The 72,089-nt window shown below is 39.8% G+C and overlaps 2 protein-coding genes across 3 annotated transcripts; one reads left to right on the plus strand and one right to left on the minus strand.

Moving 5' to 3' along the window:
* Positions 1-9,182: 9,182 nt before the first annotated feature.
* fam120b (family with sequence similarity 120 member B) lies at positions 9,183-35,164 on the minus strand. 2 transcript variants are annotated; one of them, XM_081351049.1, is made up of 11 exons: positions 35,024-35,164; positions 33,101-34,132; positions 32,681-32,861; positions 26,578-26,679; positions 24,587-24,759; positions 24,196-24,288; positions 16,606-16,812; positions 13,930-14,038; positions 11,887-11,982; positions 11,679-11,733; positions 9,183-11,490 (listed from the first exon to the last, which is right to left on the minus strand). In XM_081351049.1, exons 2-11 carry the CDS (start codon positions 34,091-34,093, stop codon positions 11,463-11,465), a joined length of 2,037 nt encoding a protein of 678 aa, XP_081207175.1. In that variant the 5' UTR covers positions 34,094-34,132; positions 35,024-35,164; the 3' UTR covers positions 9,183-11,462. The 2 variants fall into 2 exon arrangements, with proteins under 2 accessions (XP_081207175.1, XP_081207176.1); XM_081351050.1 differs by lacking the exons at positions 9,183-11,490; positions 11,679-11,733; positions 11,887-11,982 and adding an exon at positions 13,411-13,627.
* Positions 35,165-39,815: 4,651 nt separating this feature from the next.
* On the plus strand, positions 39,816-44,924 carry dldh (dihydrolipoamide dehydrogenase). Its single transcript, XM_081350549.1, has 11 exons — positions 39,816-40,305; positions 40,402-40,698; positions 41,091-41,151; positions 41,238-41,495; positions 42,119-42,179; positions 42,266-42,396; positions 42,512-42,681; positions 42,794-43,010; positions 43,106-43,913; positions 43,997-44,102; positions 44,201-44,924. The coding sequence occupies exons 1-11, from the start codon at positions 40,258-40,260 to the stop codon at positions 44,204-44,206; spliced, it is 2,163 nt and encodes a 720-aa protein (XP_081206675.1). The 5' UTR covers positions 39,816-40,257; the 3' UTR covers positions 44,207-44,924.
* Positions 44,925-72,089: the final 27,165 nt, after the last annotated feature.

Genomic DNA, 72,089 nt, shown 5'->3' on the forward strand with positions numbered 1-72,089 from the left:
TTTATACCGTGTATTCTCTGTGTAAATCCATGCACCGAACGTACGTTCAGTACGAATACGTACCGTTACACCCCTAATGGGTATCGATCATAGGTATCGGATATTTTTTTTTCTCCCCTCCGATATCCGATCTAGCATTTTGGGCCAGTATCGGCACGATACCGATGCCATGGATCGGATCGGGACATCCCTAATATTAATGAACGTAAACAACTTACAGAGCTCTAGTTTTACCACCTGAATGCTGCAGATTAATTTCGATATTGATAGTGTTGACACAGAAACGCATAAATCCGAGTCTGAGGACGTTAACAGCTCTGGGTAGAACGTCACAGGTTGCCGTCTATTGTTTACTGTAATTATGAGATTTGTAATTCAACAAAACAAGTCTGTTCAAACTTTTTTTTTGTCCCGCCATGTTTCCATCCACCTATTTTTATGGGATATTGCACAAAAAAAGACGCTGGATGAAAACGGCAAGATGCGCATAAATTCTAAAAATGCACTCAAAATGTATGCGCTCAATTGAGTCGGATAAAGTTTTTATCCGATAAGAAGACATGCACTTAAACTATTTTGGAAACACATTTACTGAATAAATCCCTCGATGCACAACAAAAACTCACAAGACTTTGCTTCAGTGGTGGATGTGATTGGATAACTGGACTAACCAATGGACCAACCACATCGCACAGCATCTCAAATGTTGATTGGTTGTTCTGAAATGTATGAGTCAAAATCTGTCATCAAAATGATTTGGTTTGATTCCCTCCCAGAAGCGTCTTATTATGTACCCAAACACCAGCATCCGAACGCAAGAGAACATGACAGCGTTCACTGCGTTTCATCTGCCGCTCTGAGACAGAAGTCATTTATGATGCAAGTGGCTTCCCAGATAACAGCAACTTCCATTTTTAATACAGATATTTTGCGGCAACTTCCAAAGAAGTGACAATAATGTTCTCTTGAACACACGGGATGATTACGCGAAAATTTTAAAAAGTAAAAAAAAGTAGCTATGTTTCCATCCAAAATCAAAACATTTGCAAATGAAGCACCGTTTCTATCCCGTCTCTTGAACACATGGGATGGAAACGATACTTTGTTTGCAAATGTTTTGAGTTAAATTCACAGCTTTGGATGGAAACATAGCTACTGACAGCTGCCTTCAGTTAGCATGATCCTTACGACTGGATAAATGACTAATGCTACTGATACAATGACTAATACAACTAGAGAACTTGTTTACAGTCTCAGGTTCCCATTTCAGATGCCCCAGAGAACCATTGCAGTTGAGCCGTTGAGTCCTGATTATACTGATAAACTTTTGAAAACATTTCCCAGTAGGCTCGTACAGCTTTAGTATCGCTATTAATGGTTGAAGTCCGACATATGGCTAACAGGTCCTCCAACAGTCCTGCGTACGTGTGCGCCGCTGCTGTTGGAGTGTCATCAGTTAGATACAGTTGAGTTGTAAAGTCACTGAGGTTCTGTTTCAGAGCTCACTGACTTCTTTCTCTGCTCTTTTGTGTGGGTTTGTGTAGAGCAGCGTCATCAGACACCGTCAGCGTCTGTGCTGTAGACAGTAGCATTACAAAGAGCTCCTCATTGAGGACAGCTTTCTTTACAATGGTAGGCCGTTGGTCCATGCACCTGGGAGTGCAAAGTGAGGTCATAAAATTCAAGCAGTAACACCACAGATGCTGAACGACGCTCTGATGAACGAGAACTTCTTGGAGGACTGTTATGACTGTTGGCAGGATCGTTGCACAGTCCGCCGGTCATTATCCCCAAAATAAAGCCAATGTTATTTAGCAAATAAATGGACACGAAACATTGGTGTAAGCCTGTAAGGTGAAATTATTATGTGGGAAGAAACTGAGCACGGGTTGTTGCGACAAAAGTCACTCAGTTATGTAGGAAATTGGTTGCAGTAGACTGCATGAGAATGTTAAGATTTACAATTTGTAGCAGAAAATTGTCATTATTTGACATCAAAAATCACCCAAAAATGAACATTTTGTCATTTACTCACCCTCAAAGTTGTTCCAACCATGTATGAGTTTCTTTCGGGAACCAAAAAGTTGACAGTAGGAAAAAAAAAAATACTACGGAAGGCAATGGGGTCTATATCAACTGTTTGGTTACAAATATTCTCAGAATAAATAAACTCATTCAGGTGGGCGAGTAAATGATGACACAATTTTCATTTTTGGGTGAACTATCCCTTTAAGAGTTTGATTGATTTTTGTGAATCAGTACGACCATTGCAATTCCCTTTTCATTTATTAAAATGTTTTCTAAATATATATGAAGGTAAATGTTGTTAATTATTATTCATTTTTCAAATTGGATTGTATAATTGAAAATGATTCTTTCTTTTATCAAGTTATATTCTTGAAAAGTATGCCGTAATTAATTGTAAGTATTTTGACAGTATTTTGCATTAAACTGTTTCAATACATGGTTACAAGGTCTATTTTGTTGAAATTATGAATCTTTTGATTGGAAGAAAATCACTTTTTTAAACAATTAATATAAAATAAATATATAAAATAGATTGCAGAGTCAGAGTCAAGTCTTCCAGAGAGCTGTGTGCTAATGGCTTTATTTGTTTGCTTGAATTCCGAATTCACGACTAGTAAGAAAGTGTGCATCAAATTTGTATACAAACATCAAATGTTTTGATTTTGATCCATTTATAATTGTTTTAGTGCTCAACAAGATTATTTACTTAGGAGAAATTACGGGTTTCAACAAGCAAAAAACATTAATGCTTGTTGGACAAACTGAAACTCACAATTTTATTAAAGTTTTTACTTTTCATCATTTGATCGTCAACCAAAATGGCTGCAGCCTCAAGAGTTAAAGGTAGTTAGATACCAACATTCATATAATTATTATATTTACACTAAAATATTTTCACCCATTTTCAACTTAAAAAAATTAGTTGCTGCCAACATTTTATAATTACAATCAAGTTGGCTGCACTTGTAAGTCATTTCAACTTTAATACAAAACTGACTACAAAAAAAAGTTGAATCTAGCATAACTTATTAAAAAAGTTTAAATTGCTTAAATTATTTTACTTCATGCAAAATTTTATGCAAAAACACATGCTGCCATGGCTTTTTGATCAAATCATTTTTTACAGTGTATTGAAAAGAAGTTATTTATACAAAAGAAGTTATTTTGAAAAAAAAAAGTCAAGGGGGTCATTGTTGTGACTTTCTATAGACGAACAAAAACAGTTGAAACATTAGAAGAAAATACGCAACAGAGGGTTGGAATGACATAAATAATGATTTTTAAAGTGTTCCCATAAGTCTTTTACTGTAATAATAATATTAATAAACAAATTTAGTCTGGGTATATAATTTTCCCAGTACATTTCCTACATCACTGCAGCATTACACAAGGAGCAAAATAATTTTAAGCAGTAAAAAATGCAAAATCTAAACACTTGATGAGGATGTTTGTTTGGTTGCCTGAAGTGCTGCTCGCAGTCGTCAGTGACTCAAGAGGGGTCAGTACGATCGGCGCAAAACACACAGGTCAACAACAACAGACCTTTACATGACCTTGTGAGACGCGTTCCTCTGCACACCAACACACACACACATGAAGAGGGGGAAAAGGAAACTCTTTCCAGGGTCCGTTCACTGAATGGCCCGATCGCCGTGGCAACAGGATCACTTCATCAGTCGAGGTGAACAGATGGTGTGTGTGCAACAGGCAACATATGTTCCAATGAGCCGAGGCCATTACTACAGATGGAGGGTGGGAAGGAGGCCGGCTCTGAAACATAACCTGACATTTCCTCCTCATTTGGCACCGCATTGTTACGCATCACAAAGAAAGATTAGCCCGAAGCGGTGAATAGCAGCGCAAAATCTCTTTAAAGGCAAATTACTAAGAGTCCCTCGCATTTCTCCACACACTTTACTTTACCAAGCTAGGCGGAAGGGCCGTATTTCACTTGGGGGTCTGGGACTGTTCTCAATGACTGATATACAGCTCTCTTGTTCTCCCTGAGAGATTTTATGCCACTTCTGAGGAGGTGGGGATGATTCTTCATGTCATGACTTGACAAGCCTCCACAGACAGCAACAGGTCACTGCGCAGAAATGATGAGGGATCCAAACAAACCCCAAAGTTTCAAATCAATGACATCTAAACTGACCCTATACACTTTCTTAAAGGGATAATACACCCAAAAATAGTTGAACACACAAAAAAATATATTTTGAAGGAGGTTGGTTGGTGTTCCATTTTATGGACAAAGAACTAAACAAAACACATACATTTCTCAAAATATCTTCTTGTTTGCTCCACAGGGAACAACATGAAGGTAAGCAAGGACACAAATTTAATTTTTGGGGCGAACTGTCCCGTTCACATGGCTCCAAACTTTTGTGCTGTTATTTTTAAGTTGGAACAGGATCTTTGTGCAGAATCTCTGAAATCTCATTGGAGTTTAGATTCAAAATGTGTCATTAATGTAACAGGAAGCTGTTGATATGCAATATGGAGAATGAGATTTCACATATTAACCTAAATTTCAAATTGTTCCAAAGCTATCAAATCAAACAAATTGTTTCCATGATAACTGTGACTTCTTTGATTGGTGAATCTAGAGTTATAGCTATCTTAGAATTATAGGTAATAATAAGGCCCGTTCACACCATCAACGATATTGTTTCTCTGTGCTGTTATTGTTATAGTTTTGGTGTGAACCCTGCTTTTATGGAAGCTCGTTTCTGCCATAAAAAATAAAAAGGGTAATTGTGACTTTTATCTCACAATTCTGACTTTTTAACTCACAATTCTTTGAAAGTCAAAATTGCAAGATATAAAAGTCGCAATTCTGAGAAAAAAAAATTGCAATTATCTTTTAAAATGTTTTATTCTGTGGCGGAAACAAGATTTCCATAGCTTATTCTTTTATATTTCTTTTATCTTTATCGTTATAATTATCGTCCTTGGGGTGAACGAGTTTTAAGAAGTACTCAATAAATTACATGACAACTATTTCAATAGAAATTTCTAACAATATCTTCAGTCCAAATAGGACAATTTAACAAAATGATGCTCATTACAGTGCAGTCACAGTTAAATTTTGGCAAAATTGTTGTGAAATCTATGTGAGGAAATCTTTCGCCCTCATGTAAAATGTCTGATTCCTATTAAAATGACTGGATTTTGTGAATATGACCGCACTTTTACTGTAGCAACAGTTCGCTGCTTGAGCGGTTACTGCTAGGATCAGTATTAGATGGTATATTGGCAGAAACATAATTATGTTATAAAATTAATTATAATTTTACATTTTAATAAAGATATCTGAAGAAATCACAGTAACTTCTTACTTCCATATTCTCTACACTGGCATGTCTATATCAGATATATATTAGCACAGAAACTAAGTTCTATGAAAGTTTGTAAGCATTAGTCAAGTGAATTGCACATCCCTGGTCCAAAAATCTAAAACAAAAACTAACAAGGCCAAGGCACTGAGTTATTTTTTTTCAGTAGTTGTCTATTTTTCTTTTGTTGGTTTGAATCTTGGTGTGAGTCCACATACAATTACAGCGAGAGTAAATCTGTGGCCGGTTCCTGAGTTTTACAGGTCTCTATTCATAGCTACTGCCGTAAATATCAGTGGCTAAATATGTATTCAGTAGCCTATACTTCAGTATTTTTAGAAGCCATTTTGTGCATTTTAAGCAGTGGTCTCAAAAGAGAGATAAATCTTCAGTTATTCATAACACACTATCTGATGCTACAGTCATATTAGACGGCCGTTTTTATTTCCGTCAGGAAGCAATTACAGGTCTTCCGAGACATTGACAGAGGGTCATTTTTAACTACAGAACGACTTTGTGTTTTGACTCAAAAACCCAAAAGTCAAGTCGCGGGAGGTTGGTTATTACAGAAAACAGATCCAGCAATCTATAATTATCATCATTACCACCACCATTATCAAGTCCGTGTCCGTGTCCTCATGGTGTACGATTACATTATTATCATCAAACACAACAGGTTTGTTTTTGGAGGAGGAGGGGTAGGGGTGTGTGTGTGTGTGTGTGTGTGTGGGGGGGGGGGTGTTCTGGCTCCCCCAATTAAACTTTGAGTGAAAACAAATAATTTAGGGTGTCATAAGACATACACTTGTAATAAACTACCTTTCAAATGTTTATTTATACTTTTTAAAGAAATGAATCCTTTTATTTAGCAAGGGCACATTAAATTGATAAAACGTGACAGAAAAGACTTTTACATTGTTAAAAAAAATTGAATTTCAAATTAAAGGTATAGCGGAGGATTTTCTTTTTCCGGGTGGGTAGTGTAAACTATTGGTCCACCTAAGTGTCAATCATTCTGGTGATATGTAACGTAAGGCCGTCGTACGTGCTCGTCCCTTAGTTTTCGCTTTCTGTGCATGCGCACTTTCAGGTGTTTATGTGTGGTGGTGAGCTAGAGCTACGGTTTAAGCCATTCATTGAAGCTCGCCGTTTCACCGGGTCCTTTGAAAATGTCTGAGGGTCGCAAGAGAAAAAGTTTGTACGAACTGTATGAGAAGAAGAGAAAGGCCTCAGAAGAGAGAAACAAGATCAGAGTGTTTTTGGGAGATTGTTTCACACGATGGCGTGCGCTGAAAACACAGGTTGGGCTTCCCACTGATGCCTCAGTCGCGAAGTTTCTACTCGACAGGTAAAGTTTGGCATGCTATTTGGTGAAAAAGTGCAAATCTTCTTTTGGAAAGTAATCTTGTATGAGTGATGCCGACAGCAACTTGTAAACAGAGCGTGCACGAGGAGAACCTCGCACACGTTTAATAGGCGTTCCCTCTCGGGAGCAGGTAGAGTGTTGCGCATGTGCATTTTTTCAAAAAGTGGAGAGGGCGGTTCTTATCTAAAATTCGGAAAGATCCTCCGCTATACCTTTAATGCGGTTTATTTCAACATTCTATTAATTGAAGAATCCTGATTTTTTTTATCAGTGTCCACAAAAAAATGAAGTGGGAAAGGAGCGAGTCACCTCTGTGCAACACACCGGCCTCGAGTCCCACAGAGGAACTCCGGAAGGATAGAAGGAGGAGTGACGACAGTGAAGGATGGAAGAAGACCAGGCCTGGACTTTTTCGTTGGTTTTGTGTTTTAGGCTACGACGACATTAATCCGGATACATTTGAAAACAGCGTTTTTGTTTAAAAACACTCTCCGTCCACACTAGCGTTTTCACTTTACAGCGCATGCGTACAAAAGCTCACTGAGATGATACAGACATTTCTCGCAATTCTTCTGGCTGGATCATTTTCTTTTTTAACAAAATATCTCACCATTCACTGATGCATCCAGGTCACACTCACTCACCATTATATGTTTGGTCTAAAATGCAACTGCTCTCATGTTTTGCCGCTGGACAGCAAATGCGAGTAAATTATCTGTAATCTTAGCAGGACTGTGATATGAAGGGTGTGCAAAGTAACATTTTAGCAAAGTGAAAGTGTGAAAAGTGAAATAAAAGTGTGTGTGAAAGTGAATAGCACATAACATGCACAATACCGGTATAAACATTAAAGGGGTCATGAACTGGCTTTTTAAAAAAAATTATATTGTTTTCTGAGGTCAACTTATGACGTGCGCTTAGTTTTTACATTTAAAAACATCAAAATGAATAAGTAATAGGCTATTTTCTACCCTGGTTTTGAGCCTAGCTCCTGAAACGCTTCGTTTATTATGGGTGTGCCGCATTGAAGACATGGAAGTAAACGCCCACTGCTATGATTGGATAACAGTTTTGCATATTATGATGAGTTTCATGTAATGCGCGAATCGGTGGGCGGGGCTAAACCGGCAGTGTTGAAGTAGGCGTTGATCTTCTTTTGCGGAGGAGGGGTTTGCTACCCTTTGACGTCATAGATCCCCACTTTAAAAAACCTGTCGTTCGCTGTGCCTGGTGTCAATAAAAGCTTCTATTGGACTAACAAGGACGTTTTCAGTTCTGAAACTTAAACAGGATAAACTTATAGAATGATGACCTCCTATGTCAAAAGCTCAAGGAAAATTTTATTTCTCAGTTAATCACCCCTTTAACATCTAGTGGCACAATATGCGTCACATGACTAAACATGCATTCATGTTCAAATGCCTCCGTTTTCACAGTCCACACTACAAGATGAAACCGACGTTTTCAAATTTATCCACTTTGTAGAGCGTTTCATTAATAAAAACGGCGTCTCAGTGTGGACGGAAGGCCAAAACGGAGAGACCAAGATGCCTTTTCAAACGAAAATGTATTAGTGTGGACAAGGGCTTAGTCTATGCGGCAGCCATCCGTGTGGGGCTGCCGCTTTACTTTCATTAAGTTGTTTATGTTTATTTTATTATTAAAGTTATGTTGAACATTCGCAGTTTCCTCCTTCCCTGAACCTTTAACTTTGTTACACATTCCAATAACATTTCCAAACTTTATTACAGTAGCCAATTAGACAAATAAACTAACATTCTGATCGTCTGAGAGAGTTACAATACAACAGTGCAATGCTCAAGTGGTTTCTGTTATGATAAGTAGTACCAAACGGTATCACCAAAAATACGGTCTCTAGCACTTAAAGTACATAACAAAAAAATCTAGTTTTTAAGATAGCTGACGTTTGGCTAACTGTGCTCAGAATCGACCTTATTGGTTAATATAACTATTATAGGTCACAGGAATGTTGCTGTGGCTGCTGTTTTGGGGACTACATTTTTGTAATGTAATTTTGTAAAATGCACACAATCTCTCTTCTCCGTCATACCCAAGGCATCTTTTCCCAGTAGAGACCCCCGACTCTAAAGAGCAGCCCCTCCTGTCCTCAATTTCACAAGGAGTAAAAGAATATGCGAGCGCCAGATAATTGTTGGCTCCATCATGCCTGCTTTCCCTCCCTCCGTCTCTCTCGTGCTCTGTGAAGGAAACAGTGATGACAGCGTGCCAAAGTCTGGCTTCTTGTGGCAGCGTGTGTCCCCACCTCCACCCTCCAGTGCCTGATGCAGAACAAACGCCGACTGCCGCCCACCCTCACGCTAACTCTGAGCTGTGACCACACTGCCATGAGAACACAGGCTATATTTACCATTAGTGCACACATTCAAACATATGCTATAATTAAACAGATGAAAAGGACAATGTGTTGTAGTGTTGCTAATCTAGTGGCTTTATTTATTTAGTTTAAAAAAGGGCTGGATGCACAATCGGCACCCGGCCCGTGCCAGGACGGGGCAGTCTGAACAAACAGATTTAGAATCAAAGCAAAACGCTGCACAGGAAATTATCCTGTACACTTAAAAATAACTTCATTCAATGCGACATTTGCATAAGAAACATGTCAGCCCTTTCCATTGAAGTGCAACTGTTGGGTTCCGGGTGGGGGAAAAAATAATACTCGTTTTGTCCGTAAAGAAAACCGATGTTTAGCAATAACACATAAACCTATTCAATAGAGCCATGGAAAGGAAATGAATGACAAAAGAACTAAACAACAACCAGCCATCTCTCTTTAGACATGTCAATAGCATAATGGAGTTGGTATACGTGTGTGTGTGTGTATATATAAGTTATATTCAAAATATAAATATATATTCAAAAGTTTGGGGTTGGGGCATTTATTTGATCAAAAATACAGTAAAAACTGTTATATTGTGAAATATTCTTACAATTTAAACTACCTTTGTTGTATATAAGTTTATAATGTTGGTTTGGCTTGTGCTCTGTTGCTAGTGAAAGTCTTAACACTCTTCATATACTCTAAACACTTTATTTTAGGACTGTATAGATAGCTAATTGTGAAATTAATTTATTAATGTCACAATTTTTATTACCAGTTACTGTTCATATTTCATACTTCACCAGAGCACCATTTCAGTTCCATTGTTCTCTTCCTTTCAGACTTCTAATTGATTTCCAAATGGACTGCAATGATAGTTTCATGGTTTTCAATTTCCAATGATCCCCTACTGTCAATTTCAAACACTTGAGTCTTTTCAACTGCCAAAGGTTCGTCAATCTGCTCTTGTTTTTGCATGAATAAATCTGTCGCCTCCATTTCCTGCTGTGCCTATATGCTCTGGCCCTTTCTCGCCAAGTCACGTGTTTGTCTAGTACTGTTTTTCATTCCTGAGGCTTTCATTCTCTGTAGATAAAGGGAAGAGCTGTGCTTTGACCACTTAAGCTATGGAACTTTCTCCATATCCTATTTCCGCTCTGGGGTGTTTAACAACACCTAGCAGAGGGACTGATTCACAGCCTTATGGGCAAAGAGAAAACAGACCAAAAAAAGCTCATTATCATTAAAGTAATAAATAGATTCACTGAATTTTTGTACTGACATGAGTTTCAACCGTTTAAAACTGGGATAATTAAGATGTATTAAGGTTTTTGAAAGAAGTTACCATTACTACAGTCTTCAGTGTCACTTGATCCTTCATTACATTACAATTGAATACATTACATTTTAAAATATATGAACACAGTTATTTTGAATTGTAACATTTCACAGTATTACTGTTTTACTGTATTTTTGATCAAATAAATGTAGCCTTGGTGAGAAGAAGAGGCTTCTTCAAAAACATTAAAAATCGTAATTATTTCAAACTTTTGACCGGTAGTGAATATTTCAGGTTGTTTTTAATGTTTGCATGACGTAAAATAGTGCATGAGCACACAAAAAGTTTGCAATACTAGAACATGCAGACATGATGGTCATGAAACAGAGTATCAACAGAATATGAGGTTGAAGTGGGAGCATTTTGGTCATGATATGCCAAAACCACGATTCTGTCCAAACATCTCTCCATCCGGCTGCTTTGGATCACATTAACCGCGATTTTCAACGCTATGACACACATTATTATTAACAATTTTTTAAAGAATGGCTGCTTGAAAGTCTAGAATCTAAATGTGTTGAGGGAGACAAAAAAAATCGCTTTAACTGCGAACAACTGGAGTCAAAGTCAAACCAGCAGTTGAAAGGTAAGAGATCATCTGAGACTAATTAGCATCTGAGCTGAATGAATGGGTTTGGCACACAGTTTAGGAAGCTTCCATTTTGGTCACTGATTCATATCATCCACATGGAAAAGAAAAAGAAAAAAGACTGTAATCTCACTATAAAATATAATTCTGAGGGCTTTTCAGGATATCACTGAACACAGAATTATCTGTGTTCAGAGATAACACAGGGTTATCCCTCTCTGCCAGTAAAACTGCACATTCAAGTACAATATCATGCTTTTGAGTGATGCACTGATACTGCAAAGACATCTGTCACTGATTATCTGAAGTCAAAACAAAAGGGAAAAATCTAAAAAAAAAGGCGTCCAAAAACATGGACATGAACATTCATATCTGAGAATGCAGTTTATTAGTGCTTTGTTCAGGGGGTGACAATTGTTTCCACAAGAGAAATTTCTTTTTCATCAGTCTGTGTTTTGAGAATTTGGCCATCTATAACAAAATAAAGAAAAAAAAAAGTAATTTCAGTTATAAATGCAGATTAGAGGTAGATTGTTGATTCTACTACCAATGGCATGCTGTAAATGACAAAAGTACAGTTTGTCAGGAGAAACTTTGATGTACATACATCACTAAGATAGATAGATAGATAGATAGACAGACAGACAGACAGATCTCACCTTGGTGCAAGCTGATACCTTCCTCTCTTTGGATGCCTTGGTCTTGGTCTATAACCTATGGAAGACATTACATTTATTATTTATCGTTAATACCAAATTAACTTCTTAATATTAGACTCATTAAATATGACCCGCACAAGCTTTGTTCTTGCAAGCCTTAATTGTGTTTATGCCAGTGAAAGTGTTAGTCTTGTGTACTGTGTTGTACCTTGCTGGTAGTGTGCTGAAGCTGTGGGCTGCTGTGTGGCGTGATGGAGCTGGGGTCGTCTTTCTCCACGCAGATCATCCACCTCCACAGGCCACGCTGAGCCAATAAAACAAGCATTTAAATGCAGATTTAACTGGAGGTTTGACTCTCTCACAATTAGTATTTGCAGTGGAGCATCACTGGAAACATAAAACGTACAATTCTGAAGCTGAACTTCACCACCACGTCCCCAAAAGTCTGAGGCAATGATTACTGCCTCAAACGCACATAAATTAAAAACAGACTTTTTATACGTCTAGCCCGACAGCATCTTGCAATTGACACTTTAGACCATCTGAGATTCAAAACAATCCTCTAAGACAAAAATAATGGGGTGAATTAACATCAGGCAACAGAGAGGCCAAGTTTAGGAAAAGAAATGAGAATAAATGACAAACCGTCAGAATCACCACACTGAAATATAAACTCGTTTTGGTTTTCAGGGCAATTGTGGGATGATAGGATTTTGTTTCTGCTGTGGATTTTTAACTCTGTAGACTTTGATATTCCATTGCTTTTTTTGCTTTTTTAAGCATTAGAAACTCAAATTCCGTTACTTTTTTGTTGTAAGAATGATTAACACACATCACTTATTGTTACTGAATAATTTTACCCATTTACCCAAGTTATTGTAAGAAAAAATCTTTAATTAATATATAAATATATTTATCAGTAACTACAAACATTTGGTCTCAAACTGGCTCCTAATGAGTGACAAACGCTGTTACTTGCAACCCTTTTACCAACTGTGGTATTTATTTTATTTTATTTTTTTTAAAAATTTGTATATAAAAAAAACCTATATTTAATGATCTTTGTTAGAAATTAATTAGGTAACGCTTTATTTTAAGGTGATGGTTACTACATGTACTTCCTATAGTAATAACAGTAAATTAATAATAATTACGAGTAACTGACCCTAAACCAAACCCTAACCGTAACTCTATAGTATGTGCAAGTAATTAATATTACTCAGTACTTATTTGTTTAAGTACAATGTAACTACGATACCTTCAAATTACAAAAAGCAATGCATTTAAACATGGCCCAAACTTTAGTACCTCTTTTCACAGTTTCTGACCAGGTTCTGTACTGGATTCTTGGAAAGTCCAACAAGCATTATTTTTCAGATTGTTATGAAGTTACAAAAAAACATGCTGTGCACAACAGATGCTCTAAGAATGGCATATGACAAAATAAACTAGCTGGAATTGCAGACAACCACGGTATAAACAAAAGAACATCAATCTAACAGGATAAGTCTTGAGATTCGAAACATGGCCGGTCTGCCATAATCTGACTAAAATATCTGATGACAATAAACAGTCTATTTGCCTCTAAGACACAACATGAGCAGTTCATGAGCTGGTCGACATCAAGAGGCAAACCAGATGGAGACAATTTCACCATAAGGTCTCTTTTAATCTTAGGACAGAACCACAAAACTCTGGATGGTGGTAAAAAGCAAAAGGGGCTCAAGGAGTTTGTAACAGCCACCACGTTATAATTTTGTTGTCTTGTTATGTTACTTAATATAGATCGCCACCTATAAAAAGTAACCCAGAATTATTCTTGTTATGACAAAGCATCCCCTCAATCTAAAATAGTGTTCCAAACAGATTGTTTCCACTGTCACAGACCAGATGGAGGGTTTTATTAAAGACGGCTGGGTATTGTTTATGTGCAAGTAACCTGGACGTTTCTGCATGTATTCCATTTGTTTGGGTCACAACCAGGTCCAAAAAAAAAAAAAAAAAAAAAAAATCATTAGAAGCCCGCAGAAATCAAATATCCATCATTCAAAGCAAATACAAATGCACCGCAATTTGTCTGTTTAATTATTAAAATAATTCTGGCTAATCTGAGTACTCTTAGCTGCATTACAACAATTTACTATATTTAAATCCATTTTGTAGAATTCCATATATTTTCCCAGAAAGTTAGAATGAAAATGAATTTCTATCAAGTAAAGTGATGGATAAGGAAATGTAGAGTGATCCGCACCATCTCTGTACTGTAGTCGCCGTGGTCGGCTCTGGACGGGGGTGCCGCGTCTCCTGCAGGCTCCCAGCACCAGCTCTCTGACGGACAAGAACAAAGATATCCAGGAGGGCTAAAAGACAATAGACAAATTAGATATTTAAAGGTGCGGTAAGCGATTTATAAGAAACACTGTTGATATTTGAAATCGACACCCAAAAAAACACACCCCTCCCTTCATAACGAACATGCTAAGCAACACAGGTAACCATGTATGTATGTTGACAGCATGAGCAAGTATGGATGAATCAGCTGTGATTCAACAACAGCATATCTTCCGTGAAACAGCAAAAAGGCAATGTTATTCACATTTCGAGCAGAAACAAAGCAACCTAGGTGTCTGTTTTCAGGACTTCCTGCGGGTCCTAAAGTTATTGCCTGATCGTAGCCCTCTTTGGTAATATCTGTCATTTCTCTATTTAGTCTTTCTTCTAATCTCCTTCTTGCTCACTAGCTATCCTCCCCCATCATGAGTGGACACGCCCCTTATTGCTGATTGGCTACAAGAGTGTTTTGGTGCTCCGTGGATCAGTCTGATCCACTTTGTTTTTCTTCTCCTATTTAAACAGCCAGGACTATGTACAAACATCATAATTTTTTTCAGCACACACACAAAACAGACATCTAGCAAATATTCACAAATTTGTTTGATTAGGTGCTGATTTTAACTTTCAACAGTGTTTCTCAGAAATCGCTTACTGCACCATGCATACACAATAAACTTAAAAATCTCAATCCAAATGTGTATCTATAATTGATTAAATCCATAGGTATTTGAACACTCATAAAAAAAAAAAAAAGTGTGTCAGACCTAATGGCATTGATTTAAAAAAAGAAAAGTTAGTTCTGAGAAAAGGTCCTGCACTATTTGTTTGCAGATGTCACTTGGTTTGATGTTTGTTACAAGTACGTTTTGGGGCAACTGTCAAAGGGCGTGTCTCAATCAGCACCCTAGTTCAGTAATCAGGGCACTGATCAGGGAGTCGGCCATTTTAAGGGCTGTCTCAATGGCAAAATCTTTCCAATGCACTGAAACTTTCGCTCCCTAAAAAGTCCCAAAATGCACTGTGGAGCATAGATGCTCACTGTGTTTCCTTAACTGAAGTTCTAAAGCACGAAACAAATTGTGCGAGCCAACTCAATACAACACAAAATAAAAGAAACCTAAATATGATTTAATTTAATTACATTTTAGCATAAGGTGTGTTCAGGTGCATTGTTGGCGCGTTGCTATTTTGAGGCAACTGAAATACTGCGCCATTGACCAAGTGAAAACTGGTCTAAAGTCAATGGCGCAGTATTTTTTTAGTTATTTAAAGAGCGCGTTAGTAATGTGCGCCTATAGGCGGGTCCACAACGCGTGTACACTTTGTCCCAAAGTCTGCTAGCGCTTTAACCTCGCGCACGAGCAGATCCGTTTCCTCGCTAGAGAAGCGTTCAGTTTTTCCGCTTGTAAATTCTGTCATGTAAATAGCGAATCTGCCATGGCGCAAGCGCAACTGGCTTTTAAAGGGAATGGAAGATGAGGCTCTGATTGGTTTATTGCACGTTATGCCCAAAACACAGCCATTACTAATTAAAAGAATAGGGACAACCCTTTTAGACCATGCGCCGGACACGCCGACCATTTTTCCCAGTGTTAAACTAGCAAAAGTGGATTCGGACACACCCTAAGTGCCTTAGCACCGTGTGCTTTAGACCATGTGCTTAGATTGTTAAAATAGGGCCCTTAGAATTAAATTACGGCTGAAATGTTGCCGTAAGATCAGTTCTGCTGTTGTTCATAAATATCAGTAGTGACGTTGACAACGAACCTGTTGTCATGTCACCATCAGTGTCCCAATGTTTAGTGAGCCAGGGGTCCTTACTGTCCTTACCAGTGCCCGAATTTGTGTAAATGATATACTGATTCACGACTGATTGAGATGTACTCTGTTTGTACAGAGACCTCCATGAAGACAAGAGGTGACCATGCACAGTCTGAGTTGGTTCCTGACTCCATTTATAATTATAAACCCATGTTTATATGTGTGGGTTAAAAAATTATTTAGACGTTTTTGTCCCTTGGCTCCGGAAAAAAAACATTACAGAAATCAAAAACAAAAGAGATTCTGTATCTGTTTTGCAGTAAACCAAAAACATGTAAACAAAAATTAAACAAAATCCAGTAAACAAAATATGTGTGGGCCATACAATGAACTGATTTTCATTTGTTTCCTTCGCCCTGATTTCCAGCATGTCAGCAGGCCTCGGTAGAGCTGCATATTCTGTCATGACAACATATAAAAAAAATAAAAAGGATCATGCTAGGTTCTGTTTACATCTGATATTAGGTTGCCAGGGCTAAAAACATTTAGTGATTTGATTAATCAAACCACATTTGAAGATGCGACCACACTGTATTTGTAGTGTAAATACCAATCCGTTCAGATGCATCCAAGTCAACAGTAAAAGGCCGCCCACTCACCTGTCAATCAACCATTTTGCTAAAACAAGGATTCCGTGTGGCTTTGAAATGTCATGTTTGTGGTGAGATTGAAATGTAAGTATCTGTCTCAAATGACCACTTGTGATCGGATCATCCAAGCCGGATGTTAATACCAAGTGTAAACAGGGCCAATGGCATTTTCCTGTACTTACATTGCCTTCGAGAAGCTCTTCTTTTGGACTGCCTGAGTGGGCTTGCAGATACTTTGAATGGAAGAGCAGGCCGTCAAAGGTCTTCCATGGCATGAGCTCACCCATAGGGAAAGGGAGACCACATGCACTGTTGGCTGCGATGAGGTAGGTCAGACCGCGCACAAAGAGAGAGCCGAGCTGGACGGCCCTAGGGTCTACAACAGGGGTCTGCATGGGGGAGGGATTACAACATGGTATAAGAAATAAAGAACAAAAACACAATAGTTTGCAAAGGAGCGGTCACATTTACAGTTGCTCTGCGAAATTATGCAAACAAAACCCAGTCATTTCAATAGGAATCTGCACGAGAGTTTTGGTGAGGGCAAAATATTTTCCAACACAGATTTTGATGACGTAGAAGTTGGTCACGCACATTTGCTGTGTTGACCAAGTGTGCCGAACACGTCCTGAAAAGTGAAGCCAAAACATTTTGATCGCCCCATGGTGGCTAGCTGCAGTATAGGTCATAAACCCCGCCTCTTCATGTAATCCCATGGGACGTAAGCCAAACTAAAAAATTCCATTACAAATCATTTTGATGTTTTAGGTAGTTTTAATTTAGGTAGTTCTTATCATTTACACGATAACAGCAAAAACACAAGTTTCAAAGTGCAAGTTTTTGAAAACGACACCCTTTATCATCTCCGTGTAAACTACAAAAACGCAAATCTGTGAAAACGGTGACGTCATGCACATGCGTATCACGAGTTTAGTCAATCAGCTTTTTTTTTTTTTGCAAATGAAAGGATACAGATATTAACAATAAGAAATAAGGGGGGGGGGGCATTCGGACATCTTTCGAGTGGTTATAAGAATTACACAAATCAACACAATATAAAATTTTGTCATAATGAAAAATTAAAGGCTCCTTACAACAGAGTCAAGGATGATATATGTTTTCGAACCCTTTTGTGTTCAAAGGTTTTGACATTTACTTAAAGTAAAGTAAAAGTAAAAATTTACTTTATATGAATGAATGAATGAATTCACTCTATCAGAGGAGAACATTATAAAAATGGGATTACAGTGAATGTTTCTGGCTTTATAAATATGCCCAGAAGAAATAGTAATTATACAGTATTATCAAGATTAACATCCTTAGAATGAAATTCGTACAACAAAATTATAGATTATGTAATTTGTCTATAGGCATGAGCATTCGGCTCGAGTGCACTGTAGTAAAATAATGCGTATGTGCGCAGGCACGTAGTCTTTCTTTACGAAGTGACATCGCCAACTACTTGTCTGTCATGCATAATACAGTGTTGTTAGTCATTTTTGTGGATTCGTGTGAAAAGGGATCGTTTTGATAACACTGTCATCTGTACAAAGAAAAAACGTTTCTGTTTTTAGCATATCGTTGTCGTGTAAACGTAGCCTAAGGGTGCTTTCACACTGGAAGTTTAGTTCGAAACGGGGCACAGTTTGGTTTGAAAGTGACTTCTGAGTGAGCTGTGCTTCAAGCATCGCTACACTATTGCAGGATTAATCAAAATAAAACTGGAATAGCAATATGACTTGCAAAGGCTACAATTAAATTAAATTAATTCATGTGCTGCGTGTTTCAGAGTAAAGCCCGGATCATAAACAGCTCATGATCCACCGCTTTTTGCAGAAAATGCTCCAAATCTCTGCATCTGCTTTGAGTATGGGACACTTATAACATGCATTTTGGAAAGCAACATGCGTCAACCATCTTCCCACCAAGCGATTATTAACAGAAGAGAAGCTTAAAGGGCTCCACGTAGTTTTCTGTCAAAATAAAAGTTTGATGGTTTAACCTTTTTAAGACAGCCAGAAATTTTTGCATTGAAATTTTACAGTTGCATTGTAAATTAAAATTATATTATTTTTCTTAAATACTTGATTTTTATTTTATTTTACAGTGAAATATTACAATAGAAATATTTTGCATTTTTAGCATTTTTTATATTTTCATTTAGTAATTATTATTATTATTGATCATTGTTATTATTATTATTATTTTATAGTCATACTGATATCTAATCACAACATTTTAGGCAAACTGTACAGCCCTACAAACAAGCACAGCAAAAAAAAAAAAATATATATATATTGCAATTAGATTCCCTCCCAAAACTGTGCATTTCTAGCTATCCCTGAAGTTGTGTGGAACATTATGCTAAACTTCTCCTTTTGTGTTTGACGAATGAAAGAAAGTCATACAGGTTGGAAACAATGCAAGTTAAAGATTACAGAATGTTTATTTTTAGTTGAACTGTTCCTTTAAATGACAGCACTTTTACAGCAACTTGGTTTCAAATTCATCATGCTGTTATTACCTATTGTGTGTTTCAACTGGAGAAAAGGCAGGGTGTGACCCGTAGAGCTCACCTGAAGTGGCCGTGTGGATAAGGCGATGTTTACAAAGGGTCCCCCACCCCCCACCAGACTGTCCGCTGGTCACCTGGTCCCCCACCCACAGGAGATAAGAGAGGGGCTGATTAGCTTTCGTGACATGAAAATGTGAAATTGGCTTGCCACCTGCTCCGCTCTCAAACACAGCTTAGACTAAAGCAAACAAAAGGGAGCCTGGAGATAAAGCCGAAGTGACAGCAGCAACCCACTGCCCAAGCCTTCCAGGCGCACAGATTGAGAGCCAGGCCGTCGTTTGAAATATTACGCTGTTTACTCTGGCCTGACTTCCTCTTTGAAACCATGCCTCTTCAGTAAAATGAGAGCATTTAATCAAATTCACTGTTATGCATAAGGTTTAGAGAGTGGGATGAAGTAGACCGGCTTTGATTAAACCGCTTAAAAAGACACGTAAAAGTCTTAGCACCTTTAAAGCCACTAATTGCTCAGCGTGGAAGTCAATAGGCCCCGGGACAAAGCTGATGCCACCCTGCTGCTGTAAAGGTATAGAGAGGGACAACAAACCAGAACAGCAGCTGCTCTGCAAGCATTTCAGCAGTGAACAATGAGAGCTGCTCCAGATGCCCGAAGGACCGCTGGACCCCCTGAGGACACGCAGATCAGCATTAATGGCCAACTACAGCCTTGTGTCAGGCTCCGCACCTGTGCCATACCTTAATGCACATCTGCTCAATGTTACTACTGTAAACATGAATGCATGACAAGACGAGGCTTGTCTGAATCTTGTGTGGTATTTGAATGAACTTTCAATTTTAGATTTACTAAATAAACATAGTGGGCTGTATAACCAGGCTTGTTCAGTTAAAGGGTTGAGAGTCAAGAACTTAAAAATATTGGAGGTGAATGATTTAGTTCTGTTTATGGTTTTTGAATGACTACATTCATCCACCAATGCACCACATTTGATCACCTCAAGCACAATGCATAAGATTTGCTTTAGTTGTTTTTTTAATCATAAGGAATTTAATGTTTCTGAACTGCTCGAAACTTTGATTTGTGCATCTTTTTGACTCCTTTAAAAGATGTGACTCATAAGAATCATTTGTTCACGAGTTGAACTACTACTGTGTTTGTAGTGTGGAATCATTAATGGAACTGAACGCCATGAAAATGACTTGCCTCGAGTGTTTCTGAACTGGTTCTTAAAAGTCTTAAATTCATGCATTGTCAGTATGAATCAGTTTGAATCAATGACAATTACTGTTGTAATAAATGACAACAAATTATATATATAGCACTGTCGTTTAAAATACCAAGGTTGAATTTATTTGATCATATTTTATTTAAATATTATTACTCCAGTCTTCAGTGTCACATGATCCTTCAGAAATCATTCTAATATGCTGATTTGCTGCTCAAGAAATATTTTTCAATATCATCAATGAAACAATGAAAACAGTTGTGCAGCTTAATATTTTTTGTGGAAACTGAGATACATTTTTTCAGGATCTCTTTCTTTGAAAAACAAACAAACAGCATTAAATTAAAATTTTTAATTAAATTTAATGCACCCTTGCTGAATAAAAGTATTAATTTGTTTCAAACACTATATATAAATTCCTTATGATTCTCATCAATAACAGATGCAATGTAGTGGCATCCTTAGCTTGCATTTACATTCCCTTACTACGACAAAGCAACACAGGGGGAAACTGATTAGACGGGGGTAATCAGGACGCCCCTGGAGACTCTCTTGCCATCTGTCTGGCTCTTCTGCCTCCTAATACCCCCCCCCCCATTTCAGGCAGATGTGACAGTGTAACTCCCAATGGGAGACAACAATGGTGCATGTAACAGGTGCTCCCACCACCCCATGGCAGAAGAGCTTTACACACTTTCATCTGGCCAGCGGCAGGCTGTCGCCACTGTGCCTTGAACACACACGCGTCTCTGGGTCAGCCAGCAATCCAACACCTGTTGCTGTGCACGCCTTCTAAACACACAATCCCTCAACGCTATCATTCATCACCTAACATATTGTGGGCAACATAAACCGAGCCATATCACTTCACTTGAGCCAAAACGTAAACACGCGGGACCATATACAAATAAATACCGCAGCCAAGTTCACAATAAACAACCATTACGGGGCATAAAAGATACAGAGCCAGTCATTGTCTACCGGGGTGATTGAAATTCTTTGCTTTGGAACCGCATTAGCAAACATAATTAAACATACGATCTGTAAAAATATAAATACAACTTAACAGTTCATTTGTATTGTCAACAGCTTGACGTTACATGAGTCAAGTGTGAGATATGCATCAGCATCTGAATACAACAGACTGGAGGGATTCACACCAGACGCAAAGAGGACAGCCGTAGACACAGGAGGATCCGTAAATTAGGAGGTGGCTTCTTGGATATCTCCCAAGAGGCTCTAATTTGGCCCTCTATCATCCATTATCTGTGCTGTGGGGAGGACTCTCAATCCAAGCAAGCACTGCAAAACCACAGGCCGCCCTTGGCCGTGTCTGAAATAGCACGGATAGGAGGCTTAAATTAGGGTGGGAGCTGAAATAGCCCTGTGGTCGCCGGCGGGGACGACGCGGAGCCCGTCACCAGAGCATCACTCTCAGGTTCAGACCACAATTAGAGTAGTTTTTGGGAGGAATGTCGCAAAGCAACCAGAAATTATCCCTCCAGTCTCTATCCTCATTTTTTTTTTTTTTTTTAAATAGCAAAAGAATCTGATATATCCTTTAAGAAAAAGGCCATGATTTGTTGCAACTCCATGTTGCTGTGCCATTTTGACATGGAGGCACAGAGTTTGTGATCTACTGTAGCTTAAGTCATAACTAATGAGATCAACAACACTTGAAAGTAGGGATGCACCAAAAAGCAAAAATTCTGGATGCTCTTCTTGACCAAAAACCGAAACCGAAAATGCTCTTTAAAAATGATTTGTTTCTTATTTAAAATTAGCTTGTATATTTGTACATTTTGGGGGTGAGATCAAATACACTAATTACAAGCATAGATAAATACAGTATAACAAAGTTACAGATAAAGTAGGGTCTAACTGTAGAGTTTTCAGATTACAAATGAAATAGATTATTATTTGTTAAAGCTGTGTTTTGTTGTTTGATTAACATTAATGACATAGCAGCAGGTATTTATAGGTTGCAGTCACTAAGACCGAATGCACGGATCCAATATAATGATACACATCCGATTTCTTTCTCAACTCTTTTACGCTCACTTAAGACATAACCGACTGTGTTTACAAGAATACTTGCAGAGACGGGTATTTTGACATAATTTTGTGCATATATTTTCAGCTGTTTATTTTCTTTCGGACAAAAACTGAAAATGCCATTTTCGGCCAATAATTTTCAGCAGCCGAAATTTCTCTGCATCCCTACTTGAAAGTTCACATAAAACCATGGCTTAATAATCCAATGTTGAAGAGTTCACCCAAAAATGAATATTCTGTCATAATTTACTCACCCTCATGTTGTTCGAACCTGTATGACTTTCTTTTTTCAAACAGTCTCAATGCTTTTTTTGTCCATACAATGAAACTCAATGGCGTCCAAAGCTAATTTAATTAGGAAACAAATAAATAATGCATATTTTTTTATTTTCAGGTAAACTATCCCGCTGAAATTCCCCTGGTGGAATGATCCCAATCCTACTTGGACAGCCGTATCTCTCGCAGTTTTCAAGAAACGAAAAGCACTTAACTGCATTCTGTTGAGACTGATTATTATTTAAAAACATCTATTTTTCTTTCATAAATCCCTTCCTGTTGTAGCCTGCACCGTTTTGGACATTGTTTGAAACTTGGTATAGGGCCTTAATCAGGTTAGACGCCATATTGAATTTAACGCGGAAGAAAGCGAGGCTGTGAGGGAATCAATGGCCTTTACAATGCACTGTATTAAGATCCTAGATCACATATTTTTCACAACTCACAACATTCAAAACTGCTTTATGGAGTTTTTGTCTACTTTTTTTTTTTTTTTGGAAACAGAACAATGAAAGCACTGTACTTCTATCCCTCACAGCTACCCTGACTAAGGTTTATTGTTAGCAGTTCTCATGATGTGAATGTGTGGTCAACAATAGCTAAATTTCACAGGCAAACAATTTGTCTATTGTGAATAGTGAATTCACACAGAATGAAGCGCAGTTCACATAGGCCCTGTTTAACCCTGATATTAAGAAGCATTTCTGTCGATCCGATCACAAGTGGATGACGTTAAATACAGGTGTAAACGGGGTCTAAAACGGTTTGAGCTTGTCCACTTTTCAACCACTTCCAGAGGTAGTCGAAAAGCATTTTCCGGATTGCTTTCGCAGTGTAAACGCTCATGTGGACGAATGTGTTCAAACAGCCACAAAAGACTCTCCGCCTAGAGATCTAATGCTTAAAACATTATGGGAAGCGCACTAGCCAGATGGGATTAAACTTTGTCGGCTGAAGACCCAAGTTTGGTTTGAAGATGAAAAATGTACCAAGCACAATGTTCTCTCACCATTCCTGATTTCTATCACACACTCACAGTGTTCAGGTGGTCTTATGGCTATCAGAGCCGAAACTAAAGCTGCTGCTCTCTGTATACAATTGGTTGAGCTTATTTCGTCCAGTAGATCGAAAGATCTGAAAAATCCCATACATTTACCCACCCATAGACCCTGCCCTAGAAGAAATCAGGATAGAAGTGGTTGAAAGTGGACAAAAGAGACGGATTAAAACAACAGTAGTAAACCAGGATGTGTAAAATGCATCTGAACACCAGGTGTAAACAGGGCCATAGAAATCACTTTCAAACTAAGCAGCTTTTTGTTGGTCAAAGTGGCGAATCCTGTTACGAAATATAAGGAAAATCCTTCGCCATCCCACAAAATTACAGATAATTGTGATTTCTATTAAAATGACTGGACTTCGACACAGAAAAATCGCTGAACAACTGAGACTGCATCTTGACTGCCTCACTTACGGGAGCACAGAAAGGGTTTGGACCTAGTAATCGCACCAAATGTGAAACCGGCCAGTTCTTTTTTTTTTTTTTCTATGTTACAAAATAACAAGCATGACCACAGCTGTTTTGTAAAAGACTCCAAACCAAGCCCAGTTATAATGGGTGAGCTGCAAGTAAGTGTAAAAACAATGTTTTTAGAAAAGCAGAGGTGGCTCAAATGACTCACCCTGAGCTGTTGCATTTCTGTGAAGGACTTGAATCTGACACAAACAGCTTGGCTTAGATATGCATCTACGTCTTCCAGAGAAAGCTGTCTCGTCTAGATCCAAGAGCAAACAGTGTTTTTATTCAAGTATACACAACAAGCATCAAGCGTTACTACACACACATCTATACACAATGCAAGGGTATCGGAGTTGTCTGATAAGGGCTACACACAATAAACAGTGTTGAAGCGACACCGGTGAACTCTTTTGACATGCAATGAGTTCGCATCATTAATAAATAAAGGCTAACAGAGCGTACGTGGTGCGAATGGACCCAAACAAAGCCATTTGTTTACATTCAAGTGAAAACCTCAGTGGTCCATGGCATCAACGATGAAAAGTTAAACAAACCTGAATGGCAATGTAGGTTACAAGACAAATCACAGCAATCATAGGGCTGTCAAACTGCTTCAGCTCTTCAGTAAACTCATACAGGTCAAAGACATCCAGGAGTGTTGATGCTTGGATTGTTTTCACCTCTGGGTCTGTCCTAAACCACAGGGCCATCAGATCAGGGGGCCCTTCTGTTGATCACAAATTGACCACAAATTTAACTTTGTGGGGGTTGGCGTGTGTGAAGAGTAAATTAATGATTGAATAGCAGTTCTAATACAAGGGTTTCCATATATTTTGACAAAGATTTAAATCATTTGAAAAATGATTGTACTCACAAATCTAGCTGATGGATATTAGCTGAGCATAACTAGAAAACGTTATAAAGAAATTACTCTTGCTGCATCCAGAATGGAATATTATATAGTAGGTACTACATTTGGTTTGAAAATTACTTCACAACCGTGTGTATAAATGTGTGTATTATGAATTAAATTTGGACGTACTACATTTGCCATGTTGTCATTGTCATGTGACCTACGGCGTCAATTTGCAGCTTCACTTCCATTCACAACTCCTCTCTAGTGGCCTCAGGGATAGTAAAGTGTCCATCGTAAGCACACTTCAGAATCTCGCCGGAAGTAGTAGGTCTTCCTTGTACTTTTCTCCTGTTCATACTACTCAGCTCACATACTGTTTTTCGCATACTGTATAGTAGGGAAGTAGGCATATTCGGATGCAGTATCTTCTGTCTTCTGCAGGCTTAGAAATCAATTTCAAAATTCCCTAATATTGCCAGGTTGGGAGCCCTGTAATGCAGTGATGAAATTTGCAGTGTGCGAAATACACCTATCAAACCAGATGGTCTTTGTTTTTATCACATTTTGCTGTGTCGTGTAATCACTGATACGAGGAAACACAAAAAGGCAAACAAACAGAATCATGTACACTAACAACTGAAAATAGATCTCTTGCGATTATCACAGGATTACTTAATTACACAGCATCAGACGAGGTAGTGTGTGATGCTTTGCATGCGAGACAAAGTCCAAGGATCTTTGAGGTACTCGATCCCCCGGTTTCACAGACAAGGCTTAAAGGTGCTCTAAGTGATGTTGGGTGATGTCACTTCTTGTAGACGTTCAAAGTATTGTCAAACAAAATGGAGGCTAGCTTGACCCTCCCTCCTCCTCATCCCATCCCCCCACCCCCTCCCTTCCGTGCTTCCTGAAACAGTCATGAACGAGGCTTCAAAGGCTTTTCCGATGTAAATTCGGGACTTTGCACATTCTTTCTCCTTTTCCCTATTCTTTGTTATTTGTTCATCGGAATGGCGTCTCTTTGGTCGTGTGTCGGCCATATCAAAATTCAAGAGAATATAATTCTAACGTTAGTCGTTGACTAGGACATCTCTCCTCTAGCTAACCTCCCTCTTCATGCTTCTCTCTCCTCCACTCCCCACACCCCCTTCATGTGCACACACACTAACCCCCCAACCCCCACCCCCAAATCATTCTCGTCGGTTACTGGCTGGAAAACTGTTTATGTTTCGTGGTCCAGGCTGGGCCAGTTTGTTTTTATTGCCGTTTGTGGAGCCTGGGCTGTCTAGAGAGAGCGCGTTTTTTACAGTGTGTTCAGGGGACAGGCAGCTAGCGGATAGTGAGGAGATGTTTGCTGTATGTGACAAAAAAAAATTCGGCCTAAAAAACGTGTGACATCGCTTAGAGCACCTTTAAGCTAGTCCCAGACTAAAATGCATGTTTGAGTTGTCTTAAGTAAAAGCAACTTGCACTGACAAATCTTAAAATATGTCAGTTCCATTGCTTTGTCTCAAGATATACATCAGTAATGTGTTTTTCTAAGGCACGTTTATAAAAAGCTACTTAAATGTCCTAATTGATCTAAGGCTGAATCCTGGCTTAATCTAAGCCCTGTCTGTGAAACAGGCATATGTGAGGTACTTCATTACGACAAGTGTACATGTGAAACATAACTACTGAATTATGTACTTATATAGTTGAGGGGTTTTGGAGTGACTCTGGTAGGCTCCTGAAGTGGATTTCCTGGGAAGACGAACCATTCCTTGACTGACACAGTGTGACCGTAACAATCTATAAAGGAGAGAGAAAAGTTAATGCACATTGAGAGCAAAAATAATGCAAGAAAAAAAAAACATCTTGAAAGCATCTTAAAGTCCTTTAAATTTGGCACACAAAGGGAATTTGTTCAATCAGCTTGTATGTTATGAAATAATATGATTGACAGAGCCTTTCCAAAATTACAGTGTAGTCCTCACAGTTTGAAATCTGATATGTTTTGTCCCCTTTGGTCTGGCCTTTCTTTTCAACAGCACATTCACCACATATTTGCCCACACCACAAATATTGGCCAGACATGAGACAATTCCCAGAATCTTATAGAGCAATAGAGATTTATTTTCTGTAAACAACAGAGTAAGAGTACAACCTATATTTCTATACTTCAAAAGAAACATCTAGATGTTAAGAAAGAAAAAACACAAATAATATTTAAATTAAAATATTTTTATCCTAAGATCACTACATAAAAAAACTTCTAGATTTCTTCAAAATTTGACACTTTTTTTTACTTTGACCAATAAGAATGACAAAAATTATTTTGAAAATATTATTTACAAGTCAAACATAATTTGAACAACATTTACTGACCAAGTAATGTTTCTATTTAATTTCCATGACTTCTAAAGATTTGAACTTTTTCACGCTTATTAATTAATTCACGAAATTAAAATTCTCATATTTCCAAGTTTTCAATGACGCTGGGAACCAGTGTTATTTTAGTATTATTTATATACTTTTAGTATTTATTTATATTATAAATTAGTTTTTATTTTTATATTTTTAGTTTTCATTTTAATTATATCTTATGTTTTTGTAATTTTATGTGATTGTCATTTTTATTACCCTTTTTTTAACGAATAGGCAATAGAGGGTTATGGTTAATGGGGTTTTATCAGATATAGTAAATATTAACACAGGTACATCACAAGAATGTGCGCTTTCTCCGATTTTGTTTATATTATATACAAATGATTGTCAGAGTTCACAAGATAATAGTTATTTGGTAAAATATGCAGATGACACTGTGTTGCTTTGACATTCAGATCAGGAACATGGTTCAGTTTTGTACATTTTATTTCTTGGTGTAGTTGTATGAAACTAGATCTAAATGTGTCAAAAACTAAAGAGATGATCATTCATTTTAGTAGGAGAACACTGGCACTTCAACCTGTGGTCATTAATGCTTTTGATAACAGGTTAAAGTACGACCAACATTTATTATTAAACAGTCACACCAAAGATTGTTTGTGCTGAGGAAGCTTAATTCTTTCAAAGTACAGAGAGTTGGTCTCAGGTCATTTTACAATTCGTTTGTTGAAAGTATCTTGTCTTTTTCTTTTATTTGTTGGTTTTCAACACCATCTACAAAGAACAAAAATCGTTTACAGGGTATTGTTAACATGTGCTCTAAAGTTATGAGTTTTCCTTTAAGAAGTCTTACATCTTCTTATGAACAGCAAATGTTGAGGATGGCTCACAAAATAATAGGAGACAGCACATACCCGTTGCACTGGGACTTTGAGTGGATGCGCCTGGGGTGACGTTTAAGGACAATCAGATGCTCTACAAATTGCTATAAATTTACTTTTGTGACTGAAGCAATTCGTTTATGTAATAAATGTAGTTGATTGTCATTTTTGTTATTATTTTATCCTCTTTTTTTCTCTCTCTCTCACCTATTTTTTACTTATTTCTATGTATTTTGTGTAGTTTTGAGTATTTGAATGTACACTCACCTAAAGGATTATTAGGAACACCATACTAATACTGTGTTTGACCCCCTTTTGCCTTCAGAACTGCCTTAATTCTACGTGGCATTGATTCAACAAGGTGCTGAAAGCATTCTTTAGAAATGTTGGCCCATATTGATAGGATAGCATCTTGCAGTTGATGGAGATTTGTGGGATGCACATCCAGGGCACGAAGCTCCCATTCCACCACATACCAAAGATGCTCTATTGGGTTGAGATCTGGTGACTGTGGGGGCCATTTTAGTACAGTGAACTCATTGTCATGTTCAAGAAACCAATTTGAAATGATTCAAGCTTTGTGACATGGTGCATTATCCTGCTGGAAGTAGCCATCAGAGGATGGGTACATGGTGGTCATAAAGGGATGGACATGGTCAGAAACAATGCTCAGGTAGGCCGTGGCATTTAAACGATGCCCAATTGGCACTAAGGGGCCTAAAGTGTGCCAAGAAAACATCCCCCACACCATTACACCACCACCACCAACCTGCACAGTGGTAACAAGGCATGATGGATCCATGTTCTCATTCTGTTTACGCCAAATTCTGACTCTACCATCTGAATGTCTCAACAGAAATCGAGACTCGTCAGACCAGGCAACATTTTTCCAGTCTTCAACTGTCCAATTTTGGTGAGCTTGTGCAAATTGTAGCCTCTTTTTCCTATTTGTAGTGGAGATGAGTGGTACCCGGTGGGGTCTTCTGCTGTTGTAGCCCATCCGCCTCAAGGTTGTGCGTGTTGTGGCTTCACAAATGCTTTGCTGCATACCTCGGTTGTAACGGGTGGTTATTTCAGTCAAAGTTGCTCTTCTATCAGCTTGAATCAGTCGGCCCATTCTCCTCTGACCTCTAACATCAACAAGGCATTTTCGCCCACAAGACTGCCGCATACTGGATGTTTTTCCCTTTTCACACCATTCTTTGTAAACCCTAGAAATGGTTGTGCGTGAAAATCCCAGTAACTGAGCAGATTGTGAAATACTCAGACCGGCCCGTCTGGCACCAACAACCATGCCACGCTCAAAATTGCTTAAATCCCCTTTCTTTCCCATTCTGACATTCAGTTTGGAGTTCAGGAGATTGTCTTGACCAGGACCACACCCCTAAATGCATTGAAGCAACTGCCATGTGATTGGTTGATTAGATAATTGCATTAATGCGAAATTGAACAGGTGTTCCTAATAATCCTCTAGGTGAGTGTATGTGTTAAGTGTTGCACCATGACAGTTTAAATGAATTGCCCCATGGAGATTAATAAAGCTCTAAACTACTAAACTACTTTTTTGAAATACTTTTACTTTTATTTTTATTTCAGTATTAGATTTAGTAATTTTAGTACTTCAGCTTATTTTATTTCCGTTAGATGCCAGGCAACATTTCTAATTTTCATCTAACATTTATATATTTATTTATTTCAGCTTTATTTCAATTAACAAAACAATTTTAATAGTTTAATAGTTTTAGTTTTAGTTTACAGCAAACACTGGTGGGAGCCAGGACTCACTTGACTCAGGAGTACAAACTGTGAGGACAGGAGGACGAAAGTTTGGTAATTCTGCAAATGGAACAGCAGCGTACTTGATACATCACTCACCTCGCCTTGCTACTCCGGTTATCCCCACTGAATATTAAAGGGGTGGTATAATGCCCTTTTCACAAGATGTAAAATAAGTCTTTGATGTCCCCAGAGTGTGTATGTGAAGTTTAAGCTCAAAATACCCTACAGATAATTTTATATAGCATGTTAAATTTCTCACTTTTTGAGGGTAAGCAAAAACGCACCGTTTTTGTGTCCGTCCCTTTAAATGCAAATGAGCTGCTGCTCCCGGCACAGGGGGCGGAGCTACAAGAGCTTGTGTCATTTTACCTCATACAGACATGCACTGAAAATGTCTATGTTTATTCAGACAATGATGGAGAGACTCAAGAAGAAGTGACAACATGTAGAATGCAACAGGACATTTCTGAATGGTTAGTTGATGAATTTATGTAGCTTATGTGTAGTTTTCTTCTAGTCATTGATTAGTATATTCTGTCATGATAATCTATAAATTGTGTTCCGGGGGCGGGGTTTATGTAAATTTTAGGGTTAGTGATGTCACTAACCCTAGAGGAATGTCGTGTAGTCTCTACCAGCCGTTTGTTGTAGTCCTTAAAAAACGATTTCTTTAAAAGCAAATATCTCCCTTTGCTTTGAACTTTGAGCTTCATAACTTTGCAGATGTTGTTTATGCTCAAACAGCAACATTACACACTAACTAAAGTTAAAAAAGTGAAATCATAATCAACCACCCCTTTAACAATAAAACAAAATATGATATAAAAACCACCCTGCCTCTTTCGGTTTTCATTTTAAAAATATGAAACATAATAATGTGGTTCAGGCAATATGTGAATATATATGCGCCCGGTGATCGCCTGGATCTCACAACGTCAGATCAAATTTTCAAATCGGCCACAGATTTGAGAAACTACATTCTCGCCTGAAAAAAACTCCTGTAAAACTACATTTTGTGACACGATATTTCATATTTAACATATTTAAATTAAATGGGTTTTCTCCTGGGCCAGTGATGCTTGATGGTTGGTGCGAGACTCATTCTGGGATACCTGTCTGTCTCAAGTTCACACAAGTTCACCTCCCCTGATGCATCCTCGATAAAAATGGGCGGAGCAAGAAGACTTGTTAAATGTGTGATCTAGGGGTGGGCGGTACACCGGTGTCATAGTCATCACCGGTGTGACATTGCGCCACGACATGGATTTTCTAATACCGTCAATACCGTAATAAATCAATTATGTTCCTTGAACGGCTGCATTTACATCAATAATATCTAATTCTAAATAACAGGGCTGACTTCTAATGGATTCGACGATTCGATTCGGAGAGGTCTGATTCGACTATGAACCTCATAGTCGAATACATGGGCGTCAGTTTGGTTTGAAATGTGCTGGGGACAGAGACGCATTCGCATTTTCAGAAGGGCTGGGTACATTTTTATTTATTTTTTCGCTTTCGCGCAGGTCATGTTTTGAAAGACGATGTCCTGTAGCTTACTAATGTAAATAAATAAAAATGTATTCAAAAATCTGCTTCACATTTTCAGCAGGGCTGCGGAGCGGCTGTGGGTTGACTCCACACGGTTCTCATGTGCGTTAAAAAGCTTTACGTGGTTTAATGTAAACAACGATTACCAAATTTCCCTCTCATATTGCTCCTCATAACCACTGAAAATGGTAAAAAAAAATCGAACCCGGAGTCCAATTATTATGGACGTTATCTGATATTAAGCGTTTCTGCTTCACATTTTCAGCAGGGCTGCGGAGCGGCTGTGAGTTGACTCCACGCGGTTCTCATGTGCGAGTTGACTCCACGCGGTTCTCATGTGCGTTACGTGGTTTAATGTACCTAAACAACCATCACCAAATTTCTCTCTCATATTGCTCCTCATGTTTATGAAATGTTATGATATATGTGTGATATATATGTGTTTTAGCTCTTTTGTTTGAAATGGAAAAAATCTAGCTGCTATCTAAAAAAAAAAGAAAAAAAAAAGGTTCGACTATCAGTCGACTACGGCAAAATCTAACGAATCAGATTCGACTATGAAAATCCTTAGTCGAAAACAGCCCTAGTTATTACACTGCTAATTTTTGTTTTGTTGTACACTGTTAAGTAAGATCTTTAGGTTTTTTGCAAAATAAATGTTGAGAATGCATAATACTCTCCCATGTCTCTTTTTGATAAGGATACCTACCATTTACTTATTATATTATAAAAATATTAACTTTATTCACATACTAAAGAGAGACAGGACAGGCTAAAAAGTTATACCGTGATATTATACCGTCACCGTTCAAAAGATGAAAAATACCGTGATATTAATTTTAGGTCATATCGCCCACCCCTAGTGTGATCAGTACAGCGGCTACAGAGTACGCGAATTCGATAGCATACTGATAGCGGCCATGATGCCGCAAATTATAATTACCCAACTATATAATTGCGAGAGAACCCAAAAACATTGAAATATATGTTTTCCTCCCATTTCATATTTTTTTTCCATCGCCATGTCCCTTTAGGGGCTCTGTAGAATCCATAATTTCCTTTCCGAACATAGCATTCGGCTTCGGCACATAGTACAAAGATTATGTTATTAAAAATGCTCTTCTTCATTTAGTCGGCTTCCTCTTCACAGTTGCATACAACTCAACAGAAAATATTTTCCATAAATTCTAAGTAAATACAGAGACGAAACGCACCTGGCTGGACTGGCAGTATCAGGCCATAGATGCGTTCTCTGACAGGCAGATATAAGATGGCCTGCGGTGGTAACTCGACCTCATCCTCATCCTCCAATGAGTTACTGCAGTCCACAACTCTATCATACAACACGTTATAGACCAGGAAACATTCTGCCCGCGTGTGCTTCTCCATCGCTGCCTGAGACATGAAAACACTTAGTAAGAACAGAAACAAAGTCATGTTACTTCTGGTGGGTCTGGTGTGTTTGTTCAATACAAGTCTCAGTGAAAAGGTTTCCATGTTCAATGTTTCTGAATGCAAATCATATTATCAGAGTAAAAACTTCTAAACATTAACAAGTTTATTTGCATGTTTAAATTAGATTTTAAATGCCATATTTTCAATATGGTCTCAAACACTGCAATTTTCCTTCTTACCTGTAATATTTCACCGGGTACATACTTGTCCATCGAACGCACAGACTCAGGAAAGGGACGGCAGCACTTTAACCAAGGGGACGTTTGCCCTGGAAGTAAATATATGCGTATTCCCTTTTCTAAAGCTTCTTCCTCTGCTTCAACTAACATCAGCGTCTCCTCCCTGCCAGGATGATGAGCAGTAATGAACTCTGCAACAGCGTAGACCTTGTCTCCCTGAACTTGCATGTGTTTCTTTCGATATGACGCCAAAGCACTGTTGCGAAGACGCTGCATTTGATGCTCTGGCACTATGTCATTACCCAACAGACAGGACAAGAGAGGAAGGTCAGTCATATGAAGCTTCAAAACTTGGCATAACCTCTCTCTGGACAACAGCACTGTTGTCATATTGTTTAAATTGAGTTTACTGATGGACAAGTACGGGGCTGTGTTGTAGATAACAAAGTCTGTATCTTGCCCAAGGATGCCCATGCAGTCGTGAGACAAAGCATAGTCGGATATCTCGTAATCTCCTTCTCGGACCGAGCATCTTGTGTCTTGACCAAGGCTTTTGAGGGCAAATCTGGAGAAGGTTGCGAGTCCAGAGGGCAGGCAGAAAAGGTCTCTGCTGTTTGGCTGCTCACCGTGAGTCTTAATGTGCTGAAATATTCTTGCTATGTCTTGGTTGACTCTCAGACGCCTCTTCACCCATTCTGCCCGCTTTTGCTCCTCGACCGTTCCGTCGAAGAAAAAGACTAAGCGTATGCCCGCAGCCGTGAATGCATCGACAAATTCTTGGAGGATATGCATATACTCTTGCCACTGACCACCATGAACCCAAGCTTGACAGCGATACCAGTACCTTAAACAGGCCATTCCATCCACTACGAGCGTGGCGGCGCTGTCCGGATGGGCTTTGGCATGATTCAATGCCATCTGTTTCAGGCCCACTGGCACACATGTGTCTGGACAACATGTCTCCATGAAGTACTGCAATCCCTTCACACCCATGTTCAGCTGCGCAAAAAGGTCATCTGCAAGGTCATGCGCCTAAAATGAAACATAAAAATGCGTACATGAACATCAATGCATCCTTTCGTTAGATTTTCTCTCTTATGACAATGTAAAATCTCAGTGCACCTGCTAAGTCAATCAATAATGTATATACGGAGATGAAAATATATATTAAACTTTAGACATAAAATGTGCATGTGAATTTGTAAAGAAACATTACTAGATTTAGTGCTTCACATGGTCAGATATTTATAAAATTATTAATATTCCATTATTCCTTCATCAATATTCATTTATTTAATATATATGAAATGTCTTCATCCAGAGGGTCCTTTCAATATTTCACCTGCTAAGACTTCAACAACAAGCCATAACATTTTACTGAGAGTTTTAGAGGATTTTTAAATATGTTCCCTGGTTTTAAGTAGTTACTATTAGCACCTCAAAATTAAAATAGCTCATGCATTTAATAAATGATATGTTTATTTTATCAACACAAGATTTTTAGTCTGAATCGACTATGGACGATTAAGTAGACCATGCTAAAATCAGTTTGAACCCATCCTGTAGTCTCAGTCCATTCATTCATTGAAGGGAAAGCTAGATTTTCCAATATTGACAACACATTATGCTCCATGTCTCGTCAATCAGTAACCTGCGGACAGTTTAAGGAGTTTATAATCTTTCTTAGTAGGCATTATTATTTTATTTTTCTTCACACATTATAATCATTTGGAATCCTGAGAAACATTTCTCAGGTAATTTGAATGAAACCCTTTACTGTGACCACCTGTGTGTGTGAATGCTGGGAATTTCGCCATTAATGCTGCGTCGTTGCCAGTAAGGATATGGACAACTAGAATATATTATCACTTAATGTCACAGATATTTAACCAAATGCTGCTAAAGAAACAAAAGCTGACTCACTATTCGTTGGTGCGTCACGCATAATATGACTAGAATTGACTCGTTAGTTCGCGTTGAACACTCTCTGGCGAACGGCTGCTACATGAAGCGACTGGAGTGTTTGTTTACAATGTTCTAATCACTTCCTGTTCCGCCGATCTCAGCAGCCAATCAGCACGCTCCTTTAATGATCCGAAATAAAAAGCTAAAACATCGATCAGAAATCGCTGAATACTCTGGCCAGTAGCACATTTTGATAAATTATTTTAGATTTACCTCTTCTTACTAGATTAGTAAGCTATTTAATTTTAATGTGAGAACCGTGTTTGTTAATAAAGAAATGTTATTATGTGTAAAGACTTACTATTGTATGAAAAAACACCCAAAATATCTCCCCGTATTTAGTAGGTATGTTGTGCAAAATACATATTTTAAATACAAAAATAAGCCGGCCATGAATGAATGGACACTATCAAAAATTAGTAATAAGGATAAAAATAGGGTAGGTTGGCAAAAGATGCCCCCATCTTAATTTTTTTTCTTTAAATTTCATCTCAGCACTTATGATAAATGGCTATGCTATTTTTAAATTTGTCATTTCATCTGATTTTTTTTTTTTTTTTTTTTTTTTTTTTTTTTGAGATTTAGACAGCTGAAACAGTTTTGGGGTCAATTGATCTAATGTTGTGTCTCTGGAAAATAGTGATCTATGACAGTGTATTATGTTGAATATCAAAGTTTTTAATGTGTCTGTTAATGAGGGATTTGTGGACACCTTCATGTTTTTAGATGTGTGGAGAATTGTCACAGAAGGCCTCAAGTGGCAAGCTGTTACTAGTGTAAATATTTTTTAATTTAATAATTAATGGGGTTATTATTCAGTATTTCCATAGATGTACATTTAAGACATCTTCACTTTTATTAAAATCTACTTAGATAGGCTAAGTGAAAATTTGCATTTATAGTGTTACTTTTATGACATATTTTTCAATTAAAATATGGGCAATTAAATAAGTAAATATTCATATGCCTGTATATAAGTCATAGAATCATTTTACCTTTCAGACGAGTCTCTTTTACATCAGGGATTCTGCTTTGTCTGTCATTGCGTTTTTAAGTATTATCAACTAAATTGTCAAAGTACATTTTTAAATAAGTTAATTTAGTATTTTACATTACTGACACTTTGAATTTTTTTTTAAATATGAATAATAATTATGTCAAAAGTCATTTATGGGATGGGGGGGGGGGGGCAGTCACACTTTGTGCTAACAACAAAATTAGCAAATGTGTCCCATTTATTTCAGATAATAACACATTATCCTGCACATGCATGCTAAACTTATATCTAAAATATGTTACAATTGAAAAGTAATCTTGAAAAAGCATCTTCCCCCATTATATAAAACTTAGCACTAAATTAGGGCAGCGGACCTATTCAGTATTGTCATGTATTGTATGAGTTTCACAAACTGATATGAGGGAAAACGTAACAAGAATGATATTCATAATATAAAACTATGTATTTATGTTTATATTTCTTCCTCTCAACTCTCAGCTACTAAAGCTATTAATAATATAATAGAAACAACAGATGTGTTTTCACATTTGGCAGACGCAGGAATTCAATGTTGAGAAGCACAAGTTTTTCTGTTTCGGGTGAACTATTGATTTTTCTTCCTCTTTGAACCAAAGTTTCTCACAGAAACAAAACCACCCCAGGGAAAGGGGCAGATGTTCCCTAAAGGACGACGGCACGCGACAGTCCTCAAGCCTGTTGAAGAATTCACCTCTCTCTCTCTCTCTCTCTCTCTCTCTCTCTCTCTCTCTCTCTCTCTCTCTCTCTCTCTCTCTCTCTCTCTCTCTCTCTCAAAATAGAATTTGATTCAAGTAATTAAAAGAAAAAGTAACTTCCTAGACCGGATGCAGTTGATTCACAGTGCGTTTTATTGTTTCTTCTTCTTGTTTTTTTCATAATGAGCGCGCCACCCGAGCCATGCACGCGACACATCCTTTGTTATTTTAATCAGCGCGAGTCCTTGCTGCGTCACGATGGGGGAATCTACTATCACTATATTGTATTGTCCTTTTCCTGAACACAAAATAAGGTTAAAACGTATTCACGTGCTTGATGCCACAACACTTTAATATAGGACTGCACCGTCTCATTCAGAGACAGAGAGAGAGAAAAAATCAAACATTTGCGCTCTACTTAATTTTTGACGGATCTGCGCCGATTCGCAGACACTCTCCCACAAGCCGTTACCCTGCGTTCCCACGGCCACTTCCAGCAGCTTCCCTAACCATATGGCCCATCAGCGGCATTCATCTGCTGCTTCTTTACATGCTTCCAGTCTCATACGGAGGAAGCCCGCGTGCGCGCGCACTGTCCAGAGAGGCAGTGGAGACATGCAGTTGTGATGTGAAAAAACGCCATTTGGTTGGTAGCAGATGGTTGGCTTGGGGAGGGGGCTGTCCGCGTCTTCAGAGAGAGTCCCCGAGGGCTCCCCTTGTATTCAGAATCAATGAAAATTAAAGCGCAAAGAAAGATGAAGAGTCAGAGCTCGAGTCCCGGCTTTGTTTGTCGCAGCTACTGGTGGGCAGGAGTTAAAGTACAACAGCCCCCTATAGAAACACTTAAGTTAAACAGTCTCCCCATAGTCCACCTTCAGAAAAGAGGAGGAATGCGAGAAAGGAGCTTTCTGCTTGATTTAACCAGGACAGAATCGCGTGGCATAAATTATGCTTGAAAAGAATAAGCGAAGTGGGCATAAATCTGAGGGTTTTCAGCATGCTTTTCAGTGATGCTTTGCTGGGCTAATCGGGAAATGTGTGCAACGTCAGGGCAAAGAATAGTGTGATGATAGCTGGGTGACACGGTTCCGCTCTTATTTACGGCCAGCGGTTCAATAACTCGCTCCGGAGTGTGATGCAATGACACCTGTCGCGCGATGACATCCTATCGCATGAGCAAACGCGTTCGATTAAACTATATGCTAGGCTTAGAGTAGGACTGAAGTATTTTCTAAACGCATTATTTTCATCGTTCATCAGTTCTGCTTATCTGGCTCCCTACAACGCGTAACTGTGTCACCGATGCACGTATTGCTGCATTCCACTGGGTTTGAAAACCGCGAGCGCTTTTAATTAATGCACTAATGAAGACCACCCTCTTTCTCTCTCTCTCTCACACACACACACACACACACACACACACACACACACACAAACAAACAAACGCTCACGAGACAGAGCGAAAAGAGGGCAAGCGCGATTCATTTAACAATATGAACGATTAAAAAACGCACTGGAAACTTCCTCGTCAAATTAAACGCAAAATAATTGATAAAACACCAAAACAACAGAAGCTGCTAGGTACTTTTGTGAGGGATGACGTGTAGAGAGGGGAGCTCATTCTCATTGTGAGGGGAGCAGGTGCTGTGTGAATTACCATACAGCTGAGAGCACAGAGAGAGAGAGAGAGAGAGAGAGAGAGAGAGAGAGAGAGAGAGAGAGAGAGAGAGAGAGAACTTATTCTCCCCTCACACACAATAACAAAGTGCCTTAATGACAGCCACGCGAACGACACACACCAGTTCAGCGTTTACAATCCAGACGGAAACTCGAACTTATAGAGTCACCAAAACTCAAACCACTGAAATGAAAGTTGTGTTGTTAAAAAAAGCGCAGAAGTTTGATAAACATGTTCACTTTGAATGACCTGATTATGCGAGGAGCTAAGGCCCTAATTCGACTTGTAAAAATGTTGTCATCTGAACGGAAGTAAAATGCCACGGTAAAAATTGGTTAGCTGTAAGCAACAAATATAGGGCATATAGCCTATTGCTTTCATTTATGGTAAAAATTATCACAAGGTTAACTATGATAAAAAAGTTTAGTTAAAATTGAAAAGAATCATGGGTTGATATTCTGTTGTTATTATAATGTTTTACAAGAACAAACCTTTTACTAGCTCAAATATGCAATAATTATTTTTGGGTTAACTTTAAAAAGTAAGTGACCTGGTTGCCTTAAAAAATGTGAGTTTATTGATGTAGAAACTCAAAATATTATGTTATCTGAACCACATTATCTAAGTTGATTGGACAAGATAAAAAGTTGTGATAAATCCTGAAAATGTTTTTTTTTTTTTTACAGTGATGAACATTACAATGACCTTTTAACGAACTAATTATAAAATAGAAAATGTTAGCACACATGTAATATATAGCCTGTAGCCTATACGTTTTAATGACTAATAAAAGACAATACACAGATCCACAGAGTTTTCAGTCATATTGCAATGAACAACCCCGCTGTAGGCTATAGGCCTACTTATTTGTCCCGTTATCAGGAATGCGACATTCCTGCAATGTGTGGTGTCATTTGTGGTTTTAGGTCAGAGTGGGATGTACAGGATTCTCAAGGTTGCTTATTTTCCTGCATGTAAATTTCTTTCTTTTTTTACTCTCTCTCTCTCTCTCTCTCTCTCTCTCTCTCTCTCTCTCTCTCTCTCACACACACACACACACACACACACACACGCACACACACACACACACACACACACACACACACACACACACACACACACAAACTCTCTCCCAGTGGCAAAGAGTTGCACATTTTACAGCTCAGTGACCATTTGCCGATTTTTTTTCTTCTTTTCTTGGGGGGGTTGGGGATGGTGTGGATTGAAAAGTGTCCCTTTGTGACAACCAGAGCCAGATTGGGGAGTAGCTCATTTGCATCTCATTACCCTAGCAGTCTCTGCCTGTATATAACCGGCCGCAGGAGGACTGGGACACTAAACACGCACAATCCAGTCAGTCTCTCACATGGAAACAAGAGTCCACGGAAGGAAAGTTTGGATCATTTCCACGCCAATTGTATAAACGGAAAATAAGATAAGAAGAACCCTGTTCCTGGGTTTTCTGCATTTTTCTCCCTGCTTCCTAAACTAAGTGGACTGCAAACTTTTGACAACTTGGAGTATTCGCCTTCTGAGGGAATTTGTTCGTCCCCATTTTTGAGCATCGGGGTTTCCACTTTATATTCGTATTTGGGATTTAATTGCTTGATTTTTTTTTTTCAAGGGAGACTTTCATGGGCTTGCATGAGCAGATAAAGTGAACGCAACAGAGCATCTGCCTCCCACTGAGTGGAGAACTTCGAGCCTCAATGATTTATTGAGACACGGTCTCGTACAATCGCCTGGCCCGTGGAAGCTTAACACAGTTCAGATCATCTCCACCATGGGACGACTTATGATAGCGGCTTTGCTGTGTGTCGTGATAAGCCAGGTAATTAAAGTCAACGTCTGATTTACTGTAGTGAGCAATGATCTCACATTATGATGGTAACTTTTAGTAATTGATTCTATTTGCATGTCTTTTCAGGGGTTTTGTTCTGGGGTTTTCGAGCTAAAGTTGCAGGAGTTTCTTAACAAGAAAGGGGTGACAGGCAACGCAAACTGCTGCAAAGGATCCGCGCCAGAGGCTCAGCAGTGTGAATGCAAAACCTTTTTTAGGATTTGCCTGAAACATTACCAAGCCAATGTGTCTCCAGATCCTCCGTGCACTTACGGTGGGTCCGTTACCCCAGTGCTCGGATCAAACTCCTTCCAAGTTCCCGAGAGCTTTCCTGACAGCTCGTTCACCAATCCCATTCAGTTCTCTTTTGGATTCACATGGCCGGTGAGTAGTTTGCGTTATTTTTTTTTTTTTACATTGTAGGCTACTGTATATCTTGATAGCCTACATTTGTCCGTTTTGATGTGGTTTATTACAGCATAATGATTTATAATGACTCAGGATGTGGGTATTTAGACGCTTTAGCGGGTGGGAAAAGTCACATCCCCTGGGTTGAAATATAATTGTCAGCTCAGTGTGAAATTCCGAAACCTTTCATTTTACTGCAGTAAGTAAGTGTGAAATCGGAAAAATGAAGCTCGAATCCCCAGTGCGATCACACCTCAAGCCATTCACATCTTCCGTTATATGTAAATCAGCAGGGAAGTGTGGAGGAATGCGTTTCTAGTCAAATCTTGACCTTTCAACTTATATTAACACGTAATTTTCTGTTTCAGGGAACATTTTCGCTGATTATCGAAGCGTTGCACACCGATGCCAACGATGATCTGTCGACAGGTAACGCGAAATGCATTTAAAAGAAGTTACGTTTTTATTCATCATTGTGTGGCAATGAGCTAACGCACAATTTAAAACGTCCACAGAAAACCCAGAACGTCTGATCAGTCGCGTGACCACCCAAAGGCACCTGACAGTGGGCGAGGAATGGTCCCAAGATCTACAGGTCGGTGGGAGGACAGAGCTGAAGTACTCGTACAGATTCGTCTGTGATGAGCATTACTACGGCGAGGGCTGCTCTGTCTTCTGCCGTCCCCGCGACGACACTTTCGGCCACTTTACCTGCGGAGAGCGCGGAGAAATCATCTGCAACTCCGGTTGGAAAGGGCATTACTGCACAGAACGTAAGTATAAACTATATTTTGCACCTGTGTTTTGAAAGTTTTTAGTGCGCATGCATGCTTTGGTATTTCGCGAGGAAAAACAACAATAACAAACTTCGTCGCTATGGTAGCAAGCAACAGGCGTTTGTGTGATTCAAATGAGGGACGTTGGCCAAATAATGGCACGCGTGCCATAGATTAAATGTAACGCCTGATTGGTTACTTGGCAGAGCGCTGGGCGCTGATTGGCTCAGAGCGGTGAGGTATTGTTGGAAGGGGGCAGCTGCAGAGTGAAGGTAGACAATAGAGCAGCTGTCCTGCACTGGCACCATGTACACCAGCTGTCCACCCTTATCTGCGCCGACTCTGGGACATTATGGGGAGGGGGTTGGATGAACAGAGTGAAAAAGGGGACTTCTGACCCACAGTTAGAGAAAAAAGGGGCTTTTGTTTAGGAAGCTTTTGTATGAGTGCAACTGTGTTAACCAGAGTGTCCTTCCAATGGTTGTGAGGAGAACTTTTTTTTGTCGTTGTTGTTACTCACAAAGTACGAGTGAGCAGCTTGGTAAAGCTGTGCCAGAATAATAATAATGGAGTCTGTCAGAAAGGAACTGGTAATAATAAATAAATATTTCTCTTTATAGCAATCTGTCTTCCGGGATGCGACGAAGACCATGGGTATTGCGACAAACCCGGTGAATGCAAGTAAGTGCGATGGAGATTTTTAACACTCAACCTTCATTGCTGTGGAAGTTAACAACATACTAACTGGTCCTCTGTGGTGTTTTTAGATGCAGAGTGGGATTTAATGGAAAGTACTGTGACGACTGCATCCGCTATCCGGGCTGCTTGCATGGCACCTGCCAACAGCCATGGCAATGCAACTGCCAAGAGGGTTGGGGAGGCCTCTTCTGTAACCAAGGTGAGCCTTTTGACATCGTAAACTGAGTAGTTGAACAAGTTGTTGGTTTAGAGTTGTCCATTGACTCTGTACGCAGCAGAGAAGACTAACCTGCATGTTTTATTTTGTGTTGCAGATCTTAATTACTGCACACATCACAAACCGTGCCAGAATGGGGCCACCTGCACCAACACTGGCCAGGGAAGCTACACCTGCTCATGCAGACCTGGCTTCACCGGAGACAGCTGTGAGATTGAGGTCAACGAATGCTCTGGCAGCCCGTGCAGAAATGGAGGAAGTTGCACTGTGAGTTTTAATAAATATGCGAGTCAATTCGATCTCTGTTTTATGTGTTGTATAGGACTTGAGTTTTGTTCAATGTCCTAACTTCTTCTCAATCGTTCCTCGGATTTCACAGGATCTTGAAAACACCTACAGCTGCACATGTCCTCCTGGTTTCTACGGAAGAAACTGCGAGCTGAGCGCCATGACTTGCGCTGACGGCCCTTGCTTCAACGGTGGACGCTGCGCTGACAACCCTGATGGAGGATACTTCTGTCAGTGTCCGACGAGCTACGCTGGTTTCAACTGTGAAAAGAAGATTGATCACTGCAGCTCCAACCCTTGCTCGAATGGTACATTGATTGCTCCCATTCAAATCCCTGACATGCTGAAGAGGGAGTGTTTGAATCAGTTGTCTCATGTCTTCTATCTTACTCTTATTCTGCAGGTGCCCAATGTCTAGATCTTGTGGACTCCTATCTTTGTCAGTGTCCTGAGGGTTTCACTGGAACACACTGTGAAGACAACATCGATGAGTGTGCCGCCTATCCCTGTCAGAACGGCGGCACGTGCCAAGACGGACTCAACGACTACACCTGCACCTGCCCACCTGGATACAACGGGAAGAACTGCACCTCCACGGTCAACAAGTGCCTCCACAACCCGTGCCAGAACGGTGCCACTTGTCACGAGAGGGACGGACGCTATGTGTGCGCTTGCATCCCGGGTTACGGAGGACGTAACTGTCAGTTCTTGCTCCCGGAGAACTCACAGGGACAAGCCGTTGTTGAGGAAGCCGACAAAAGATATTCTTACGCTGAGGACGATGGAGCCTTTCCTTGGACGGCGGTTTGTGCTGGGATTATTTTAGTGCTTTTAGTCCTGATCGGAGGCACCATCTTGGTCGTCTACATCCGTCTTAAGCTGCAGCAGAGGAGCCAGCAAGTCGACAGCCATAGTGAGATCGAGACCATGAACAACCTGACCAACAACTGCAGCCGAGACAAGGACTTGTCCGTAAGCGTCATCGGAACCACGCAAGTAAAGAACATCAACAAGAAAGTGGACTTTCAGAGCGACGCCACAGGCGGAGAAAAAAACGGATTCAAATCTCGTTACTCTCTAGTGGATTACAATCTTGTTCATGAGCTAAAGCCAGAGGACTTGGGTAGAGAGGACTCTGAGAAGAGCGAAGCAACAAAATGCGAGGATTTCGAGTCCGACTCAGAGGAGAAACACAGAAATCATTTAAAAAGGTAAATATTGTTGTGTGTGGATTTTGGTTACTTTAGACGAGGTGTTGTTATGCAGTACTAAAGCTGATTCTTTTCATTTTCAGTGATTCTTCAGAGAGGAAACATACAGATTCTTTGTGCAAAGACACAAAGTACCAGTCAGTCTTTGTTTTATCAGAGGAGAAGGATGAATGTATTATTGCAACCGAGGTAAGTCCAGAGGCTTTCTATTGTTTGCAGTCTTGATACGTTAGTCTGCAAATCTAGATTTCTGAACGCTAAATGTATGCCATTTCTTCTTGTTCCAGGTGTAACGCCACAACGGAGCTGTAGCTCATCTTGTTCTACAGGAGGTTTTACTCCAGTAATGCTGCTCAAACCAGAGGGAAGGTTTCCTTCATGTGACTGCTGCTGTGAAACTTATGTTGAAGGTGATATTCAGAATGAGCTGGTTCTCAACTGAAGTAAACACAGTGACTGCAGGAAAGGACGTTGGGCCATACTGGCTCGGACTCTCAAAGTTTGTTTCCCAGGAACGTGCCAAGTGGACTCGCTGCACTTCCTGTAGGGACGGTTTTACCTCATTGCACTATGATGGGTTGTATTTTTAATGTATTTAACACACATTTGAATCGAATACTGTGTATGCATATGCACTGACTGCAGTGTGTATCTGGAAGTTCTCTGATCGTTACATAGATCAGTTGAGGAAAAACACTGCCATCAAATATGTTTGTTACTGATTTGTTTTTGGAAAGCTTGTATTTCTTTTATTTAAATGTTATTTGTGATCGATGTGTTTGTGGTTTCTTTTTTCGTGTGCGTGAAGTTTGATGTAATTTAAAATCTTTTTCATTTTGCAAATTTGTCTATTGTAAATAAGGCACTTCGGGTCGATGTGACTTTTCTGATGTAAATGTATTTAAACACGCTGTCAAAACTTACAGGAATTGTTTTTATGACTGTTGCCCATGAAAAAAAAAAAAAAATCACCTTAATATTTTTCCAAATAAATCCTGTATAAAATATCACAAAATTGGTCAGGTATTACTGAGTTATTGTACTGAGTTTGCCATCTTTAAATCATTTTGTTAATTTTGCCAGATTTATGTGACAAATGTAGCATGGTTTCCCTTTTAACCTCACTGAGTAAGACAAAGACACACCCGGTAAAGACAAATTACAGCCTCGATCTTGATGGCAGGGTATTTTTGGGATGCAAGAGCTCTTTGACAAAAACATCAAAACCACTTTTTGCAAATGGTTTGGGTGAAGTTTCTGTTTGGTGGAACGTTTTATGTCAAAGCTGTAGCCAAGCTCATTATGTGACTTTTATAAAGCTAAAGGAGAACATGAACACTCCCTTGCTTAGCAATTTAAGATGTATTAAACATGCAGTATTTTCTCTTTTTATCATTCAAAACAATCTGCAAGCATAGATATTTAAGGGTTAACATGCTCACTTATTCGAGCAGACCACTGAATAGAAACTATTGAAGTCCTTTTCCTATTAAACACTTTTTGTAACTTCTGTCAACTCAAAGAAGTGAGATATAAATTTGAATTATGTATTTGTGAAATGTTTGATATTTAGCAGGTGAAGGAGAGTACAATGGTATAAAAGTTAATAATGATTGCTCATATTTCAATATGGAAAGTAATTATACAGTCCAATCTTTCCTTTAGATCAATAACTGTAAAAATGAGAAGTGACTTGAGCTCTGTAGAACTTGTAGAGTCTTTGGTTGTGGGTTCAGGGAGGATACAGTGAAAAGTATTCACTGGTATTAGCCAACTGTTGGACAGTTGCTTTCACATACCACGCTAAGCTTTTAACTTAACTTTTTTCACTCGCACAATAGGATTTCGCTGAGTTGGAAAATAACAGGAGACAGGCCTAAAGCAGTTCTTTTGTTTCTTCATTCAGTGTAGGCCTGACGCACTGCGGCAAATATCTTCTATTAGATCTTTTTCAGTTGTGTGGGTTTTCAACATCGTGTTTGGTGTGTGATTCATTAGCAAAATACTGATGCTATAATCTTATTTTTAAAACAAAAAAGATGTTCTTAATAGTCTCATCAGGCTCAGGGTGAAAATGTTTGCAAGTCGTGCTTACGCATTACACCAACATTTGTGGTAAGCTATAGTTTAAACAGTTTTTGTACAGTTTGCTGTTGTTCACAGCAGTCCAAACCCATATTGTGTTCCTCATTAGTTTGTCCTGTTCAATAAAGACCAAAAGAAGTGATGCAATTGGACACTTTTCACATTTCTAGGGTTCTCAGAAGCAGAACTCATCATAGTTGTGGTGAATAGATACTGCAACAAATATAAGGTCTGCATTCCCATTTGCTTCAAAAGCAAAAAATTCAAAAAAGTTCTAAAGTTCAAAGACTTTCTGCAAAGGAAAACAATATTAAGAGATTGATTATGGTGGTCAGAAAAGAGAAAGATAGCAAATTTGCCATCACTCCCTCGGCTACAAACAGCTTTAACTGGTTTTCTGAAATGTAATGCCAAGGTGATATAACACAAAGTATAGTTCTATCATTCAAAGTATAGGGTCTATTGAGAGATTTGTAGATATGCGACCTTATGAACAATGTATGAAACATGGTTTCAGTGTACAGTTCTTTTTGAACAGTATTTTGATCTTAATGATAAAATGTGAAGGGCTAGATGTGGTAAAATACTCATAATGCGTTCTCAGGTGTTACAGTGAATAGCTCCGCCCACAGTGAAATCTCATTGGTACTGTATATTAACTCTTTCCCCTCCAGCTTTTTTTTATCATATTTTCACAAAATGTTCATGTCCCCCAGAGTATTATGATATATGAATATCTGAACATGCCACATATCATAAAGAATTCTTACTTTTTTAATCACCACTTAATTTGATTTAAAAAAAAATAGTTTTTGTCAATGATTACAACGTGCATAATCAATGCTTTTATCAATTTCTCTCTGCTTCTTCTACGCCTGTGTTTTGATCCGGAGATTATACTCTTTCAGAAAATGTGTAATAGCGCCCCCTACCATATAACTGTGAAAACATGGATTGCCGGAAAATTCCGTCAATGGCTTGGAAACAGTTAATCCTGATTGTGGCATGTTATGCAGAATTTGGTAACACTTTATTTTACAGTGTCCTTATAACATGTAGTTACTATAGTAATAAGTCTAAACTATGCATAGTTACATGCGGTTAACCTTAACTGGTAGCACTTCATTTTACAGTCCTGTTCCCCTTGTACATACATACTATGTACTTATTATAGTAGTTACAATAACTGGGTAATAAATAGGTACAAACCCTGAACCTAAACCTAACCTTAACCCATATAGTTCCCTTACAGTACAATGTAAGTACACGTACGGTAAAATAAAGTGCAACCCATAAACCAAACCCTTTGTTGTCAATTCATATTACTCAGTATGTTTAATTACAGTGTAACAAATACACCTTTAAATAAAGTGTAACCCAGAATTTTTGTTCTTAGTTAAGACAAAGTAATATTCAAAGAAAACTTGATCGTGATTTTAGCCAATTTGTTGGCTTGTTTTTCTTGTTTTTCAGGCCATTTAATATGTTATAGGGTTTCCATGTGCTGTTTAACTAGAAGCTTTGTTCTGTTCAGGTTATTATGTCTTTTATCTGCAGGACGCTACCATGACGAAACAAGACGTTTCATGGTGAAGTGCATTTACATGACAAGAGAAGAATTTCAGCTGAGCTTGGTTGTTTAAGTGTTTCCACTTCACGGGCAGATCTCGTCACAGATTATAGCCCCCTTTTTCTGTCGTATAGTCGCCGTCTTTCTTCTTTGTTCAGGGAAGCGATGAGTGATAGTAGTGTACGCCATGCCTCGGAATCAGCCTGTATGTGCAACCTTACTTCTGCTTGGCGTAGTCCTTATAAAGCTATGTTCTGCTGCCAATCCCTTCAATGGCAAGTTAAATTTTGACAGATTGTGGTGAGAGGGGAACACGAGCATCAGTAAAGGGATTTCGCCACAGCGATGACCCACCCTTTGTTCGGGCGTAGTGGTCACCTGTCAGTCCTCACAATGCAGAGCCGTCCCCTTTCAACTGTTGCAACCTGGGCCCTTAGATCTCATTTGCTTTGGTAGAGAAGCGATTCAGAGTCCTGCAAGGGAAGTTTCAGGGAACAAAACGGTTTCATCCAGGGCAATTGAGAGCAAACAAAAAGAAGTCAGTGGGTGGAAGAGCTGCTGTTATACACAGAATGTCAGGAAAATGGACCAATGTGACATCTGGAACTGGAGGAAAACTTTCATCTTCTACTATCAACAGTAGCTGTGCTTCCATCCAAAGTTGCGAACTTAACTTATGCGCAAAACCGGAATGTCGCATAAAACATTTGCAAATATTTCATCCCATGTGTTCAAAAGTTTGGTCCGTGTCACAGTGCTGTGGCTGTATTACAGGTTTTTTATTCGCTTTGGTACTATTTTCACAAGTAAGGTGTACATTTTCAAAACTCTTAGTGCTAATATCAAAACAGATCATCAAAAGTGTGCTTTTTTCAAACATTTCATCATGTTTTCAATTGTGTCAGTACAATCCACAAAATCACAAGGTATCCTTTTCACAACACAAAATAGGCCTAAGTGTTTCATTCACAGTAACTGCCTTTCAGAAAGCACTTACTATCAAACTTTTGATTTGCACCTCTTCTTGTTCAGTTTAATACAATGGTCTATTATTTAATCCAACTGATCATAATGGTTAATCAATGAATCATTTGGTACACCTATAGATTTCTATAGATATTGATTCTACAGGGTGGGCCATTTATATGGATACACCGTAATAACATGGGAATGGTTGGTGATATTAAAGTCCTGTTTGTGGCACATTAGTATATGTGAGGGGGCAAACTCCTCAAGATGGGTGGTGACCATGACATATACTAATGTGCCACAAACAGGACTTTAATATCACCAACCATTCCCATGTTATTACGGTGTATCCATATAAATGGCCCACCCTGTATTTACAGTTTCTATATAAACTTGTTTGCAATTTCCGATATGGATAACCAAATGTAATGAATTCTTTTTACATAAGTGATTTATAGATAATAACCACCACTGTTCATAGTGTGTGCACATGCGTGTGTGTGTGTGTGTGTGTGAGAGAGAGAGAGAGAGAGAGAGAGAGAGAGAGCTACAGAGAAATTTGCCATTTATGAACATAAAGCAGAATAGAGTATAAGGGAGAGGAAAACATCAAATGCTTCAGTAGGAGGGAGACAGATGGCATCAAATGCAGCATTATACATTACAGTATGTATGCCATGTGATACTGTAAACAGATTACCATGGTGGAGACTGCCACATTACTGTAACTCAACCTTCATCTGTAAAGGTCAACTAGATTCAGTCATATGGCACAGTGAAATCATTTACTGTATTGTCAGCAAACTCTGTTCTAGCACTGAACCTCATGGCTGTCATACTTCATCACACCTTTTGATAACACACTAGATAGATACTATTGCAAACATTATGGATTCAATTACATAAGTTAGGTAATGCAAGTGTACTTTCTAATGTGGCAACTGTAGCCTGTATTACTGTAATTATTTCAGCAACAAGAGTGATTTGAAACGTTTGCTGTTGAATGAACTGGTTGTTAAAAGTACTAAATTGAAAGAAGATGTTGTGTTTCTGTGATTAAACCAAATGTTCTCATTACATATTACAATAATCTTGTGTTTGAAACAATGATTATGTGGACTGAAATGTGTATAATAAAAGCATGGGATCAGGGTTTGAAAGAATGACTAGCTGTGTTACAAGTGTGATCAGTTTGGATTTTTGTACTAAGAGTTTTGATAATGTATTGTACACCTTAAAAATCCAACTTGGACCACACAGGTGATCACAAGAAATTATACTCTTAGCAAACAACCACGTATACATAAACAGACAGAACTCAGGGTTTAAACACACAGGGTATGGTCATTATTTTCTTTTTATGTGAAGACAATATGCACTTCGTCTTTCTACATCTTTGATGTTTTTTTTCGTTTTATTTAGAGCTTGATGAAAAAAAATGAAAAGATAAATGTTATTCATAACAAATTAATGATAACTCAGCTTCAAACTTGAGTTCAAAATAAATTAATCAAATTGATCATTCTGAAACAGATTCTGACTTTTTAATAAGGTTAAATTCTGATTTCCTATAGTGAAACAAAAAATGTTTTTAACAATGTTTATTAAAAGTAGGCCTATATTTAACTTTTGTTTTATTGCAGACAATATTAATGAAATAAAAGGCATCTTAAGTATACTTAAAAAGTATATTTACACTTTCATGACTCTTTCTTAACAAACTTTAGTGCATTTTCTAATAGTCATATTAGACGTTTTACTGTAAATTACATTTTAAATAACTGTTTTAATTAGTTTTATTTGTACACTTATTTTTGACGTGTTATTGTATTTCAATATTACAATTAAAGCTAATTTTAAATTTCTAATTATTCAACTTCAGCTTTAAAATATCTAATTCTAATTATAATGATAATTGATTCCACCAAAAATCATTCAAATGTCATTTAAAGTTTCAGTGTCAGAAATATCATTAAAGTATATTTTAGTTTACCATAAATGCTTGTCAGTAGTCGACAAAATAGACAACAGAATTATGAACATATACAAAAGTACTTTAGTCCTACTTAAGTGGGTCAAAAAAGCACTCTAATGTTCAGCTAGCTGCATTTAATATAAATTGAAACTACATTTTCATTAAATTGTATTTAACATTCAATGTCCGAAAACATTAAATTTAAGTATATTATTTCTGTAATAAGCACTTTTTAAAAAAAATATGCAAAAATGTACTTCTCTTTCACAAGAGTGTAAATGAATATGAAGACTTGAAATAACATGCACCAAAATATCATGCAAAATAACTCCAGGAAGGTGCATTAATAGTGTCAATTTGCCCTTTCCTTATATCTTGACTTTTGTTTGGGACACGTCCTACTCTGATTTTCACATCACAGTCCACACTGACACATTTCTACCATCAAATGCTACGCTATCTATAGTATATGGTAGGTTAAAGAACACAATAAGCTAATGAAAGTATTGACTGTTATAAAATTCAGAAAATTGACATAATCGCATTCCTCATTACATGTGTCCGAGTCACTCCAAGCTTGAACATCTTGAGGAATGCGTTCACTTCAAACATGTGGCGGTCCCATTGATGACATCAGGAGGTCTCAGACCACAGCATCTGACTTATCCATTGACGCACGCTTAGCCAAATGGACCTGTGATTTACACTTCTGCAATTAGCACAACTATTTCAAACATTCAAACTGGTTTGAGGTGTTTTCACAGGCCACACAGCGTTTGGCCAAAGGATTTATTTATCTTAAACGCTACCCAGGTAGGTTTCGAGGACACTTCATGACCTTCTCCATTCTGTCCCGAAAGTGCCCCTTGACATTGCCCAGGAGAGTCAGACCACCCAGCCGGGAGAAGACAGTGCACCTCAGCCCTGGAGATCATCAATCACTCTCGCTCTCGATGAGGACCTAAAGACCTCTTGACTGATGTGAACCCTATTCCAAAACAGAGCCACTGATCTGGAGAGGGTGGCGTCTTTGTTTTTAAAACATACAGAAGGGCCTATGCTTGTCACAGCTGAAGGATAAAGCAGCCGAGGGTGCGTTCGCCAACCTCACAAGCTTATTCAAGCTTTCAAAGCAGACACTTTCTGATAATTACTAGACTAAATAAATAAGTGCCACCGGCCGGCGTTTCTTCATTCTAATATGCTGATTTGCTGCTCAAGGAACCTTTCTTATTATTATCAATGTTCAAAACCGTTTTTGCCGCTTAATGTTTTTGTGGAAACTCTGGTACACTGTACCATTTAAAGGTTTGGGGTTATTACTTTTATTCAGAAAGCTAGGACACATTAAAAATTACAATGCAAAAGATACATTTCCAATAAATGCTATTAATCAAAGAATCTTGATTTTTAATTTTTTTTTATCATGGTTTCCATGAAAATATTAAGCAGCAAACATTGTTTTCAACATTGACAAGATAAGATAAGGACCATTATTAATAACTGAGCAGCAAATCATCATATTACAATGATTTCTGAAGGATCATGTGACACTGAAGAGTGGAGTAATGATGCTGAAAATCAGCTTTGATCACAGGAATAAAACACATTTTGATATATATTCATATAGAAAACAGTTGTTGTAATAATAAAATTGTAATAATATTTGACAATATTTACTGTTTTTATTGTACTTGTGATCAAATATAATGCAGCCTTGGTGAGCATAAAATTTCTTAATTATTTTAAACTTTTGACAAACAGTGTAAGTAAATAAGTGAATTAATGAATGAATGAATGAATGAATGAATAAATACATAAATAAATCCACCCATCCATCCAAAAATCCATCTTTTTTATTTATTTATTTATTTGTTTTCATTCATTCATTCATTCATTCATTCATTCATTCATCCATCCATCCATCCATCCATCCATCCATTCATTCATTCATCTATTTATTTATTTAATAAGTGGTCTGGGAACACTTATAATAAAGTGTTCATAAGCTCTTAAAGAGTGACCAGCGTTCATGAAGTTTATTATTAGCAAAGTTTATTATTAACATCTGCCGTGTCTTCACAGTGACTGGAGCATTGTGGACATTGTCAGAAGATAAAGGTCAAAGTGTCTTTTAGCCCCCCGTGCTTCTCTTTCTTATAAGAGACTCCTGGAAGTGTCATCATAAAACAAACATACACGACGCTGATGGCAAGGCATGAGGCAATGATAATAACAATGCGTAAACAATTCAAATTCAGCTGCATTCAAGCATTATTTCACACAGCATCGCATTAATCTACAGCATAAAAAAATGGTAATATTATGATGATATTGAAAAGCAGATTAGGCCTCTATGATAAGACGGTTGCTGTGTGGCAACAGGTCTGTAGGCATGGCAATAACTTCCTCTGCATCGTGGGAACTGCCTGAAGAAGACAATGATTGAATTCACAATGGTGCATACAAAGGCCACCTTTGGGAGAAACCATATCCCATGGCATGCTGGGAAAGAGGAGCAATAGCAGCAGATGTTGTGAAGACTATAAGCGACAGATGCCTCTAAAGCCAGCATTCAGGCAGGACGAGTCGAGCACACATCCCCGAGCCCTGCGTAGAAAAGAATTAGAGTAGGGGGCGAAGGGAACACGCACACAAATAATAGCAGAGGAGTTTCTGCTATAAAAGAGAGACAGCAGTAAATTGTGTGGGGATTGATGTTTGTGTACTTATAATTGTTTCGGAGTGTTCTACAAGTTCTTTGTGAACATCTCAGAGCACCAAGACGTTAAACTTCTGCTGTCGTGACGCTAGCATATATTTGCGGTCATTCAGTGGAAACAACAAGTTGCTGGACACTTAAAAATGTCTCAGTGTCATTGCATTACATTACAAAAAAACCAAACACAGTTTTTAAAGTATATTTCACAAGCTCATTTCAAGCTAAATATTTCACAAAAATAAGGTTTTAAATGATGAAAATTAAACGTATTCTGACACTTTGTATATGTCAAAAACTTGTGGATCATGTTGGTTGTTAATGTCATCCATCCATCCATCCATCCATCCATCCATCCATCCATCCATCCATCCATCCATCCACCAATCATTCCTTCCATCCATCCTTCCATCCATCCACCCTCCAATCCTTCCATCCATCCATCAAACAATCCTTCCATCCATCCATCCATCCATCCATCCATCCATCCATCCATCCATCCACCAATCATTCCTTCCATCCATCCATCCATCCATCCATCCACCAATCATTCCTTCCATCCATCCACCCTCCAATCCTTCCATCCATCCATCAAACAATCCATCCATCCATCCATCCATCCATTCATCCACCAATCATTCCTTCCATCCATCCATCCATCCATCCATTCATCCACCAATCATTCCTTCCATCCATCCATCCATCCATCCATTCATCCACCAATCATTCCTTCCATCCATCCATCCATCCATCCATCCATCCATCCATCCATCCATCCATCCATCCACCAATCATTCCTTCCATCCATCCTTCCATCCATCCACCCTCCAATCCTTCCATCCATCCATCAAACAATCCTTCCATCCATCCATCCATCCATCCATCCATCCATTCATCCACCAATCATTCCTTCCATCCATCCATCCATCCATCCATTCATCCACCAATCATTCCTTCCATCCATCCATCCATCCATCCATCCATCCACCAATCATTCCTTTCATCCATCCATCCATTCATCCATCCATCCATCCATCCATCCACCAATCCTTCCATCCATCCATCCATCCATCCATCCATCCATCTATTTTTATTTACCTGTATGTATGTTTTTTTTTTTTTTGTATTTCATTATATTCCACTGCCTGTAGTGTGTAATATTATATTATATTCTTGTGTTCCATATGGGTCTGGTTATAATGTTTTTGTTCTTTTTGAGTTGTGAGTGTGAAGTGCAAATCTTTTTTATTATTATTATAACCCTCTAAAACAAAATCAAAATTGAATGACAAAAACCAGATGTCGAAATCAGAACTAAAGAATGACAAACATTGGCTAAACAAAGCTCATATTAAACAGGAAGAGAGAAACTGATACTAATCCCAGGTCATGTTCAATTGTGCTTGGTGACATCTCTATTCAAAAGATTTTCATGGATCAAGAAAAAAATACAGGTGAATCCACCCAATAATGACTTTAAGAAGAGCAATTCAATGAGTTCACCAGTGCACAAAATGTGTATATGCATATGCCCTATGCATTCTTCAAAAAGAGCACAAAAGCCATGCAGAAAATGCTCAGAGACACCAACAAATGCAAATTAGGAGCATGTGAAATGTAGTTGTCACAAAGATTTAATAGCTATTTATTCTTTATGGTTGTTATCTGTTGACATTTGGCCTGTGTGAACCAAACTCGAGAGTCATAAGCAGCTGCATGGTCTTGAATAAGAAGAACCATCAGTGACCTGTGAAGGTCACAGGATAATGACTTAAAGAGACTTCAATCGACATATAACTCTCAAAGCTCATCCGATGGCATCCAAGTGTCATGGAAACACAGGAAGTCCACTGTACGACTGAAGCACTTTGGCTTTTCGGCTCCCAATAAGTGTCGGTCCAGGCGTGGCTTCTGATTGGCTGTTGAGAGGGGAGTAGCGGTGCATGGCTCTTTTGAGACGGCATCAAGTGTGATCAGTGGGAATGGACAAGTGGACTGACGCCTGATTAATGACCGCAAACACTGAATGCTGTGCTCTCTTCACATGATAATCATTTCCAATGCCAGATGGGGAAAGTTGAGGTTTGTAACTTTCAGGACAATGAATGACAATTCTTTAGACCGAGGGACAAAGGAGGGAAGCCAGCTAACAGGCTCTTGCACAACTCTTGGATGAAATGGGTGGAAGCTTTGTGTTTACAGAAAATAGCATTTTAGCAACATCTCGCTGTGATCCTCTTTACACAGACTTTGTTTGAATTCTTTTTGTGCTTATGAATAAATATTTGAGTGGACAGAAGCCATAACACGAGAATGATGGGAGTGGGGGTTGGTTCCTGGCCACAAAGCATTAAACAAACTTAGGTTTAGACAAAAAGAATATATATAAAATGTTGTTTTTGGAGGTTGGCGTCTTGTTACCCTGTCTATAATCTGGGCAGTGAAACTTAAGCTATTTCATTTATTGAAACAAAAATGCCTTCTTTCACATGTATCCTATGATGAATTGTTATCAGTGAAAAATCCATTCAAGATGATGAAAGAAACAAACTATGGTAATTAAAAATAAACTTCTATAGAATCAATCAATCAATCAATCAATCAATATTTTTTTCTGCTCACAAAGGTTGCATTTATTTGATCAAAAATACAGATATTATTAAAGTTTAAAATAACTGTTTTCTATTTAAATATAATGTAATTTATTCTCACAATGACAAAGCTGTATTTTCAGCATCATTATTCGTCTTCAGTCTCACATGATCCTTCAGAAATAATTCTAAAATGCTAATAAACATTTCTTATTATTAAATGTTACAGTGATGCATTTTTTTCAGGATTCTTTGATCAATAGAAAGTTCAAAAGGACAGCATTTATTTGAAATAGAAATCTTTTTTAACAATATAAATATATTTGCTATAACGTTTGATCAATTTAATGCATTACTTGCAGAATAAAACTATTAATTTCAGAAAATATCTGACCAATCATATATGTGACTCCTAAATATGTGGCATTTAGGATATATATATATATAAACACACACACATATGTTGGTTAAGTTACTCTAAAAAGTGATTAATTTTAAAAATAGTATTAATTAATCTAATCAAATTCAAATTATACTATTTACTTAATATTGAAGGATGTTATGTATCTTTTAATAAGCAGAGTATCATGCTGTCTGTTAGCATAGCAACATGCTAACGCTAGTTCTTTTTAAAAAATTCAACAGTGAGTGAAGTCTCTCACAGTTGCCGCCTGTGTATATTCTTTCGAATCTGTTACTCATGAGATTATATTTCAGTTAAGATGCTCCCTTACAATGCAGAAAGGCAGTCGTCTAGTGCCGAATTTACACTGCAAAGTGGCACAGAAGTGCTTCTTATTTAGCGGTCTTTACAGAGACTGTTTATTGCTGCTCAGAGGTGCTATAAATGCATTTACACAGCACTTGCAATGGTATACTTTGATGCTTGGGCCTGAGGTTGATGCTTGGGCTTGAGCTAGGATTAATTAGTCCAGCTAAACCTATGCGGCATTGCGTCTTTACACTGAATTCCAGAGCGGTGTAAAGACACAGGTTAGCTCACAGGCCTTTCCTCTTGGTCACCAGGTATCCCAGCCTCTGTGTATGTGTTAGTAAGCAACTAGTGAAAGCACAAGCAGAGCGCTTTGGCTCCAGACTGCCTACTCCTCAGTCCGAGCCTCGGGTCTACAGGCTGCTCCAGCACCGCAGAGAACAGATGGTGAGCACCGCACAATAATGGGATGACTAGCATTGCACCGTCCTTGCCCTGGTAACTGCTGGCCTGTGCTGGCATTTTCTCATCCTCAACCCCCTCCCCAACAGTGATGGCAGCTCTTAGCTCTCTCACTTCTCGAGTATGTAAATAAGCAGACAGAGAAGGCCTGCTTTCATCTAAATATGAATAGAATGAGAGGAGGCCGCTCAGAGGGAGACAGAAGTGCGAAAGGGGGGCAGGGCCCAATCTCTACTCCTCCCTACAGACTTCATTGTGAAAACATAGACTTAGACGAGACACAAATACATTAAATCAACGACATATATTTACAGTTGTTCGCCAAAAGTTTTATCTCTGCGCGTTTAGTGTAATGTTGCGATGAAACCAAACGCCAAAGAAATAATGTCTTACTTCCAAGAATTCATAATGCAGAATTGATATTACACAATGACACAATCAATTAGTCAACTCACCTCACAGAGGAAAGCGTTAAAGAGATGTACTTCTTGTGTTGCTGTTGTATTTCAGAACACTTTTGTATGTTGAATTGCCTATTGAGGTGGGATATGAGTAAGGTAGGTGAGGGACAGGTTTTGTGGTCTGGTTAGGTTTAAGGGTGAGTTAAGGGGTAAGGGAAAGGTCAACAGTGTAACTATAAATGTTAAGGCCGTCGGGCAATGCCAGCCATTTTTGAGGGTCGGTCGAATTAGTTTTTTTTTAATTAGCATGTTGAATCGGCGTCGGGCCGTTGGTGAGATGGAGAGCTCTGATTGGCTTTTCAGCTTAGCGAATGAATCAGTGCATGAGAATAAAAGCGAAAGTGATGAAAGCAAGCAAATAAGTCAAGATGGCACAGACAGAGGGCTGTTATAATTTTACGCCATCTTACCTTAGCATTTGAATGCAAGAAAATGTTCCGAATTCTTCATAATAACATGAGCCGACTGGAATGAAGAAAGTGATCAGCATGATTGATATTTAAAATGGTAAGCTGCTTTGTTTATGGTTACAGCCCTAGTTTTGGTTTCCAAGAACACCACATCCATTTTCAATAATAGATCTATTAAATACCCGTAAGGCACTTTATTTAAACTTTTGGAATATTTTCTTCATTCCTAGGTAAAATAAACACCTCTCTGAGCTGATATGCAATGGGAAAAGGGAAAAGATTGGGATCGGAACTCTGGTCAAAAAAACGATTCAATTAATTTCAGATCACATTTATTTGAATATCATTTCAAAGCAGCTTTACACAAAAATGCATGTGTCTACATTACAGTTTAGAATAATCTGTTATCAGAGGTGTCTGTGTCAAAGTAATGTCCATATGTTAGAAATGCACAGTTCTAAGATAATACAGATCATGCCGTAAGCTAACATCATCAATTCATTTAGGCAGAAACAATGAGCTCATTAAAGTAATTATCACAAGTTGTGATCATAATGTGAATAATGTGAATGTTTGGCTAAAGAGACGTGTCTTTAATCTAGATTTCAACTGGGAGAGTGAGTCTGAGCCCCGAACATTATCAGGAAGGCTATTCCAGAGTTTAGGAGCCAAATGCAAAAACGCTTTCCCTCCTTTAGTAGACTTAAATATCCTAGGCGTAACCGGTCCTACTCGACCCGCTCCGAGTGGGATTTTGAACCGGGGTCTCCGGCGTAGGAGGCGTACGCACTAACAAGGATGCTAAAGACAGCAGCCGCTTTCATCAGTCGCTAGCGCACCTCTTAAGGTCAGGGGAGTGAGGTTTGCACGCACAGCACATACTGGCCTACGTCCGTTACACTCACCCCCCTAAACCTCACTCCCATCCGGGACCCACTCGGAGCGGGTCAAGTCTGCTGTCAGGGGAGTGAGGTTTACACGCACAGCTCTTACTGGGATACGACCATTACATAGGTACTACCAAAAGCCCAGAATTTTGTGACCTTAAACTGAGCTAAACCGTTCAGGGCCTTATAGGTCAGTAGCAATACTTTGTAATCGATACGGAACTTAAGAGGTAACCAGTGTAGAAGTGATAAAACTGGGATGATATGTGTATCATGTATGCTATGTTTCATTGTGTTTTGCCTGTGTGTCCTAGTTTCTGTCAGTTTCATTCAGTTCACCTGTTGTTTGTTAATTAGATCATTAGTTCCTCTTTTGGTCTTGGAACACAAATCTAGAGGCATCACAAAAGTAGGTAAAACAATTTCTTAAAATTATGAACTTTATTTTTAACTTTTTGTCATTTCAAAGGATGAGCAGGCCTATGCTCTTAAAATCCCAAAGTAAAACAGAAAACACTTTTGGAAAATACATTTGTTTCATATTGAAGTGTTCCACCCCTTGGCGGGTGATAGAACAACCTTCCAGGCAAACAGCAATGCTTCCTCTTGTGATAGAATAACAGAGAGTTGCTGATTAAGATGGGTTATGCTGAGAAGTGATAGCAGACAACCAGTGTTACTGCTGCAGGAAACTCTGCCTGTTTCCTCCCTGGAGTCCCAGAAACAGAGTAAAAACAAAGCGATTGATTTGTGTATGGATTAGAAGATCACCATTTTACACCCAAGCACAAAGTAAGTCTTCTTTTTTAATATTACTTCTCCTGTTAAAATAGCATTATGACAGAGAAGATTTTTTATATTTTCTGAAGATAATGCGACAGTACTTGCTAGTGCAAAACTCACCCAGTGACAACACAACAGTGTTGTGGGTGGTTGCCAGGGTGTTGCTAGGGTTACTGGCCAAAGTCAAAAGAGCCCTTTTCAAATTCTTAAGGGCTTTTCACACTTTGCTTAACCACGTTTTCGTTGTTCTATACCTTGATTTTAATTCCGGGTAAGGGAACATTTCCCACCATGGTCAGCTTTGGACAGTCACTGAAACACTGCATGTTGTATAAACAGTAGTTTCAAAATGGTGACGGAAAACGTGTTAATTGGAATAAAGAAGAGACCATTTCATTCTTACCTTTTAGTCCATTCGGCAATATATGAGGATGCTGGCAATGCTGGAGCGATGTAAACTGGTTGCATGCTGTGTTTGTACAGTCAGTGACTGATAATGACACTGATACTGCAAATATCCAAATTAGTTTGCTAACCCAGGGTTTAGGAACTTAAAGGGCCCTATCTTGCACCCAGCGCAATTGACTTTGTACACCGACGCATGTATCATTCCTATTTTGCACCCGCGCAAAGCGCGCTTTTCCCTCCACAGAAGCACTTCGCTAAACTAGGGAATGAACTTGCGCTCTGGGCGGTTCAGCGCAAAAAAGGAGGCGTGTTCCGGCGCAAACGTAGCTACGTAATCAATGTAGCGTGTGCACAACGCACATACACTTTGATTCTCTCATCTACACAGAAGCAGCAGTTTTCATTTTTGCAAATCATACATTATTACGATAGATAGATAGATAGATAGATAGATAGATAGATAGATAGATAGATAGATAGATAGATAGATAGATAGATAGATAGATAGATAGATAGATAGATAGACAGACAATTTATTATAAAAGCATACATCTAGCTTACACATTTACCCAAATTATCATACGCCTTTTTAACCGAAGTTAATTTGGGTGGGTTTCTCCATCCCCAACGTCCCTGACGAGAGCGTTGCTCTCCTTGGCTGTGAACTGCTCCTGGCGCGCGCCTGGCAAATCCGCCGTTACAATAGGAATCAGCTTTAGAACAAGCGCGTCTGCTCTTAAAGGGAATGTGAGATGACGCTCTGATTGGTTTATTTCAAGTTACGCCCAAACCACACCTATGAATAATGAAGCTACTTCAGACCAACCCATTTTAGATTTGCGCCTGGCGCAAGAGTCATTTATCCCGCCGGGAAAATAACAACAGCGCCAAGACCCGCCCACAAAGTTACTTGCGCTTTGACACTTGCGTTTCAGATCGTTAAAATAGGGCCCAAAGAGTGAAATGTCCTCTCATGAATACCCAGGATTAATTGTTAACCCCAGGTTAATTATAAGCAATGTGAAATGCAAAACAAAATAACCCAGGATTCTGCTTACCCTACAATGACCAAGGACTATCTTGTTCAAGTCTGAAAAGCTATTATGATGTACTGGTCTCTTGATTTGGCTTTTTTGCCAGTTTATCATCATCATCTTCATCATACAGGTGAAAATCACAATTGAGATCATTTAGAATAGTAATAGCACATCTCTTCTCAACAAGCTGCTTGATTTGAGGTATCATGCCTGCATGGGACAAATTCAGGCCCCAATATACTTCAAGTGAAAGCAAACTTTTAACATAATTTTGAACATGTTTGTTTGGATCTTGCCGAAGTGAACATTCTGGAAAAGTTTGCTCTGGCTGGTAAACACCTTTGAAGTACCATTGGTCCATGGTGATCACATAATAGGTAGGTGTGGCTCTGAGGCTCCGCCTACTTTGAGGTGGAAATCTTCTACGGTTCATTTTTTCAGTTCGGTCCGTTGAGGTAAAAATTGAAGTTGTACTTCTAATCGAAAGAGACGCTGAAACTGCTTTTTCATGTTTAATGCTATACTTGCTAATCTCAAAGCTATCTATTGTGCAAAGTGGTATATAAATAAACGTGACTTTACTGCAGTGCCGTATTCACCCTTCACAGGGAGTTTGATTGACAGGCGATCTGACCAATCATAATCCGCCATCTGCCATTTTGTCCGACAAAGCAGTCAGGAGAGTTAGTAGATTAACGTCCGTGGACTTGAACTTGAAAAACGGTGTGTACTGACGTCTTTCTGCGGTTGAAACAACATTCCTTCTAATGTTCATTCATGTTTATTTGATGCAATAAATTAACTAGAAGGAAGAGATGATCGGTCTTTGCAAACATCCACATCACCATGATCAGATGCTTTCTAAACTGCTGTTTTCTCACCGCTGTCATTTTTGTTGTGTGTTTACTTCCATATTCACCTAAAAGCTGCTCTCAGCAGTGTGGGCGATGTCGGGATGTTTGCTAACAGCATGTTGCTGCAAAGGTATTTCGAGCTTCTTTTTACCCCTAAGCGAAGAACGGAAAAGAACTTCACCGTGAGTATATCGTAGCTTTACGCACATCAGTAATAGCAATAGTTTAAAGAGCAAGGAACATGCCGCAAAAGCAGCAAGCGTTCGCCAATGGCAGGGCTCCTTTTGTTATGCAGTGACAGTCTCCACCAGGACAAAAACAAACAGAGCGCACTTGCTCTAAGTCCCGTCACAAAGCAACACTGTCAGAGCAGATCAGGCCGCCACGTTCCCGGGCCCAGGCGTTTGTTCTCTGAGACCTCTGTTGGCTGTCAGGAGGGATAAACGTTAACGCTCACAGAGGTCCAGCGAGTGCCAGTGACAGGGGGTTTCTGCCTGCCCTGCCTAATGGGCACTGGAGCTGGAGCGAGTCCGCGGCACAGGGAGCGCTGCATGCCCGGATTTGTCATTTGTGAGATTTAATTTGTCCAAGAATGAGCCGGAGTCAGAGGTCAGTCGGTTGGAGAGCCGACCTGCTGACAGGTTGACCGTTCACGGGGGGCTAATGAGAGCGCTCGGCCAAGTGAACGGAACAAAGGCAGACGGATTACATGGACTCATTTGTTGACTGGAATCAATAACACCAGTCCCTCGGACTCGCATTTCCTCCTGCACTCAGCACCGGAGGACTCTATTCATGGAACGTCACACTCATGCTTTTTCAGCGCAAGTCATACACACTTACTTTTCACTCTTTGCACGCATGGCAGTTCACGCTGCACCGGGCGTCATCGATTTTGTGGCTCTTTCCACTTGGGTTGCAGCATTGTCACTGACGGGCATGAGCAGGGTCCCCCTTTTATGTGTGTCCTTCATTTTCCACTTGCCCACTCACTATTTCGGTTTAGCATGTTTTCTTTGGCTACTGACCATTACTAACAGGCAGGCAGCAATTGAGCCGAGGGCAGCAGTGAAACCAAGTCATCAAACACTTCGAATGTGTTCCATGTAGAGTTATGAGCGGATCTCACAAAACCTGCTAAGAACGTTTCGACCCCAAAATCAGAAGAATGTTTTTTAATAAATAATGACTAAATACTTTCGCTTCACAATGATATAAATGAATAAAAAAGTTATGTTTTTTTTTACTGTAATATGGTAAAAATTACTGTATTACCGTTATAGAAATCATCTTTACTGAGAATGAGAATTACAAAAATATAATTTATGCTAAGTAATTATACATGAATATGCTATATACTTATACGTACTGTAATATAGTAAACAAATGTATTACAGTAATAGAATGAGGATAATGAGGATAAAATGAGGATAATGAGAACTTTGCAACAATAATGTCTCAATGCAAAAAAATACAAATAAAACTAGCTTAATTTTGCTCTTAATCAGCGCTCGTTAGCAGATGAAAACAATAATTAATTAATTCATAAAAAGTAATATTATAATTTTAAAATCAAAGCAATCAAAATAAAACACTTACTTAAAATGAACTGACATTAGACAACTGTGAACATGTGAATGTGTTGTTAAATTATTGAAATGTTGGTAACACTTCATTAGTTAACATTAGTTAGTGTATTAACTAACATGAACTAACAATGAGCAAAACATTTGTTACTGTATTTGTTAATCCTTGTTAACGTTAGTTAATGAAAATACAGCTTTTCATTATTTGTTCATGATAGTTCACAGTGCATTAACTCACAAGATTTTAATAGTATTAGTAAATGTTGAAATTAACATTACCAAAGATTAATAAATGCTGTATAAGTGCAGTTCATTATTAGTTCATGCTAAATGTAGTTAACTAATGTTAACTAATGAACCTTATTGTAAAGTTTTACCGAAATGTTTATATCAGGGGGAACATGTGTACGTTTGTTCCAGTGGAATGCTTCTGATATTGTTCACCCTGATGAGGTCTGGCTAAAAGTTTTACTGAGGAAGTGCATCAGGACCTAGAGGAAGCCCTTGCCAGTATCCGCCCTCTATCTACTGCACAGGGAAGGGGAAAAAGAAACGCTAATGTAAACAGAAGCACAGCCATAAACTGTCTGATTCAATCTGACACAATGTAGAGAGTGTTTACCTTTCACTCTTGTATGTTGATTGATTTTTATTTGCTTTAATGACATCATTATTTTCTGTCCTGTTGTTGCTCAAATGGTCTGAAACGAATGTTTTTTTAATCAGAAAATCATTTCAACCGTGACTTCAAAACTGAAAACAATGAAAGAGGATCTGAAACGCTATCAGGACTTTTAGAGGTCTCGCTGCTGGTAGTGTTCGGCAGGCTTACTTCACCGCAGGGTGCATCTAGCCGTGCCAACAGTGTGTGCCAGTATTGTCAGCAATGTCAAAAAAGGGGAAAAAAGAAAGAAATGGGGAGGGGGCTGGGAAGAGAAAAGAATTAACCAAAATGACTGAGTAAAAGCTTAAAAGCAGAAAAGTCTACTGAACACACAGCTAAATGTATGATTTTTACGGGAAGATTTCTGCTTGCTCATGATTAGTTCTTTGTGCAGTGAAGTATAGGTAAAAAAGCCACACAAATAAATGAATCCTTAAACATTATTTTAATGTCAAGAAACTGACTCTTTTTCTTACAGAACCAAAACAAGGCAAAACTGATATTAAACGTGCAATAAAAGAACTGTGGACTGGCATATTGGGCTACTTTGTCGCAATTTTTTTTACTTGTTTTCACTATAAATTATAAGGTGATTCATACTAGGTGTTACTTAAACATGTCCTATACTTAAATGCACAGATGCTACACATTTGTGAAAAAGGAGTACACTTAATACTATTGAATGCGCACTAGTGTTCTTCAAATGAAGTTTTTTTGAAACTGTGCTTGCAGATAATATAATATCAATGAAATGAAAGGTCACTTAAGTGCACTTAAAAAGAGTACACTTTCTTGACTATATTTTTAACACACTTAAGTACACTTTTAAAAGTGCTCTTTTAAACTTTCACTTTTCAAGGGGCTGTATGTAGGATTCAGAAACCCTTGTTGTTAGCGACACCGGTGGCCGTTAGGTGAACTGCAGCCAGCAACTCATTACTAGTGCTCGTACTCATGCACATGTAATGTACAAGAGACTGAGCGTGATTCAAGGCCCTGATATACTCATGGCAAAGCTCTTTTTTGTTCTTCTCTCAGAAGTAAAAAAGTTGGAAAAACCTTTGCTGCGATAAACTGTTAACAAACATCCAGACACCGTCCACACTGCGGAGAGAGACGTTTAGATTAAAGTCCCCATAGTCAATCATTTTATCCCTTAAAACTCATCTCTGATCACCGAAACGACATATTTGAACGTTTTTTTTCCTGTGAAAAAAATTATTCATGCTTTAAAATAGCTTGAACGCAACTCTACACCCTTGCTTTATTTCATATACACGGATTCTTGAATATGCTAATTGGTCCCGCCTCCACTCACTCACACCAGCTCAGAGATTCACTCGGCCAACTTACTGAAGTAAACGCTGCACAATGGCGTCACTTTTTACATCGCTTTTACGTCGGACACATAAAGGTAATTATTATGATTAGCCTTTAGCTTGATTATCAAACAGCTAATAATCTGTTGCTAATGTTACACAAACTATATGTTCCTGTTCGCCATCTCAGTCTGCCTTCTAACAATCCTCTAAAACACTTTGAACAACTCAGAATGTCAGTGTCATATTATATTAAGAGTTAAAAGTTGCATATCTATCCTTGTATTGTTTAACTGGTCGAAGCTGATATGGGATTTAGAAAGTATAGTACTAAGTCATGCAATACTTTTTAGAGAGAGTGATTAGTACAGTCATCTAATTACATCGTTTGAGATGTAGTTATAGCTAATTAATTACTTTTTAGTGTAACTTACCACTGCTTTTATAAGAAGTACTCTCTTTTTTTTAAAGTGTGCTAAAATGTACTTCATTTTCACAAGGGCATGCTAGCAGAATGTGTAGATTATGGATGTTGAACTGTAATAGCGTCTGTATGTCTTTATTGGCATTGATAGTTCCAAGAAGAGCCTTTAACATCAATGGAACTTTTACAGGTTCTTTATAGTGGAAAAAGGTTCTTTAGATTTTCAAAATGTGGATCTTTTAGGAACCGAAAGTTCTGTGGGGAACCAAAAATGGTTATTTTACTGCATAAACGAAACCCCATGTTTTGGAGGCTTTATTTTAAGAGTGTAGTGAGGAAGAGTGAAGTAGCCTATAGAATCAGTGTTGTGTCTCAAAATCATTTGTCACATTTAAGAGGAACTTCCCTTTCTCTGATGGTATGTGAGCTGCCAAAGCTATTTACCACCGGAAAGCTCGCTGAAGCTAATGGGTCTATTGGTAAAATGGATGTTGAAAATGGGTTTACTTTAAAGGGGGGGTGAAATGCTCATTTTCACTCAATCTCCTGTTAATCTTGAGTACCTATAGTATTGCATCCTTCATATCTCCAAAAAGTCTTTTAGTTTTATTATATTTATAAGAGAAAATAGGCTGTACCGAGTCTTTCCGGAAAAAAACGAGCGTCTGGAGGCGGGCCGTGTGGGCGAAGCCAGAGCCATAGAGAGAATCCGTCGATCTGGGCTTTGTTTATAAAACATTCATCGTCGAAATGCAGGGAACAAACAGTCTACACAACTCGTTTCTGCATCCACTGTTCCTAACGCTGGGTTCTTTGGTAAGCTTTCCCTCACCAAAAACACTTTGGAGACACTATGCAGCGCTGCCGATGATTTCCTGTTGAAGCGCGTTGAGGTGCGCGGTCGCGCTTTTCCGGGAGAAATGCTCATATAAGGAGTTCCACTCTGGTCTACGTCATTAGATCCACGGTCAAAAAAAAAAACAGCCGAAACTTGTACCAACCCGGAAGAAAGATTTTCGGCACAGAAATTCTCCGTTATTCGTCCAAAATATTTTTAAAAAACTTTGGCCATGTTAAGCATGAGAATCCATCTCTTTAACACTGTAAACAACTCTGAATACATGAAACACCATTGTACCCCCCCCTTTAAAGAAAAGACCCAATTCCTAAATTCCAAGGCATTAGTCAGGAGGGCCAACACATAATAAGCTTTCCGACAGTTTGATATTTTTTTTTCCAGCAGTAGCTTACAGGCTAGTGCAGCATCAAAACTTTAAAAGATACTCAGAACTGTATGATGCAGAACTGTATTGCGCTCTATTGAGTTCTGTCTGAAAATTATTCAGCAATCCTGCTCACAAAATCGCAATAAATTAGATCAAAATCGCAATAAAATGAGTTACAACATGGAAGAAAGCACAGAGAATTCAGGGCAGGATAAAGGACTATGCCACACAAACACACACACACACACACACACAGACACACACAAATCAACATCTGTGGTTTGGGAATATTTGGGATACAGGAGAGATGATGTATCACATTCACAGAGCCAGGTAATTTGCAAGAACTGTCAAACACACAGAATGCGTATTTGCAGTTGAAAACGTACTCGGTTACTAACGTAACCTCGGTTCTCTCTAGAAGAGGGAACGAGTATTGCGTAAGTAGCTTACGCATCGGGAAAGTCTTCTTTCTTCGAGATCTGAAGCCAAAAAATTATCCTTAATTTTGTATTCATTGTCAACGCAGTGCAGCAGCCGACAGTCCTAGGCAGGCTGTATAAGCGTGCTCATTGGCTGCTCGGCTGCAACTGCTTAAGCCTATCGGTGAGCGCTCTGAACGCGGCAACCAATGAGGGCGCTTCGCGCCCTCCACACCCTTCTAACCGTCAGAATGGGCGTGGCCAGCGTGTATATATTCAGCGCTCACAGGCTAAAATTCTGGTTTTCGCAGTCTGAAGCGCAAAAGCTCGTGGCGCGACACGGCAGGTTACGCAATACTCGTTCCCTCTTCTAGAGAGAACCGAGGTTACGTTAGTAACCGAGTACGTTCTCTTACGAGAGGTTCTCTCGTATTGCGTAAGTAGCTTACGCATCGGGAACCCTTTGTCAACGCCGTGTGCGCCGAGCATCCAGCCCATGAATCCCAGGGGAACCGGGGAAAACACTCTGCTGGGAAATGTGGCCGGTCGGAGAGACGGGCTAGCGTAGTACATGCACTTCATGCAGCATATGAAATAGAGCGGCGCGGCCGGTCTATAAACATAGCAGTACAAACAGTAGGGCCGGCGGAGCGAGCCCATACAGTACATAAGCACTCATAAGGGTAGGAGAAAACGACATAGTCGGTCTCACATGAAGAGAAAAATTCCCGTGCGGCAGAAATAAATGCGGGCGGCCAGCAGCGCGGGCCAGCACCGATAACAGCGCGTAACGGGAAATAGGAAACAGAACGGATCAGCCGGTCTGAGTCAAACACTTCACCCTGAGTAGTTACCAGAATAGCGCCAGCATATGAACGTAGTCTGCACACGGGAGCTGGGCAGAGCATACATGTCACTTATACCGACAATATTTTTGCCTGTAGGGCAGGAACTTCCAGGTTATAAAACCTCACGAATGTAGACGGGGAGGCCCAGCCCGCCGCCATACAAATGTCGTGGATAGAAATTCCGCTGGACCAGGCCCACGACGAGGCCATGCCTCTAGTGGAATGGGCTCTGATGCCCAGAGGGCACTGCAGGTGTTTGGAGGCATAAGCTGCTGCTATCGCGTCCACTATCCACCTGGACAAGCTCTGCTTCGAGGCGGCAAGACCTTTGGTGCGTCCGCCGAAGGAAACAAAGAGCTGCTCTGAACGCCTGAAGGATCAGGGGATCTGCCCTTTTCCAACAGCTCTTGCAGGAAGGAGAGCACCCGCGGGACCCCGCATGCGCGCGGATCCAGGTTTTGAGTAGCGCACCATTTAGAAAACACCGACCATTTAGACGCGTAGAGCCGTCTCGTGGAGGGGGCTCTAGACTGCGTGATCGTGTTCACGACCCCTTCTGACAGGTCAACGGGTATCCGTTGATCGCCCATGCATGCAGCGACCAGCGCTCTGGATGGGGATGCCAGATCGATCCAGCGGCTTGGGAGAGGAGATCCTTTCTCACCGGGATCGGCCATGGGGGTGAGTGCGACAGCCTCACTAGCTCTGGGTACCAAGTTTGGTTTTCCCAACGCGGGGCTATAAGCAGCACTGAGTGGTGCGTTTCTCTGATCCTCGAAATGACCTGTGGCAACAGGGAGATCGGAGGAAAAGCATACAGCGGGAGGCTGGGCCATGTCTGGGACAGCGCGTCCTCGCTCTTCGAATAAAACTTCGGGCATTGAGCATTGTCTTTCGACGCAAAGAGGTCGATTTCCGCTCTGCCGAATAGGCGCCAGAGAAACTGGACTGTCTGGGGGTGCAGAGACCATTCTCCCGGGGGAATGTTGTCCCTGGACAGTCTGTCTGGACCGACATTCAGGTGGCCCGGCACGTGCGCGGCTCTCAGCGAGCGCAGCGAGCGGTAAGCCCACACGAGGAGGCGTTCTGTCAGCCTGCACAGGTTCCTGGATCTGACACCGCCCTGTCGGTTCACATAGGATACCACGGACATGTCGTCCGAGCGGACTAGCACATGGTGATCCTGTATGAATGGGAGGAAGCGCCTGAGCGCGTTCTCGACCGCTATCATCTCCAAACAGTTTATGTGGAGGCATTTTTCCCGGTCTGACCACAGGCCAAAAGCCGGTTTGCCCTCGAACAGAGCGCCCCAGCCTGAGGTGGAAGCGTCCGTCGAGATAACTTTGCGGTGTGAGATAGCTCCCATTGTCACTCCCCGCTGGTACCAGTCGGCCGCTAACCAGGGCTTCAGAGCTGAAACGCAGCTCTGAGTCACTCTGATGCGGATACCGCCGGAAGCCCATGCTCTGTGAGGCACTCGGGCATTCAGCCAGCGTTGTAGCGGGCGCATTCGTAAAAGACCCAGCCGAAGCACTGCTGCGGCTGAGGCCATACAACCTAGTAACCTCTGAAATATTTTGAGAGGTACGGTGCTGCCCGGCCGGAGGGACGCGGCCAGGCATCGAATGCAGCGCGCGCGCTGTGTCGACAGGCGGGCCGTGTACTGATATACCTGACCGTCGAAGGCGAATCTCAAGAATGGCCTGTGACAGGGTATTATCAGGATCTGAAAAGCACGCGTCTTTTAGATCGAGAGATATAAACCAGTCCCTCGGGCGAATTTGCGCGAGAATTTGTCTGGTTGTGAGCATTTTGAACGGTCTTCTCATAAGAGCCTTGTTCAAACGTCTCAGATCCAAAATTGGTCTGAGAGCTCCGTCCTTCTTGGGAACGAGGAAATAACGGCTGTAAAAGCCCGACTCTCTCATGGAAGGGGAAACCGGTTCTATAGCCCTTTTGCACAGAAGTGTAGCTATTTCTGCTCGAAGTAGATGTGCTACTTCCCCATTCACTCTGGTCTCGATACGCTCTTGAAAGCGCGGAGGGCGGCGAGCGAACTGCAGAGTATAGCCCTGTTTTACTGTGCTTAGCACCCGTTCTGATGCGCCTGGAATAGTTTCCCACGATTTTGCGTGTGCAGCCAGGTGCAGAATGGCCTCCGGGCTCCGATCGCCGCGCATCGCGGGCTCGAGAGCTCGAAACGGAGGGGCGGGCGCGGCGCGCGCGCTCTTGGTGCTTAGATACGGCGGATCGCACGCAGCGATAGCTGGCCGTTTTACACACAGTGTCCCGGTGGCTTTAGACGGGGAACATAAAGTGTGAGGCGCGACGCGCGATGGCGGCGTCGGGGGCGAAATTGTTCGTTAGTATGTGTGAGCGCTCGAGGGCGGGCACAGGACATACATTCAGGGGCGGGCGCGGCGCGCGCGCTCTTTGTGGTTAGATACGGCGGATCGCACGTAGCGATAGCTGGCCGTTTTACACACAGTGTCCCGGTGGCTTTGGACGGGGAACATATAGGGTGAGGCGCGATGCGCGATGTCGGCGTCGGGGCGAAAATGTAGTTAGTATGTGTGAGCGCTCGAGGGCGGGCACAGGACTTACATTTAAAACATGACCGGTCGTGCGAGGCCGTGTGACAGAGCGGGCAGTGAGTAGGTGTGGGCACGGAGAAGTGGACACGTGACCTACTTTTAACACTAAAGCGGCTTTTGCCTGCTTCATGGGAGTGGGCTCTGTGAGAGACACGGGATGTATAGTGCTTGTGTACAGGGGTGAGCACAGAACGTGGGCACATTCACTGTACTAGAAACACATACGGCGTCAGCCGTGCAACCAGACATATGCTCTTTTGAAATTTTTCTGGGTTGCCGTGAGAACGGCGGATGCGCGCAGGCGAGCGGGTATTTATAACAGGCTCGTATACTGCAATGGTAACAATTCCAGTCGCCTGACTTAAGAGGGGACTGAGAAATGGAGGTTATAGTCCAGGCCACGGCGGGACGAAAACACTCTGTTCCCCTTTCACCGGTGAGTGACGCGCGAGGACGGAGTAGCTTTCTTGTAACGTAAAGAGAGCTCCAAGACCGTCCGCTCCTGCCATCCCTTGTGAGCGGCGCAGTTTGCGCGGCTCGAACAGAGGGAGAGGAAACTCGCTCCGAGACCGTCCGCTCCTGCCATCCCTCGTGAGCGGCTCAGTTTGCGCGGCTCGAACAGAGGGTGAGGAAACTCGCTCCGAGACCGTCCGCTTCTGCCATCCCTTGTGAGCGGCGAAGTTACACGGCTCGAACAGAGGGAGAGTACGGGTATCTATCACATTCGCCTCATCTCCTGACGCGGCGGCGGCGCGGGCGAGAGCCGGCGGTTGAGCGGCCGGGAGGGAGAGGGCGAGAGAGAGCTCGAGGGAGAGGTTCCGGCGAGCTCCTCAGTCACAACAGTCTCCGGTGGTCGCTGCGAGCGGCGCTTCTTATTGCGCGGCCCGGCAGGGACAGGCGGAGCGACAGCTTGGTCGAAAGCTTCAAGTCGAGCCCGCAGGGTCGACATTGAAAGCTCTTCGCACTCGGAGAGTGCGGTGGCGGCGTGCCCGCGGCCCAGGCGGAGAGCGCAGAGAGGTGGCGGTCTCCGTTGCTGAGCGGGGCGCGGCACGAGCCGCAAAAACAAGGCGTTTTTACAAAAACGCCTCGTGCTCTTTTAGAGTACACACAGAAACAGTAATAATGTAAAGGATATGTCGCCGGATAGCGTAGCAGGCACGGATGGCTGAA

This window comes from Scardinius erythrophthalmus (assembly GCF_964197995.2).
Source record: "Scardinius erythrophthalmus genome assembly, chromosome: 21".
Taxonomy (NCBI): Eukaryota; Metazoa; Chordata; class Actinopteri; order Cypriniformes; family Leuciscidae; genus Scardinius; species Scardinius erythrophthalmus.

What these genes read in the sequence shown, in the direction of transcription:
- fam120b (XM_081351049.1), bottom strand. Translation starts at nt 34,093, where the DNA reads ATGGGTGTGAAGGGATTGCAGTACTTCATGGAGACATGTTGTCCAGAC. An exon ending in TAACCTACATTGCCATTCAG is followed by an intron (nt 24,289 to 24,586) that starts GTTTGTTTAACT and finishes TCTTGGATCTAG; the next exon opens with ACGAGACAGCTTTCTCTGGA. An exon ending in AGGTATCAGCTTGCACCAAG is followed by an intron (nt 11,491 to 11,678) that starts GTGAGATCTGTC and finishes ATTTTGTTATAG; the next exon opens with ATGGCCAAATTCTCAAAACA.
- dldh (XM_081350549.1), top strand. Translation starts at nt 40,258, where the DNA reads ATGGGACGACTTATGATAGCGGCTTTGCTGTGTGTCGTGATAAGCCAG. An exon ending in GAAATGGAGGAAGTTGCACT is followed by an intron (nt 42,682 to 42,793) that starts GTGAGTTTTAAT and finishes CGGATTTCACAG; the next exon opens with GATCTTGAAAACACCTACAG. An exon ending in CTCCAACCCTTGCTCGAATG is followed by an intron (nt 43,011 to 43,105) that starts GTACATTGATTG and finishes CTTATTCTGCAG; the next exon opens with GTGCCCAATGTCTAGATCTT.